We start from the raw sequence: 64,727 nt of genomic DNA, 5'->3' as shown, positions 1-64,727 counted from the left end.
CGGTTTTTCTTTCTCTGACCACGGCCAACTCGCGCAATTGAATTTTCTATGTTAACCTACGAACAAAACTATCTCTCGGCGTCGAGCGCCCCTAGCGGAAAATTACTTTTAGAATAGTTTTTGCATTGATGCTAAAATAAAAACGAGCGTGGCGATGAACGCCGAATTTATAACGGGAAAATCCTTGTTCATGGAATTTCGGCGAATGGGTTGGCCGATATTGCGCGAGCGTCAAAGTTGGCCCTGCTCTGACAAAGAACGATAAAAGTGCGGGTTTGGTTACGAAATTTTAAATTCGCGGGGGTCACGTGCAGAGATGGGCGCACTCTCAGCTCAAAAGAGTGGGATAACTATTTTGAGCGTGAGCGCCACTCTCGGATGAAAAAAGAGAAGAGCGCGAGTGCGAGCTCCACTTTCGGATAAAAAAAGAGAAGAGCGGGAGCGCGAGCTCACTCTCGCATATAAAAAGAGAAGAGAGCGAGTGCGAGCTCCACTTTCGGAGATAAAAAGGGAAGAGAGCGAGCGCGAGCTCAAGCTTCCGCCAAAAAAGAGAAGAGCGCGAGCGCGAGCTCAAGCTTCCGCCATATAAAGAGAAGAGCGCGAGCGCAAGCTCAAGCTTCCACCAAAAAAAGAGAAGAGTGTGAGCGCGAGCTCAAGCTTCTGAGAAAAAAAAGAGAAGAGCGCGAGTGCGAGCTCCAACATCTGACTCTAAGGAGAGGAGTGTGAGCTCTGAAAATTGGTTTTTGCCCATCTCTGCACCGGAGTGGAACAATAACTGATATGGTTTACTCTAACCACTTCATTAGGATTACTAAGGATTTAAGTTTTAAGAGATTGAAAATTCTAAACTCCTGTATCTTTATTTTTATAGGAAATTTAAAAATAATTTCAATGTGGTATAAAATTATACAGCTAACTAAAACAAAGTTCCTTTCTAAGCTCTTTTAGGTTTTTTTATACATTAATATTTGACTCAGATTAGAATTGTGAGATTTCTAACATTTATTTTGTGAAATGTAAATGTAAAATATATTCTATTTTTCTATGGTATATTGCTGACCTGCGTGTGAATATTAAACAACTCCTTGTTGTAAGTTAGAAACCAACAAATCTAGAAATTTAAAAAACATTTTTAAAGAAAATTAGTTAATTACTTCGTAATATTTAAAAATGTTTAACTACATTGGTACTAATTTTAAATTTTAATTACTGATTTAATTTTTGGAATGATTCTGACTAATATAAGGCTCAGATTGGGCTCAACTGCAAATTGTAGACTCGGAATAAATTTAAGACTCGAATTGGACTTTCAGTCTCATCATGACAGTGATAAATTGATCCACAATATAGTAATATCGCTCTGTAGCTTTGGGCTATGGCCGCCATTTTTAGGGCAATTTTTTATCTATAGGAAAAAGCATGGCATTTTAAGTATCTCATAGCCCAGATCTTTTTGGGAGTTTTCAAAATATTCGCTTCTAATAACCGAATTGCTTTGAAAATTGTATATGGCCTGAACCAAATCAAGTAGTTCCCTAACTGCCAATATTTTGGGGCAACAGTCAACTAAAACTAAATCTAAGCGGTGCGCGTAGCAATGCACGTACGGACAATGTCCGCCTACTGCCTCTTCTACTTTCACCCTCACTCCTTTTACGTGTCCGCTCATTACACTTGCCCCGTCATATGTCTGTCCAATGCAATTCTCCAGTTTTAAACCACCCGCTGTCAAAAGATTTATAATTGCCAAGCTGATATTCTCAGAATCGAACTTATGTAAATCAGTGAAACCTAGAAATCTTTCTACGACATATATTTCTATTCTAGTATATCGAATACAAACGCTTAGCTGCTCCACCCCTGCATTGTCTCGGGTTTCATCGGCAATTACAGAGTAAAACCCACCGGATTCGATGACCTCTTCGACAATCATTTTCCTTACTAAATTTGCACAAATGTCAATTATTTCATTTTGTACAGTGCTGTGAATATATTTTGCATTATTGGGCATACTCTCGCATTTGGCTTTCAAATCAGGACATTTTCTTTTCAGAAGTTCTAAAATTTCAATAAAATTTCCTCTGTTTCCAATTTTATCGGCAGATTTATTCCCCTGAAGTGCTAAATCTTGTTGAGAACATAAAATTATGACTTCCACGTGTGCAGATAATACCTCTCTATTTCTAATTACGTCAAGTCTACACAGTTAGAAAAAAGGGTTTCCATGGGTTTTATTAGGGTTTGCTTTGGGTTTAAAAAAGGTTTAGGAAAAAATTATAAACCCCTAAGGTTTGTTTTGGCAACTTGCATGGTTTGAAAAGGGTTTAAATGTTTAAAGGAAACCACTATAGGGCAATGGAAAACCCTTAGGATTCCCATTTAAGAACCTATAGAAAAAAATTATAATTTATCACTTTTTAAAACCCTTTTCAAACCCTGGCGTATTAAACTATCTCACGCCATCTACGCCAAAATTTGATATCAAGCCGTATAATAATTTCATAAAACGTTTCTCTAAACATCGTTGCAATCACACATCTTTCGGTGGTTCTGTGGTAAAACGCCTGCCTGTCGTGCTAGAGGGCTTGGGTTCGAAACGCACCCGTTGCAATCGTCAAAATTTGTTATAAAGTCGGAAATTAAATTAAATAATTTTAATTTAATCTATAAATACAAACCCTAGGAAGTTTTTGAAGGGTTTGAAAAGAGTTTAAATAAAAACCGTGTTGTGTCGATTGTCTGTATTTACGGGGTTTTGTTGCACACCCTAGGAAGTTTTTAAAAGGGTTTCTAATGGTTCAATTTATAATCATAAAAGTGCTCATTTTTAAGCCTTGTGGGTTTGAAAATTTCCGTTAAAGGGTTTTGGAGGGTTTGAATTTGTGGAATTTTTTTTAAGAACCTGGGGGGTGTATAATCAAACCCTTTTTTCTAACTGTGTATGGTGGCCATTAACCTGACACGCTATTGATCCACGAGATTTTAATTCAGTGTAGTCTAAATACATTCTATAGGCTAGTTGGTGGGAAGATTTATTCGAAGTGAAATGTTTTTCAAATTTTTTCGCCATATTTTTCCAATCCGAAAATCCGTTCACAAATCCAGTATTTCTACTGCCTAGAAAATGACGGCAACAAAAGCAGTAAACTGCATTTTTGCAACTGAATACTCAAGCATTCGATATTTGTCGTACCAAGAAGAAATGAAACCACGATTTTTACCACCCATTAAAGTTTTAGGAAAAGGATTGAGTTTAGGCTGAACTGGAAGGCAATCTTTATCTAAACTAATATCCAATTCGTGTAAGCGCACTTCTGTTAAATTAGTTAAATCTTGCACATCGGCAGATATAGTAGGGTTTCTAATAATTTCGGCTTCATTACTTAGTGCAATGTCTAAAGCAGAACTGACGTTTGGAAGAACCTCAGAAATATTACCACCTTCGAATTCTAAACCCTCTTTATTTCCCAAGCTTTCCCCGGGACTATCATTATGACTCTTGCCTGACGATTTCAAAAAACGTTCCATTGCGCCTTTCTGACTACTAACAACACCATCTTCTCTCTTGCGCTTCTGGCGTTTTTGGGCCCCAGATAAAAACTTTCGGGTGCTCATATTTAAAACTTCATTTAAAACCTATTCTAAACGAAGCTTGTAATAGCTTAGTAGTCTCGAAAAGACTGTTTGGATAAAGCAGAGCTATAGTATATGTAAATATAATAGCTAATTAGGTTTCAAAAAGGCAGTGGGAAAATCAGCTATAAATAGCAAATTAGCCTTGAAAAAGGCTGTTTGGAAAATTAAGCTACAAATAGCTTATTAGCCTTGAAAAAGGCTGTTTGGAAGTCATCGGCTGGAAGAGTCGGTTTTTCCGATGACTGACGTCATTTCTGACGTAAAACTACTATAAAAGCTACGGCATTTTAAAAAACACCGATGACTGAATAAAAGCGTTCAGCAACTTACGACGTCATTATGTCAACAAAGCGCATCGGTGGAAAATATCAAATCCATCGGGTTTTTTCCCGTTGACTGCTGCGGAACGTATCCTAGTTTTACGTCAGAAATGACGTCAGTCATCGGAAAAACCGACTCTTCCAGCCGAGGACTTCGGTGAGTAACCGATGACTATCGTGACGTCAAAACCGGAAACGCGACAAAGCGTACAGTAGGAAACCGATGTCAACGATTAGTAATCGGTGAGTCCGATGAGTTCTGCTGAACGTACCCTATGTTTGGCGCATGCTCACGTCCCTTCCCCTTTTCCGCCCCATTTTCTGGCCAAAAAGGAGTATTTCCCCGTGCGACAGGGGAGGGTTAAATAGGGAGGCCTTGTTAATTTTCCGCCTCCCGCGACTACATGGAAAATTTCGAATGCACCACGGGTAACTAGACCGCCATCTAGTGAGGCTAAGAGAAATTATTTCATCGAAGAAAATCTTGAGAAACGTGGTCTGCAGACCTAGGCTTAGCCATTTTTTGTTTTTGATAGAGGTCAGTGGAACCTTGGAGGTGGAACTGTGGAACGCGGTAGCTGCAGCTAAAAGTAGATAAATTAAAACCTTTTTAACTATTCTTACCAGACCATTTGCTATTCAGTTTTATATTTCAAATAAAACAAGTACAATTATTTTAACAAATTAATACAAATATTTATTGTTTATAATTCTTAACGTAGTCAAGTTTAGTCGTCCTTCGCTCCGCGGCGAAGGTTTGAATACGCTACCTGGCGACGGCCGAGCGAAACTTTCTCGAAAAACAAATAAATAAAATATGTTGCTGGGGAAAAATTACAAGTGCATCATGTGTCAGTGGAAGAAAGGCTGTCACTATTAGAAGAAACGTCCAAGGCAAGAATCGCTCAAACAAATATCATCGTAATCAGTTGTTATTAATTAATAAAGATCAGTTAACGACTAATAAAAAGTAGACTAACTTGACTACGTTAAGAATTATAAACAATAAATATTTGTATTAATTTGTTAAAATAATTGTACTTGTTTTATTTGAAATATAAAACTGAATAGCAAATGGTCTGGTAAGAATAGTTAAAAAGGTTTTAATTTATCTACTTTTAGCTGCAGCTACCGCGTTCCACAGTTCCACCTCCAAGGTTCTACTGACCTCTATCAAAAACAAAAAATGGCTAAGCCTAGGTCTGCAGACCACGTTTCTCAAGATTTTCTCCTAGCCTCTTTTGAAATGTCTTTGGTCCATGAAAAATGAAATAAAATGGCGTCCATGCGATGCGTTAGCTCGAGTTTCATAAGCCTTGGTCTTCTAGAAAATAAATGTGTCGTATAATAATATTTTGCAGCTTGGTGAAGCGTGGTGTAGTGGTTATAGGCGTTAGTATTCTGAAACCATTATGTCCTAACGAGGTTGGTTCGAATCTAGTTCGTGGGAAATTGTAGCTGATGAGTTTCATTTTGGTAGCATATGTGTTATAATGTAAAAGATTTAGGATTTATTAAATATTCCCCCTGAGAATATACCCCACTGGTGATTTCGGAAAATACTCGGAAAGACCTTTTTCTTTGTTGACGGAAGCAAATTTTCGTCTTCAGAGTATATTAAATAAGGATAGAAGGTTTTCTAAAAACGAACAATACCTTTTTCACCTTCTTTATGATAGTGAATTCAAATATTTGTCGAATAGCATAAATGTTATGTTAGTGTGACTGCGTGTAAGTCTATACCTGTTAATTTTTCTGTTAATCAAATGGAAGGTAATGACAAAGAACTAGAAGCTAGTAGGTTGGCTTACATGCAAAGTATGCGAGTATGGGCCTCCTACGTGGTTTGCTACGTTGAATTCAGCAGAGTACGACTGGTTGTAACTTCATGATCATTTGCGATCTTTTTACCCGTTGAAAGAAAAATCTTTCAAAATTCCAGTTGGGGAATTATGCAATAACGATCTTGTTGCTGTAACACGAGTCGTGTTACACGACATTACCATAACCAAGAACGTATATATGTATAAGAACGTTGAACAAAATGCATCGCTTGGGCCATGATTTAATCGGTTTCAGAATTAATCCACCCTAAAATCCACGTGCAGCGCGCGCTTGAACTAGAAACGGTTTTAACCGCGCGCCGCACGTTGTTTTTTGGGCGGAATTATTCTGTAACCAATAAAATCATGGCACCTAGGAGCAACAAACACAACACCCCACACAAGGAGAACGCAACCCGTCAAAAGTCGTGGATTTTCTTGTGTACGTTTTTCATTGGCTAGACGCTTTAGCTCCTGCTGCCGTCGGAAGGGGAAAATTCGGAAATTGTCTTCCCCCCGCCCGTAAAACGTTCAGCGTAAAGGCTCGTGACGTTCGTCCAATGAAATTCGTACACAACCCTTCGTTAGTGTGTTTAACGGCTAAATGCGTTCTCCTTGTGTTTGTTGCTCCTAGATGGCACCAGGCGCAAATTTGATCGTTGAACGTTCTTATTATAACCGGGCGACGCGACGGTAGGTACCTCGATTTTTATATAACCAGGCGACGGTAGAAAATCTAATCATGATTTAAACGAGATTTAATCATTCTAATTAAATTTAATCATTTTAATCACGATTTAATCATACTAATCACGATTTAATCATACTAATCACGATTTAATCATACTAATCACGATTTAATCATACTAATCACGATTTAATCATACTAATCACGATTTAATCATACTAATCACGATTTAATCATACTAATCACGATTTAAGCATACTAATCACGATTTAAGCATACTAATCACGATTTAAGCATACTAATCACGATTTAAGCATACTAATCACGATTTAAGCATACTAATCACGATTTAATCATACTAATCACGATTTAATCATACTAATCACGATTTAATCATACTAATCACGATTTAATCATACTAATCACGATTTAATCATACTAATCACGATTTAATCATACTAATCACGATTTAATCATACTAATCACGATTTAATCATACTAATCACGATTTAATCATACTAATCACGATTTAATCATACTAATCACGATTTAATCATACTAATCACGATTTAATCATACTAATCACGATTTAATCATACTAATCATTTTAATCCGATTTAATCATACTAATCATTTTAATCCGATTTAATCATACTAATCATTTTAATCCGATTTAATCTACTAATCATTTTAATCAGATTTAATCATTTAATCGTGATTAAATCAGATTTAAACATTATAATCATGATTAAACGTGATTTAATCAACATAATCGTGATCAAATTGAATTTAATCAAAATAATCACGATTAAATGGGATTTAATTTTTTGAGGGGTGCTTCGATAATCAAGGCCCGAAGTGACCTGCCCCTCGCCCGGCGCCAAGAGGTTTTTTCTCAATTGCCCCCCCCCCCCCCCCATATATTGACTTAAAAATTACATTTTGCGAAGTTTTATGTATTAATCGCCTTGAGGAGGCCTAACATCTTGTTTTATTATAAAACGTCTACTACAGGAGCTAGTGACAGAAGCTAGAAACACAATAACGCGGAAAAACCATTTAGTACGGGGAAACGTTTCCTACACAACTCCGCTACGCTAGTTTCCCGCTCCTATTTCGTATTTCCTTCCGTTTTAGGAAAATCTCCTTTGAAAGAAATTTCGTCAATAGTTCGGCTTAATTTTTAATTATTTATGAACTACTGGACGGCCGCTTTTCTACAAGTTTGTCTAATCTGAACGTAACACTTTAATTTGTACATAAAAACTTCCACAAATTCGAAAATACGCGGGCTTACTAGCATTTTCGGATCGTCGTAATCGTCGTCTGACAAGCAGTGGGCGGATCGTTTTGACATGTATTTTCGAACTTGAGTGTGAAAAGCATGCATATTTGAAGTATTCCTTACTTCAAGTTTTTCAACTATGTTTGGGTGATTATGCATGCCGAGGACATATTTATTGTAACGTCCAAATGCCAATATTTCTAGTTATAGTCAGGTTCCTATCTTCACTGGTTAAATATGGTAGATGAAGAAACAGAAACTGGAGGGGTTTGGGAGGGATCCATTAGTTTAAACCCTGAAGTGAATGATATTAGACCTCTGGTAACATTTAGAGAAAAGGTAGCCAGGGTTCTTCACTCGCACAAATTTCAGGTATGAGTTAACTTAGTAATGTATAATATGTCATAACCACTTGATTTTACATGTCATCATTGTAGCTTTGCGTAATTGGATTAGTTATCTTCGATTGTTTTCTTGTACTTGCCGAACTCTTAATTGAAGTTCAATATACCGAGCACCATGATGCCCATACGGCGTCTCATGTTAGTAATTCTAGTGTTTATTTGCATTTCTCAATAAGACTGACAATGTAAATTTCTTGTTAGATCATTCATTACATCAGTATTGCCGTATTGAGTATTTTCTTGGTGGAATTAATGGTAAAATTATACGCTTTTCGATTGGAATTTTTTCATCATAAGCTGGAAATGTTTGATGCTGTGGTAGTCATGTTGTCATTTGCCTTAGACGTTGCGTTTATAAACTCTACTAACCAAGCAGCGGGCAGTGGAAGTGGTTTAATCATCCTACTTCGTCTGTGGAGAGTTGCTAGGATTCTTAATGGTATTATTGGCCTTCGGTTTTTTCAACCATTCTCCTTTCTTAATTAAATTATTTCCCATTTATCAGGAGTTGTACTCTCAGTTAAAACTCAAGCGGAACATAAACTTAGCAAAGAAAGAAAACTGAAAGAAGCTTTGGAACAAGAAGTATATCAGTATAAAGAAACAATAGCGAGTCTTGAATTCCAAATTGAAACCCTACACAAGCTTTTAAAACAACATGGAATTTCTGTACCAGGGGTAGATGATGGAACAATAGTTAATTGAGAAAGAATGGTATTTAAGTTTCGAATCTTTAAAAATTTGATACACTATTTGTGCACTAGCTCTTTTGGCCAAAATGTATACATTTCTACTTTAAAAAAATGAACTTTATACAATGAATCAGGGATTCCAAATAATATTCTTTATATATGATAGAGACTGGTTATATTTTTAAAGGAATTTTCATATTTGTCAGTATATGTTTGAGTCCTAAAATAAACCTGGCAATAATTTCAATCCTTTTACAACTAATAATCTACCATTTTGTATTTGTGAATAATACTAAGCGTATCATGTAGAATCAATGTATAGAAATATTACTTTTGATGATTGTTGTTTGATGATTAAAATATTTATATACACGAGTTTGAAACTGATACCTTATTTAGTATCATGAAGTGATTCCATTAAATTTTGCTGAGATGTTTTAGTACTAAAAGTTTTTTGTTAAATTATAGGTATACTTTTATTTGACTGGGAAAAATAAGGACATTTAAAAATAATCATTCCTCAAAGGAAGGCAATACAGGGAGGGGCAGCCGGCCAAGCCTGAAGATTGAAGAACGCTGTACCCAAAATGGCACAGACGGGTGGAAGTAAAGTTGTGATGTCCGGAGTGAACCGCGGTTAGTACTCCAACTAAAGTCACGAAGGAGCACAAGGAGTTGTGTTTGTTACTCCTATATGTGAGGGGGGGGGGGTCGGAATAAAGGTTTACAAGTTTTTGGTGTATATAGCGGGGGCCTTCACAACAAAACAAAAAAGAAAAACCATAAAAAGCCCGAAGAACAAGAACACTGTACAAATGGTAGAATTACACCAAAAACAAAGGAAAACAAAATAAATAAACCGATCAGAATGTCAATGCACCGCACGTCGCAGAATAGCACAGGTGGCGATAATGATGTCCATATGACCTCCATGTACTGCTTTAAGAACCCCCACGAGAGTGTTCGGAAGAATGCGCTTCTGGAGCGCTGAAACCAGCGCTGGGCGACGCCCAGTGTGATAGGGGCAGGTGAATAAGATGTGGTACGCATCGTCGATAGCTCCGCAGTGAGTGCAAGCGGCCGTCACACTGAGGTTGAACCGGTGTAGGGTCGCGTTTGTGGGAAGGTGACTGACTATGGCACGCCAAACCGGACAAAATTCGTTTTACTCTCTCTCGCTCTCAGAATGGTAAATGGGCCCTCTCTCTTATATCGTTAGCTCTCTCGCTGTCCCAAATTACGAATATATCGCCCTCTCTCTGACATGCTCTAGCGCGCTCTCTCTAACATCGTCTTTCACCCTCTCTCTGACATCCTCTAGCGCGCGCTCTCTAACATCGTCTTTCACCCTCTCTCTGACATGCTCTAGCGCGCTCTCTCTAACATCGTCTAGCGCGCTCTCTCTGACATCCTCTAGCGCGCTCTCTCTGACATCCTCTAGCGCGCTCTCTCTAATATCCTCTAGCGCGCTCTCACTGACATCCTCTAGCGCGCTCTCTCTAACATCGTCTTTCACCCTCTCTGACAACCTCTAGCGCGCTCTCTCTAATATCCTCTACCGCGCTCTCACTGACATCCTCTAGCGCGCTCTCTCTAACATCGTCTTTCTCCCTCTCTCTAATATCCTTCAGCGCGCTCTCTCTAACATCGTCTTTCACCCTCTCTCCAACATCGACTTTCACCCTCTCTCTAACATCCTTTGGCGCGCTCTCTCTGACGTCGTCTATAGCGCACTTATTTAAAAAGAATTGTTTTCTACTGAAAATCTGTTTTTATTTCGTAAATATGGTTAATATTTGTGCTTTTACGCATTGCAATAACTTTTCAACAAGTAAAACAATACCGGAAAAGGTTTCATTCCATATGTATGATTAAATTATAATATTATTTAGATAAACATTCATTCTTATTTAAAATGTTTATACAACTTTAGGTTTCCCTTATCTAAACCTACAATACTTTCTCAACGGATAATTGTTGTAAATCGCGAAAATTGGACACCTTCAAATCATGATTTTATTAATAGCGATCACTTTTTAGAACGGGATATAAATGGCTAAAGCTGGCTCACGCAAAAATCGATTCCAATTCAGGTTTTGTTTCCATAAAATTTAAACAAGTAAAAATAGTCTAAATATTTTTTTTATTTTATGTTAAGAAATTACATCCACTTGACCGGTGATGCTAACCTCTTACCTTTAAATTTTGACCAAGGATAATTAGTACTTCCCAGATCTCCACGAACATATGTTTGAAGTTGGAATCGAACATCATCGCATCAGTTTTATTAAGAAAGTCTTACAATTTAGAATCTCATTTAATTATATAGTCAGAATATTATCATAACAAGCCATAACCACAACACTTGTGACTTGTAAAGTCCACGAGTTACTTAAGCCTTTGGCCAAATATAATCTCATCAATTAATTTTATTTATTCTTAATTAAAAGATCATCTGCAGCTTTTTATATGGGTTTCGAAAGAATTAATTGCCTTATTTACAACCTAAAATTAAAATTAACCTTATTTTAAATTCTCACAGCCGAAATATTCGTAAATCACGAGTACCTAAAAGATTACAAACACGAAAACGTGATTATTTTTTATTTTTTCACCTACTGGACAGGCGTCGCTTAAAAGTAGTACCCCTGGAATACGGAACATATGCCGGTTGTCTGCTTGGCGTCGCCTCCGTATTAACCACCCGTAGAATCTTGGGTCTATTTCTTTATTATATCTATGGTATGGAATGTAGATTAAGGAAATAGGCTATGTTTTCTATTTAAAAGTGAAATACTTTCAGATTTTAAGTTTGCATTAAAAAAATTATTTTGGCACCATGTTGTATACATTTATAAAATGAAGGATTATAAAAACAGATTTGAGGTTTCGTAGTTTATACTCCTTTTTAGAAAGGATGATACAAAAACCAACCAATTTTGGAATCAAATGCATCCACAAAACTAAAAAAGGGAAATTAACCCAAAAGTATTCTTTTAATGATAGAAAAATGTGAAAAACTGTTTCTGTACTAATTCTATTGAAAGGCACATTTGTGACATTTTCCAATACCTCCAGCTACAAGGATTTAAAAGCTACTTAAATAAAATGTTACAAAAGATTTAAGCACTTAAGTTATATTTTCCGTTTTGGATGATTTAATCTAAATTGTCACTGAGAAAATTTACCAAAATAAAAACAAAATCTGGACCGTAACCACGCCAACGTACTAGTAGTTCTTTAGTTCCGTCTGGTTTTGTTCTTTTCCTTAGAACTTTTTCGATTTTAAATAAGCAGTTTTCGAGGTCTTTCCCGATTTTCTGTATTTCCTCCTTGTAGAACACACCCGAAATGAGCTCAGTTTTCAAATCCTCCAGTTTATATACCGGAGGGTCTCTGGGTATGCACTGCGCTACTTTGAATATTTCCTCGGTATAATTGGCTTTGTAACCCTTTTCGAACGTGGTTTTATTCTTGCTTATACGAACCTATTAAGTCGCCTATTTCAAAAGGGGATGAAACGGGATGGGAAAAATTAACTTTCCCGTATAAATTTTGCCACACTTGTTTCAAATTTTCATTCTTAACTTCAACGGGTTTGCATTTAATTGATTTGTGCTAGTTGTTATTATATGCTTCCAAGAAACCCGGTAATACGTCGATATATTTGTACGTATCTTTCTCCGTAAAATATCGGTACATTCGAGACTTCAATGTTCGATTGAATCGTTCTATAATACTAGATTTTACTTCGGAGTGCGTTGCGAAAAACTTGATTCCCCTACGTTTTAATTCCCGTTGCACCCCCTTGCAAAGGAATTCGTTCCCGTGGTCTGATTGCACAATCTTTGGTTTTCGACCTGATTCCAAGATTGATTTAAAAACCTTAAGTATGGTCGTTCCTTTCTTATCCTTAGTAGCTACAGCGAAAGTGTATTTCCTAAATACGTCTATACAACATAATAGGTATCGATATCCACTATTGTGGTTTTTGATATCTTGCAGGTCTGCCAGGTCGAGTTGCCATTGTTCGTCTATTTATGTGAATTTATGTTTTATCGGCTTGTGTAAAGAATACGTATCCTGACGTTTTAGAAATTCCTGAACGTCATTTATGGAAACTTTAAGACCCCTCTCTCGGGCAGCCCGATAAAGACCGTGTATTCCACCATAACATCCGGGGTCCCTTACACTAAAGTATATTTCTTCAAGCCTATCCATTCATCATACAGTTCAGTTTCCGTTCGTGATACCAGCACGCGAACTCAAATAGCTCAAAAACGATAATAATAAATAATAACAAAAACGCCGTTATAACTTTAGGTGATTTAAATAAGAAACAAATAAAGAGCCTATCAACCCAGACGGAGTAGGATCGTTGCCTCCTTCCATGTTGAAGTCGAAAACGTAAGTGAAATAATTGAAACTTGATATATGGTTATATTCTTTATTTCAAATTTATCCAACTCAATAATCCATTGCCATACATTGATTCGGGACTTGGGGGAAAATAATCTGAATTATCGTATACCTTCTCTGGTGAATCGTTAGAAATAATAGGTACATTATTAATGGGTGATTCAAAGGGGAATTTATTTTTTACAAACTATTACCGTTAACCTCAACAAGTTTTTATGGAAGGGGAAACCGAATAGCTCGGGGGTAAATCCCTTAAACCAGTGGGGAGAGAACTTGCAAACTCAACGCAGAAGGAGTTGTTCCGAGTTTTCACCCAGTGCCACAAGCTGGGATCGAATCCGGCTCCTCTTGCTGCGAGGCAAAAGGCTAACCACTTCGTATGGAGACTATTTGGTGGATAAAGTATTTTCGCTAATAATATTCAGTATTTTGTTCAAAATACAAGAAAAATGTATTTAAAATAAAATACTAAATACATTTCTTTAAAAGTATTTAAAATAAAATACTAAATACATTTCTTTAAAAGTATTTAAAATAAAATACTAAATACATTTCTTTAAAAGTATTTAAAATAAAATACTAAATACATTTCTTTAAAAGTATTTAAAATAAAATACTAAATACATTTCTTTAAAAGTATTTAAAATAAAATACTAAATACATTTCTTTAAAAGTATTTAAAATAAAATACTAAATACATTTCTTTAAAAGTATTTAAAATAAAATACTAAATACATTTCTTTAAAAGTATTTAAAATAAAATACTAAATACATTTCTTTAAAAGTATTTAAAATAAAATACTAAATACATTTCTTTAAAAGTATTTAAAATAAAATACTAAATACATTTCTTTAAAAGTATTTAAAATAAAATACTAAATACATTTCTTTAAAAGTATTTAAAACAAGTTGGCAAGCCAAAATATACCTCTCCTCGGAAGAATTGTCCCTAGTGGTATTAATTTCTCGAGATAACCCTTAAAGATATATCTCCGCAATTTAGAGTTATTTGTTAAAAATATTAACCTATTTCTATCCCGCCCGGTATAAAATTTTAATTATAATTAAAATAATTGAGACGAAACGACCAATTTTAATTTATTCAGAATATCATAAGTTAAGTAGTTACAACAGTAAGTTAGACGTACTATAACAATGCACAATTGAATTAAACCCTTTTACAGAACAAGTTTATCAGTTAAATATAATACGAAGCAAATTTTAATGAAATAAATATCTACAGAGGCTTTTTGGAATTACTCGCTTACGAAATACTTGCCGCATCTTTAACGCTCATTTTATTTCAACACTCGCCCTTGATGAAGATACCGTAGATATCTGGTAGTGGACGACTCGTTCACTTCCTGTTGACGTTGTGACGCATACCACATGAAAAAGACCAATGCCGTCCAATTTCCAATATCATATAATGACTCGCACACCCAAGAAATCATTGACTGCGTTAGAAATCGTAGATATCCAAATATCCACACCAAATATATTTACAAGAAGCAAAAACCTTACCATCAACAAAGCACAGAGAGCCACTTGACTAACCGCCAGCTTTTAAAGCAATTAACGTTAAATTACCTCCTTTGAATTAACAGAACTATATATAGGTCGTTAAGAAAGTGGACCACCCACAGGGTCTACCCTTTAACCCTCTAATCTCGGCTGACTGCGCTAAAACAAGATTTAACCTTTAAAAAATACCAGATTAGGCCTTCATAAATTCATTAATAAAAAAAGACTTTATTACCTATTATGCTTACGATGCCTGTCTTAATTTCAGTGAATCTAAGCAGCTATCGGTGGTTCTGTGGTAGAGCGCTCGACTGCCAAGCCGAATGGTCTGGGTTCGAAACCTGGGTGGCGCATTTGTTTTTAATCAATAGAGAAACGCTAAATTAGAATTTCTTCGATGCAATAATTTCAATTTCAATTCTATTTCAATTAAACCAAAATTTCGTACTCTATTAAATACGCTTCCGATAAAGCTGAAGGTCTAATTTTCAATAAGGCGTAACAAGTGTCGGTGGTTCTGTGGTAGAACGTCCGCCTGTCAATCAGGAGGTCTCGGGTTCAAATCCCGCCCGATGCGATCGCAAATTGATACTAAGACGAATACCGTGTACAACTGGTGGAAACCCTGCCATTGGACGTTGAGAGGTAGCATTACACTCAGCACTCGGTCCGTCCCAAAGTCATTAAGAAGAAGTTGGAGAGAAAACGCCCATATAAACACAACAGACTCAACATGCACAAGCAATCAGAACACAAACACAACAAAGTCAACACTCACAACCTACGCATAAACATTACAAAAACGTAAAACACCAAACCGTCACGACGGTGAGCGAAAAAACACCATACAAACCAAACCGCAAATGCTTCCGTTAACGCTCACCGTCACACGGTGGTTTTGCCAACCCTTTGAGAAACTGCGTACGCAGTGATTACACTTTGCACCGAAAATGCGAACGCGTTCGCAGTCCTGACAGACAGACACACCCACAGACCCACCCACAGACCCACACACAGACCCACCCACAGACCCACCCACAGACAGACACGGTCGTTGTATAACCCCTCCTAGGGGACTTTGTCCCCTCGGAGAGGTAATAAAATACTAAATACATTTCTTTAAAAGTATTTAAAATAAAATACTAAATACATTTCTTTAAAAGTATTTAAAATAAAATACTAAATACATTTCTTTAAAAGTATTTAAAATAAAATACTAAATACATTTCTTTAAAAGTATTTAAAATAAAATACTAAATACATTTCTTTAAAAGTATTTAAAATAAAATACTAAATACATTTCTTTAAAAGTATTTAAAATAAAATAATAAATACTGAAAAAGTATTTAAAATAAAATAATAAATACTGAAAAAGTATTTAAAATAGAATTTAAAATACAAGTATTTAAAATACTACCCAACACTGAATATAGGAAGACAGAACTTGTATAATAAACAGCTCATGCACAATAACCATACGACTACAATCCTTCAAGGTTCCCCCTACAAGTTTTCCGGCGTAGGCTTAGCCTGTCTATCGTTGATACTCCACAATTTGTTTTTCAGAGGGGGGGGGGAGGCTATAAAATTTAGGCTTGTGGAAAAAAATCGTAATTTTTTGTTTGATTAAACATTAAATAACGACCGTAGATCACTTCCCAGATAGTTTCGTTTAAAACAAATACCAAATGTATTTCTAACGTATAATTATAAATCAATGTGAATTTCTGTTGAACAGCCTGTAAACTTGTAAATAATGCATGTTGTTCACGGGGAGTTACAAACGAAACCGGACAGCAGGGGGCCGCGAATAGCAACAGAGAGCGAAGTTTCTCTTCATCGAAACCAAACCTAAACGATCTCGGTCAAAGTTCACTTTATCTCCCCTTCAACTTGACGTGACTCACGACTCGCGGTTTGTTTAAATTATACCCTGGATTAATTAACGCAGTCGTTATAAAATACCTATGATTTAAAATAAATATAAAAGTAATTATTATCCATGATTATCAATTACGTTTAAGGGGAAACCCTGCTTAAAAGGTTTAGTTGGTCATTTTATTGGTGTTTGAATGAAAGTAAAGTCGTTCTGTTTTCTGAAACGTGAACTACAATATGGGCCTCAGTTTTCAGAGTCAACCAATTTTTGATTAACTCTTTCGTTAACGTAATTTTTTACAATAATAGATAGAAGGCTGTGGTTGGTTTTTTTTGATAAATAATTAGACCCAGTTTCAGAGTAATTCGATTTTTAATTTAGGGCATTATTTATTGTCTAACAAATATTTTATACCGAAGTTTAAAATCATCATTTTCGATACATTTATCGCCTAATAAATTCTGTTTATGTATGACGTTACACTTTCAGCACTTCAAAACACGTAGCAATTCTTAATTACCTCTCCGAGGGGACAAAGTCCCCTAGGAGGGGTTATACAACGACCGTGTCTGTCTGTGGGTGGGTCTGTGGGTGTGTCTGTCTGTCAGGACTGCGAACGCGTTCGCATTTTCGGTGCAAAGTGTAATCACTGCGTACGCAGTTTCTCAAAGGGTTGGCAAAACCACCGTGTGACGGTGAGCGTTAACGGATGCGTTTGCGGTTTGGTTTGGATGGTGTTTTTTCGCTCACCGTCGTGACGGTTTGGTGTATTACGGTTTTTGTAATGTTTATGCGTAGGTTGTGAGTGTTGAATTTGTTGTGTTTGTGTTCTGATGGATGTGCATGTTGAGTCTGTTGTGTTTATATGGGCGTTTTCTCTCCAACTTCTTCTTAATGACTTTGGGACGGACCGAGTGCTGAGTGTAATGCTACCTCTCAACGTCCAATGGCAGGGTTTCCACCAGTTGTACACGGTATTCGTCTTAGTATCAATTTGCGATCGCATCGGGCGGGATTTGAACCCGAGACCTCCTGATTGACAGGCGGACGTTCTACCACAGAACCACCGACTCTTGTTACGCCTTATTGAAAATTAGACCTTCAGCTTTATCGGAAGCGTATTTAATAGAGTACGAAATTTTGGTTTAATTGAAATAGAATTGAAATTGAAATTATTGCATCGAAGAAATTCTACTTTAGCGTTTCTCTATTGATTAAAAATAAATGCGCCACCCAGGTTTCGAACCCAGACCATTCGGCTTGGCAGTCGAGGGCTCTACCACAGAACCACCGATAGCTCCTTAGATTCACTGAAATTAAGACAGGCATCGTAAGCATAATAGGTAATAAAGTCTTTTTTTATTAATGAATTTATGAAGGCCTAATCTGGTATTTTTTAAAGGTTAAATCTTGTTTTAGCGCAGTCAGCCGAGATTAGAGGGTTAAAGGGTAGACCCTGTGGGTGGTCCACTTTTTTAACGACCTATATATAGTTCTGTTAATTCAAAGGAGATAATTTAACGTTAATTGCTTTAAGAGCTGGCGGTTCGTCAAGTGGCTCTCTGTGCTTTGTTGATGGTAAGGTTTTTGCTTCTTGTAAATACATTTGGTGTGGATATTTGGATATCTACGATTTCTAACGCAGTCAATGATTTCTTGGGTGTGCGAGTCATTATATGATATTGGAAATTGGACGGCATTGGTCTTTTTCATGTGGTATGCGTCACAACGTCAACAGGAAGTGAACGAGTCGTCCACTACCAGATATCTACGGTATCTTCATCAAGGGTGAGTGTTGAAATAAAATGAGCGTTAAAGATGCGGCAAGTATTTCGTAAGAGAGTAATTCCAAAAAGCCTCTGTAGATATTTCTTTCATTAAAATTTGCTTCGTATTATATTTAACTGATAAACTTGTTCTGTAAAAGGGTTTAATTCAATTGTGCATTGTTATAGTACGTCTAACTTACTGTTGTAACTACTTAACTTATGATATTCTGAATAAATTAAAATTGGTCGTTTCGTCTCAATTATTTTAATTATAATTAAAATTTTATACCGGGCGGGATAGAAATGGGTTAATATTTTTAACAAATAACTCTAAATTGCGGAGATATATCTTTAAGGGTTATCTCGATAAATTAATACCACTAGGGACAATTCTTCCGAGGAGAGGTATATTTTGGCTTGCCAACTTGTTTTTAATTTGCGTCCTGTTTGGCCGAGATTGATAAGTTAAAAATACTACAAAAAAAATATGTACAATTTACTTCTGGGAGCAAATTTTTCACTCAGTACAGTATCAATCTGTAGAGCATGACGCTAAGAAAAACTAATTTTAAATTTAAAACGCTGTTTACATCTAGTGATTAGTTTCAGTACTAAACATTTGATGGGTTTCGCCTTAAAATATATTATTTAAAAAAAAAGTTGACAAATAGCCACGAGCTCGAAAGCTCCTCCGAAAATATTATTATTATTTTACAAACATTGCATTTAAGTTTTTAAAATTTAAAAAAATATTGCATGTGCAATTCTTCTATTTTGAATAACTTATTTAAAACGTATGATTTAAAATATTGTCTTTCGTAACTTATAAATAAGACACGATATTGAAAGATATCCAATTGAAGAAAAATATACTTAATTAATACAATAGACCTTTTTATTATGGAGAAAATATTTGTAATATCGGTTCCAAGACAAATTAAAAAGACACTTGAAAAAAGTTTGAAAAAATTAAATATCCTCTAGTAATTGAAGAAATTTATATCTATAAAATTAAAGGCCTTTTTTATTGTGGAAAAAAAAATACGACGTCAAATAGCGGGCGATTTTCGATGTTAACTAGCGGGCGATTTTACGTAGGAAATGCAGTCTGAGAGAGAGACCAAATACGAAATTTGTCTGGTTTGGTGTGCTAGAGGATGTCAGAGAGGGTGAAACACGATGTCAGTGAGAGCTCGCTAGAGGATGTCAGAGAGGGTGAAAGACGATGTTAGAAAGAGCGCGCTAGAGGATGGTCAGAGAGGGTGAAAGACGATGTTAGAAAGAGCGCGCTAGAGAATGTCAGAGAGGGTGAAAGACAATGTTAGAGAGAGAGCGCGCTAGAGGATGTCAGAGAGAGGGTGAAAGACTATGTTAGAGAGAGCGCGCTGAAGGATATTAGAAAGAGCGCGCTAGAGGATGTCAGAGAGGGTGAAAGACAATGTTAGAGAGAGAGCGCGCTAGAGAATGTCAGAGAGAGGGTGAAAGACGGTGTTAGAGAGAGCGCGCTGAAGGATATTAGAAAGAGCGCGCTAGAGGATGTCAGAGAGGGTGAAAGACAATGTTAGAGAGAGAGCGCGCTAGAGGATGTCAGAGAGAGGGTGAAAGACGGTGTTAGAGAGAGCGCGCTGAAGGATATTAGAAAGAGCGCGCTAGAGGATGTCAGAGAGGGTGAAAGACAATGTTAGAGAGAGAGCGCGCTAGAGGATGTCAGAGAGAGGGTGAAAGACGGTGTTAGAGAGAGCGCGCTGAAGGATATTAGAGAGAGGGTGAAAGACGATGTTAGAGAGAGCGCGCTAGAGGATGTCAGAGAGAGGGTGAAAGACGATGTTAGAGAGAGCGCGCTAGAGGATGTCAGTGAGAGCGCGGTAGAGGATATGAGAGAGAGGGTGAAAGACGGTGTTAGAGAGAGCGCGCTGAAGGATATTAGAGAGAGGGTGAAAGACGATGTTAGAGAGAGCGCGCTAGAGGATGTCAGAGAGAGGGTGAAAGACGATGTTAGAGAGAGCGCGCTAGAGGATGTCAGAGAGAGGGTGAAAGACGGTGTTAGAGAGAGCGCGCTGAAGGATATTAGAGAGAGGGTGAAAGACGATGTTAGAGAGAGCGCGCTAGAGGATGTCAGAGAGAGGGTGAAAGACGATGTTAGAGAGAGCGCGCTAGAGGATGTCAGTGAGAGCGCGGTAGAGGATATGAGAGAGAGGGTGAAAGACGGTGTTAGAGAGAGCGCGCTAGAGGATGTCAGAGAGAGAGTGAAAGACGATGTTAGAGAGAGCGCGCTAGAGGGTGTCAGTGAGAGCTCGCCAGAGGATGTCAGAGAGAGGGTGAAAAACGATGTTAGAGAGTGCGCACTAGAGGATGTCAGAGAGAGGGTGAAAGACGATGTTAGAGAGAGAGAGCGCTAGAGCATGCCAGAGAGAGGGCGATATATTCGTAATTTGGGACAGCGAGAGAGCTAACGATATAAGAGAGAGGGCCCATTTACCATTCTGAGAGCGAGAGAGAGTAAAACGAATTTTGTCCGGTTTGGCGTGCCATAGGCGACCACAACCTAGTCGCGAGAGAAGAGTATCGTCAGAGATATTGTCAGTATCTCTGGTATCGTCCTTGCGCGAGAGTTTCAAATTAAGTATAGCACTAGAGCCGGGAAAGGGTTTTGCCTCACGAAGAGGCCGCACTACCCTACTGGTCTGCCCATAGATATAAGAAATGTATATAAAGGTCTAGATAAATTTCGGGGCGTCTAAGCCTAACATAAAATACGGAATTGACACCTAGCAGACACCGAGGAAGACACGTGACTAAGAGCGCGAGCTCTCTTAGCATTTTAGTACTAAGTGCTTGACCTTTCCGCAGGCGGAAGTCTTTAGACACCATCTGTTGGTGACTTTTAGTATAATTTTTAAGCAGGAGACAATGGCTCTCGCGACGATAGCACGATAGCCTGCAGAAATTACGCGTTTCTGCTAGCTATCACCTCCGTATTGACTCCCTTTGAAATATTTTATCTAGACCTTTATATACGTTTCCTATATCTATGGGTCTGCCAGTCCGTACTCCACTCAGCTGAGAGCCCGACGACACGCACTCTTTATTTCTACAAGAGTAGACGGGAGGAGGAAGTCCACTCTAGAAGGGCGCTGGAGCCCAGTGACCGAGGCGAGACGATCAGCCGTCTCGTTTCCGGGAACTCCCACGTGTGCTGGACACCAGATTAGAGAAACCGGATACGGGTACTTATCGCAAACCTCCTGGATACGGGACAGACAACTACCGGCGAACGAAGATGTGTGGACGCGTAGGAGAGAGCCATCTGGATGGCAAATAGCTCGACCCGATTAATAGGATGACCGAAGTCCACTAAATTAACCGCACCAAAGTTGAGGGAGGGAATTGCGAAGGCAGCACCCGCGACCCCTGAATCGGGGGAAGCCGAACCGTTCGTGTAGAAAACCATCGCGTCCTTCACGTGAGGTTCGAGAGTTGCGAAAAACAGTTGCCGTAACTGTTCAGAGTTATTGTCATCCTTAGGACTGGTGAGCCAACGCGAGATGATGGTCGCCGACGGAGGGATCCATGGTGGGGTCACCGCAGTGACGAGGTGTTGACTAGTAACGTGGAAAAGCCAATCTAGATTGCAGGCCTGAGCCAGGCGCCAAGCTCTAAGTAGAAAAGGCAGCCTGTTCTTTGGGAAACCATGCTCCAAAATCTCCAAGGAAGCAAGGTCCCGGCGTAGGAGAGTGTGGTAAAAGTCCGGAGCAAGGGTGATTAGATCCATATAGTCTATCCTGTTGCTTACGGGTGGAATGGCCGCTTCGGCCTCCATTAAACTGATAGGAGAAGACGGTGGAGTCCCGAGGATTACTCGAAGGGCCGCATTTTGAACTTTATCTAGTTTCTTGAGGGCACAAGCGGGCGCCGACGCGTAAATGGGACTACGAGGTGTGTATACAGAAGCCACAAAACCTTACGACCTGCACCCCACTGGGTACCCGAAACCGCTCGCAGGAGGTTTAGTCTCTTCATCGAAGAGGAGGAAAGGTCCTCGATATGGGGAATCCAAGAGAGACGGTCATCGTAAAGACCACCTAAGTACCTGTATGTGGATACCTTAGTGAGCGGCTGATGGCCTAGTGTGAAAGTGAGGGCCGCCGGAAAGTCGGTGTCGCGAGAGAAGGTCATAAAATTGCACTTGAGAGGTTGAAAGTTTAGTCCCCAGTTTGCGCCGTAGTCGGTGATCCTGTCAAGAGCAACTTGCATAGTCCTGAAAAGATTCCCCCAGTCAAAGCCGCTGATCCAGACAGCGATGTCATCCGCGTGCTCACCGTGATCGACCGCCTTGGGGCATAGCGGAGGAATCCCATCCAGCATGACACTGAATAGGATAGGGCTAATGGCGCTGCCCCTAGGAAGTCCTTTCCGGACCGGGAAAGTGGCCGAAAATTCACCGTTGACGCGAATTTGAGAAATGCGACCCGCCAAGAAGTTTCCCACCCACCTCAGCAGGTTGCCCTCCAGACCAAAACTTTTTAGTTTGTAGAAGAGCGCGCGATGGTGTACACTCCCGAATACGTGTTGAGATCCAGGAACACCGCTATGCAATGCTTATTGGAGGCCAGATCACAGCTGGCCGCAGAAACGAGACGAATCGCATTGTCACTGGCACGACGACCTTTTCGGAAACCCGATTGTTCCGGAGGAAGCACCTTGTTGAGCTCTAGATACCAGACTAACCGACCAAGTACCAGTTTCTTGTAGATTTTCCCCAGATTTGGGAGAAGAGCAATGTCCCTGTAAGAGGTAGCGTCCGTAGCAGATTTCCCCGGCTTCAAGATCGGGTGTAAGATAGCGTATTTCCACGTCGAAGGCATCACCCCTTCAGCCCAGAGGTGGTTGTAAAGCGCCAAGAGTGCCACGCGATAGGCCGGAGTAGAGTTTTCTTATGAACAGACCTAGGTGTGAGGAAGTGACCGCCTATTCGCGACGGAAACGAGTCTAGGTGGCGTAATAGGCACTTCAATAGAACATTTTCAAGGGAATTGCCAAGAAGTAATATTTCCGAGAGCCAGGACCTGCAAGTCTCTGTTTATATAGTGCTTGTTGAAATAATGGAAATAGAACGTCGTGTTTTTGTTAAGCCTTATTACGTCAAAAAAAGCTACCCCGTTAACAGGAAACCCTTTTTGCATACCGCACAAGTGAAAAATGTATATTATTTCCACAAGCACTATATAAACAGTAACTTGCAGGTCCTGGTTCTCGGAAATATTACTTCTTGGCAATATTATTCTTTAGGGGTAGAAAGCCACCGAGAGACGATTATCACCGTCGGAGTTTTCCTAGGCGCGGGGTTCCGAAATGAAAAATGGCGCCTATAGATGTTGAATCGCCAGCTAATGTTATGAGCCTTCCCCTGTTAAAACACATTTCTCATGTATTCTATATTGTTGATCAGTGTATATTTATGTATATAACCCTTTTAATTCATTTGCAAATACATGTTTCGAGCCTTTAAATTTTTTGTAAGTACGTGTATAAAAAATATTCGGGTTTTTTTGTTTATTAAGCGCGCGATTTGACGTTGGATTTTTTCTGTGTGATTTTCGAGACGCGCGCTGGGTCTAACGGTAAAAAAAAGTCTGTTAGACGTTTTTGAAATAAAGTTGTTGTCTTTTTCGTTTTAAACCGGATGGTTGTTGGTTTTTTTGTCCTGCTGATAGTCGAATTCTTTTCGGTTCCACAAACCTTTAGATATTTCAGTACTGATAGTCGAGATTTTATATTATTTTGGTGCCGAAACCCGGGAAAGCCCCTGAATTCTGGTACATACAGAAGGTTAAATATCGGTAGCATTGTAGAGAAGACACCGCATTTCACTGAAACTACGCAACGGTTACGAAATGGATGATTTTGCAATCATTAAGAGCAGAAGGACAGCTACGAAGAGAGCCGCAACAAAGATCAAGAACTTCCTGGAACCGGAACTGGATAAAGACGAGCCCGATGTTCACAAAATCGAAGGATACGTCAGGGTGTTGGATCAAAAGTCAGCAATGCTAAAAGGGTACGAAGCCGATCTAATGCAATTATTTGAAACCCAAGACGAGTTAGAGGCAGATCTCGCCACGTCCCAAGAATACATCGATGAACTGGAAGTCATGACTATACGAGCGAGAAGTTTACTAGACAGACGTAGGAGGGAGGCCCGTACAGCACGTCGCTTGGAAGATCCCAATAGTAGCGAATCGGACGATGATATCCTCGGGAACAGAGCACGTAGGAATAGAAACAACGCACCAATCGCACCAACGGTCAAACTACCCAAGTTAGAAATTCGTCATTTCAACGGAACAATCTGCCAATGGCAATCATTCTGGACCCACTTTGAGAACATCATTCACAACTCCGAGGCTATAACGAAGACAGACAAGTATAGTTACTTACTATCGTATTTGGAGGGACCCGCACTACGAGCAATCGAAGGTTTATCACTATCTGATGCCAACTACGACAACGCAATCGCGGTACTACGAGAGAGATTTGGACGGAAAGACATTATTATTAGCGAACACATGAACACTCTTCTAAATCTCCCAGTTGTGAGAAGAGCTAACGACATTTCTGGCCTTAGAAAACTGTACGATACTTGCCGCGTGCAAGTACGGAGTCTCGAGTCTCTTGGAGTAATGGATCAGTCTTACGGAAATCTCTTATGCCCCATAATTACACAACGACTACCTGAAGACATTACGTTGGCCTTCAGTCGACAGCATTCGGATGACCAGTTGAAAATTGAAGATTTACTGAAGTTTCTTCAAAAGGAAATCGCAAGCAGAGAACGAGCCCTAGTTTTAGGAAAATCATCTGAAACAGATAAACTAATGTATTCGCAACCTACGCATTCGCAACCTACGCATTCGCAACCTTCACATTCGCAACCTTCGCATTATCGCAGTTTTCGCCGAGAAAACAAATACAATTGCAACCCTTCTAGTGCTGCAGCCTTAACTATGGGAATTAGAACTAGACCCTGTCTCTATTGCGAACAAACGAACCACACCACAACTGACTGCGAGAAGATATCACTTCGAGAAAAAAAGAACGTACTAATTCGCAAGAAACGTTGTTTTATATGCTTGAGAGAAAACCACCAAGCTAGAGATTGCAGAGTAAACAGTAGAGGTTGCGGGAAATGCAACCGTCGTCACCACACGAGCCTCTGTGATCAAGCTGAGTATAACGCGGAACAATCACGGACGCAAAGTGATTCCAAACCACCGTCGCGACAAGATATAACTAAACCTAAAGAAGTGGCCCAAATGTCAGCTGGAATAACGGGTAGTCGAAACGAAGTCGTTTTACTACAGACAGCTCTAGCCCTAGCGCAGAAACCAGGAGATAAAAAGGAAGTGGTAGTGCGTTGCCTTCTCGACAATGGAAGCCACGTTACCTTTGTAAAGGAGAGTGTTTCGAGACAGCTTGGACTTGAGGTCGTTAGAGAAGAATATCTGAATTTGAACAGTTTCGGTAGCGCAAAACCAGAGACAGTGAAGAGAAGGAGAGTACGTTTGCAATTGAAAAACCGTCACGATCCGAGACAAAACGTGAAAATCGAAGCTTACGAAGCCCCCGAAATCTGTGGTTCGGTCTTCTCGGTACCAGGAACTGAGCTAGCTGAAGAATTTAGAAGTCGAGGATTTTTACTGGCAGACGAAATATCAGGGAATGTCGAAGCTAGTAATTCGCACGCTATTGATGTATTAATCGGAGGCGATTTTCTATGGGCAGTGGCGAGTGGTCGATCCGAACGCTTCGGAAGTTTCTTAATCGCAATGGAAACTACATTTGGTTGGACGTTACAAGGTCCGGTAGAAGTTGCCTCTCGCGCAATTGGGATTAATACCGTCGCAATTATGACCGTTACCAAACAAAAGGAAGAGCTTTCGACTCAGCTTCGCAAATTCTGGGAGTTGGAGTCATTCGGACTTTCGAAAACTGACGCCGAATCCTATTCTCAAAAGGATATTTTAGAAACGTTTGAAAACACTACGACCTACGCAAACGGTCGCTATACCGTCGCATTACCGTGGATACCAGATACGTCGCGTCTCGCGAGTAATCACGCAGTCGCCACAAAACGCACGTCGAATTTATTGTACAAACTTCGCGAGGAACCTCGCATTTTAAAAGAATACAACGCCATCATGAAGGAGCAACTTGAAAATGGAATTATTGAAGAAGTGAAACCTACGATGAAAAAAGGAAAGCGCATTTATTACATGCCACATCGGGCTGTAATCAGAGAGGCTAGTACAACCACTAAAACCCGCATTGTTTACGACGCTTCATCTCACGTGTCCGAAGTTGCATCGTTGAACGACTGTCTCGAAGTTGGAACGAATTTGAATCCTAATTTATATGACATTCTCATACGATTTCGTGAACGGAGGGTCACCTTTACCGGGGACATTGCCAAAGCGTTCCTTCAAATTGAAGTGAGAGAGGAAGATCGCGACGCGTTGAGATTTTTGTGGGTTGATGTCGAGAACCCTCTAACGACTATGAGCCTAAGAACCTACAGATTTATGCGAGTACCATTTGGCGTAACATCTAGTCCGTATTTGCTAGCGGCAACGATAAGAACGCACGCGAAAAAATACAAAGAAACAAAATTGGAAATCAGTAAGATTTTAGACGATTCCTTATACGTGGATGACCTTCTGTCTGGCGCAGACACCGTTGAAAAAGCCCATCAGCTGATAGTCGAATCGCGGGAAGTAATGAGCGAAGCTGGAATGTGTCTCAGGAAGTGGCAATCTAATTCTTCCGAATTAAAACAACTTTTAAACGAAACCAACGGCGAAAAAACGCAAATTGAAGAGCCAGCCATTTTTACGCAATTAAAGGTCCTTGGACTTTCATGGGACAGTACGAAAGACAAACTTATTTACGACATTAAAGAACTCTTGGATTTTGTAAAGAATCGGTCTAGTACTAAGCGATGGGTAGTTAAATCAGTCGCGAAGATCTTCGACCCACTCGGATTCTTGTCACCGTTTGTAGTTCGAGCGAAAATTCTCTTTCAACAGCTTTGGGAGAAAGGAATAGGTTGGGACGATACCCTTCCTGAGGACTTAAAGGACACATTTGATTCATGGTGCTCCGAATTAAAAGATTTGAGAGAAATTAAAATCGAAAGGTATTATTTCAATGGAGTTGAAGAATTGGATACCGCAAACGTCGAACTACACTGTTTTACGGACGCAAGCCAGAAAGCCTACGCGACCGTAGTTTACCTTCGGTATAAGAGCGTAGATGGAGAAAATAAATCAACTTTGATCACGTCGAAATCTAGAGTAGCCCCGTTGAAGAAACTTTCCCTACCAAGACTCGAGTTGATGGGAGCAGCATTATATTTGAAAGGAAACCAACTAAAATATTTATGTGGACAGACTCGCAAATTGTTCTTGGATGGATAAAAGGAACGGCTTCAAGATGGAAACCGTTTGTTGAAAATAGAGTTCGCACTATCCAAACACTGTCGGATCCAATGAATTGGCGTTATTGTAGAAGTGCGGAAAACCCCGCTGATCTCCCAACAAGAGGTCGGAAGTTGAAGGATCTAGCAGAAGATGAATTTTGGTGGAATGGTCCCAAATTTATTCACGAAGAACCTGTGTCCCGAGAAATTATCGCTACCAATGATGACGTAACCGAAGAACCGCGAGAAGAGTTACGCGGCGCTTTTCAGGTTCTCGCAGTTTTAAATCAACCAGAACGCAATTTACCTATCGATATTAAAATGTATCGCACACTAAAAACATTACACCGCGTAACCGCCTGGATATTTCGCTTTAATCATAACTGCCGCTACAAAAACAATGCTAAACGAACTGGAGAACTAACAGCCGAAGAAATTCAGCAAGCGGAAACTTACTGGATTAAAAATACCCAAAAGGAACAATTTCCCGAAGAAGTGGATCGCCTAACGAAACAATTGCCAATCAACAAAGATTCGAAAATTAGAACGCTGAATCCTAAACTGGACAGAAATGGGCTAATCCGCGTAAATAGCAGAATTTATGGAAGTGGTCTATCCTATGAAGAAACGAACCCGTGGATTCTCGCACCGAATCACCCTTACACCACGCTTTTAGTGAAACACTCGCACGAAAAAGTAATGCACGCCGGGATGACCAGTACGACAGTCGCCATACGGGAAAGATTTTGGATAATTAAAAACCGGAGATTCGTGCAGTATGTTCTGAAATCATGTACCATTTGCCAATTCTTTCGCGCAAAGCCGTCGCAAGCTATCATGGGACCCCTACCGGAACTACGCACTACACAAGCTCCGCCATTCGAGGTTAGCGGAATGGATTTCGCTGGACCGTTATACTGCCGCGACGGCCAGAAAGTTTACATCGCTTTATTTACTTGCGCAGTAACTCGAGCAGTACATTTGGAACTGGTTTCAAACCAAACTACCGAGAACTTTCTACTTGCCTTCAGACGTTTTGTAGCGCGTAGAGGACTACCGAAACGCATTATGTCTGATAACGCGAAAACATACAAACGCGCGAAAGACGAATTAAGCGAATTATTTAAGAACATCGCGAGTCCCGAAGTTGAACAATTTTTTGCAAATCATCAAATACGTTGGGTATTTATCGCAGACAGAGCCGCCTGGTGGGGTGGTTTTTGGGAAAAGCTCGTATCATCGGTGAAGAAAGCCCTACGCAAAGTGCTTGGACGCGCGAAACTGGCGCACGAAGAACTGGAAACCATTCTCACGGAAGCCGAAGCGGCTATCAACAGTAGGCCGATCACAACGCTATCAGAGGATCCCAGTGAGCCACGGCCACTCACCCCCGCGCATTTTTTATTGGGAGATCGAGCAACGAGTTTACCATCGAGAAGCTTCTCTGGAGATATCGCGGCGTCAGTTACCAGATCTGATTTAACTCGTAGATTGAAGTATCGCCAGACCATAATTGACGGATTCTGGCGCAGATGGAACAAGGAGTATCTACTTCAGCTGAGATCAGCGCACCATCGCACACCGAACAAACCAACGCAACCACTGAAGGAAGGGGACGTCGTCATCATTGCCGAAGACAAGACACCAAGGCTATGTTGGAGAATGGGAGTTGTTGACGAAACCTTTGCGGGAAGAGATGGACACAGTCGTTCATGTATGGTGAGATTGGCGAATAGGACACGACTCCGTAGACCAATCCAACTACTGCATAAATTAGAACTTTAATTAACCTTGCTATTGAACTGTCAAGTTCAACTGGGGGGAATATGTTAAAACACATTTCTCATGTATTCTATATTGTTGATCAGTGTATATTTATGTATATAACCCTTTTAATTCATTTGCAAATACATGTTTCGAGCCTTTAAATTTTTTGTAAGTACGTGTATAAAAAATATTCGGGTTTTTTTGTTTATTAAGCGCGCGATTTGACGTTGGATTTTTTCTGTGTGATTTTCGAGACGCGCGCTGGGTCTAACGGTAAAAAAAAGTCTGTTAGACGTTTTTGAAATAAAGTTGTTGTCTTTTTCGTTTTAAACCGGATGGTTGTTGGTTTTTTTGTCCTGCTGATAGTCGAATTCTTTTCGGTTCCACAAACCTTTAGATATTTCAGTACTGATAGTCGAGATTTTATATCCCCAAACGCCACGCCCGAAGCATAAAAGGAGAGCCACCGTCTAGGAAAAGGTGTTTGATGAGCTCCTGTAATGCGAAATGTTAGTCCATATCGCCTTAGCTTTATTTTTCCAAAATTATCAGCCATTTCCCAATATTTTAGTCGCCGGCCGAATATAATAGAGGGATTTGTATTGTAAGGTAGGCAAAGGACGTCAGTGATCAGGGCCCCTTCGTCGCCATCAGTTCAAGGTTGTTTCCCCTTTTGGGGGTTTTAAAGTTTACTGCGCTTTGGGGGTGTGAGATTCTATTATTGGCGTTATACTTTTCCCCCTCTCATTTCCTTCCTTATATTGAGAAAGACTCAAAGAGGATTGCCCAAAATATTTTTACCGTGTAGTTTCCCCATTGTAAACGATAAAAGCCCGGGTGGTGTGTTTTTCCACTTCGGGAGAACAAGAAGCACGTGTCCCGTGTGTGTATAAAATTCCAGAAAATAGTCAGTCCCTGGGACGTCAGCGAGATTCCCCAAAAAGTGGGAGCGGAAAAGAAAAAGAAGAAAAGAAAGGAGAGGAGACGAGCAGTGATGTTCCGGACGGTACAATTGTACTTTTTTAGTACGTTTTGAAATTTGAAGTACAAAAATACGTTTTGGATTTTTTTCAACGTATTTAGTACGTTTTTATTATTTTCAATGCCAAAATACAATTTTGGAATAAATGAATGGTTTTTATTACGTTATGAAAATTTTCGTATATAAATAAAAACGATTCTCGCGCAAAGAGTGGTCAACCATTGAAATACCCCAAATATTCCCCGTTTTTCACTCATTCAAAGTTCGTTGCACAGTAGGTGGTTTACAAAAATTACACCTGCAATACAGGCAGACTGCCAGTGGCACTTGGCAGTGGCCAGGTGGTTGTTCAAAGCTTATCAAACGGGGGTCAGTTAATATCCGGTAGTAGAATGGGGAAACTCGGCCCTAGCCGGGGATTCGGGGAATAAAAGATCTTACAAAAGAATGTGTTATCTCTTATTGAAGTGTCCCAACTTTCCCTCACTCTCCCGCCTTTTTCTGTTGATTGTTAAGTTCTTCTAATCCTCCCCTATATAAGTAGCTAATAGCTATGTGATGAGGGGAGTGGAAGAGGAATGCAGTAGAAACTAAGTCAATACCTTTCCAAACGAGAGGGGTTCCCCCATTTGTTATTATACTGTCTACCACGAACAGCTGAAAATTTGTTGGTCAAGTTTACTATCTCTTTTCTAATTTCCGGGTATTCTGGTCTTTGTGAGGGGGGGTGGGGTAAACTTTGGTCCTTTCGAGGATGTACTTATACGTAATTAACAAGTGACATCAGTCAATTCTACTCTGACATTTTGACTCTGATATGCTTAATCTAGTAGTCCAGTCCACCACACTTTAATTCAAACGCCAAAACTAAAAGCATCAAAGCTTTTGAGCTCATATGTTTTCAATTTTGTTGCTAGTTTCTCTTTAAATTCGCAGTTCAATGTTATTACGAAAGTTTAGCTACTTGAAAGTTCAATTATGGATCGATTTTTAATTTAAACTAAAACAAAAACAACCAAAGTGCTCTTATTGAATAAAACAGACGGTGACGATTGCGACGAACCAGGAGTCAGGGTTGGCAAAATCCTTGTTTTTTTCAAAAAGAACAAAAACAATGTTTTTTATTGTTTTAAACAAGATTCATTGTTTTTAACTGTTTTTAAATCAAACAATAAAAAACACAATAATGAACAATAAAAAACTATGTTTAAAACACGTTTTAAACTATTCATTATACTTATGAATCAGACTCACGAGTAAACTCATTTAAAGAAATATTACGTATCATTAAACGTATTATCATAAGTGGCATAATTAACCTAAGTGTGTCAATAAGATGAATTTTTCAATGATACCTTGTTTAACGAAAGTGACGTAAATGACGTCATTTTTTCCAGTGACGAAATTTACGTAATGTGTTTGCGAAGCGATGTCTGGCGCAAGCATTAAAAATACCATATAGGGTATTGAACGGAATTCGCGAGTCCTACGTTTCTTTCGTCTGTTTAGAACAAGCTGTAATTGAAGATTTTCTGTGGGAAAGGCGCATATTGGCACACTTAGGGTAATTATGCCACTTATGGTATTATTAATAAACTCACAGGGAGAAGAACCAAAGACTACTACCTAACCTGTAGTAGGGTTTTTAATAGCTATCATCCTGGAATTTTCGGTCGCATAGTACTAAGAAAAGGGAAAATAGCTAGTTATCCACACTTTGTTTTTAGTTTTGGTTTATTGAAATGTGCACGTCTGCAGTCATAAATCATCACAAATAAACAATGTTATAAAAAATAAGAACTTAGATACCTCTATAATCTTAAAACTTCCATCACATAATAAAATTTCAAAAAAATCGACCGAAATCCCTTAATTATTATCTAGGAGTGCCGCCTAGTCGGTTTTAACCCGATCTGTCCAGACCGGCCGTGTTTCTTGTACCGGCACAGCCCGACTAAACAGCAACCCTACTTTTAGGAAGGGTCCCAAATAAATGTATATTGGCAGCTATATACATTCTATTGAAACAAAAAGACAAAATTCCATGTGTTCGTAGGATTTTTGCACTGGTAGGAAATTTATGAAATCATATCGAGCCCTTTCAGTCGCTCTTTTCAGAGAATCTTAAAATCAAACTACCCGTTATCAATACAATTTACCTTTCTTAGAGCCTTGGAATGGTTTTTTCTATTGAATAACCAAAATCTTACAAAAAAAAACCATGAAAATTTACCTTACAAAAAACATGTTTAAAATAGATAGTTTAAAACGTTTAAAACAAATTGGTGTTTGTTTAAAATATTTGTTTTAAACGTGTTTTAAACACTTGTTTTAAACATTTTGTTTAAAACTTGCCAACCCTGCCAGGAGTATCCGGATACACTAAACCAAAGAGACAGATAATTGCCGATGTTTTCCAAGAAGAAATACTAGGTGATGCAGAATCGTCTGATTCTAATTCCTACTTTAGCCATAGCGCTAAACGGATCATGGAATACAAAGAATTCCAAGACTTTGTGAAAGTTGAACCTCATAAGCTATTAACACCTTGCCAAACGCGTTGCCTCTCTTTAGGAGCTGTGGTTTCTAGAATGCTTGAACAATGGCCGGCTCTAATACTTTTTTTTTCAATCGGCTGCCCTAGAGGACAAAGTAGCTTCGGCTGCAACAATTCTTAATGCATTGAGAAACCCAACGAACAAATTATACTACAGTTTTTTAAATTAAATTTTAGGTCACATTAACAAAATGAACCTTATTTTTCAAAGCGAATCTCCAAGGATCACAAAACTGCACACAGAGATTAAACAATGCTGAGAAATTTTTTGCAAAAAAATATGTTGATGAAACTTCCGTCAGTAACATTTGTCCAAAAAATAAATCGAAACGGCTATCTCCCACAAACGTCTATATCGGTACCAAAGCAGAAATAATGATTTCTGAAGTCAAAATTTGCCCAAATGATTTAACGATGTTTTATGAAAGAGTAACCGAGTTCTACGAGGAGCTGTGCTCCCAAATTAAATCCCGATTTTCATTCGATGATCTTTTTTTAACGAAAATATCGTGTTTGGAACCATATATCGCCGTATCTGGGGAGGTAGCGAGTCTTGTCCCTTTAGCTACGCAATTTCCCAACTAAGTTTCCGCTAAAGAATTAGAAACTCTAAACGAAGAGTGGAGAATGCTGCCAAATTTTGATTGTTTACAAAATCTAGGAAATAGTGATGAATCACTAGAGGGATTTTGGAATAAAGTTGGCCAATTTAAAAATTCATTAGGAAATCAAATGTTCCCTACACTCGCTCGTTTTACAAAAGCGCCCATTTCTTTGCCGCACTCAAGTGCTAACGTTGAGAGAGTGTTTTCACACTACAAACTAATTAAAAGCGATCAGAGAAATTTGTTATCAACAAAAACTTGTAATTCCCTCATTTTAACTAAAGAGCTTATTGGAAAAACCACAACAGATAGATCTTGTTTTAACTGGGAGCCGAGTCGTTGTTTGATTAAGAAAGCAATTCCCCCTGATCTTTAATTCGAACTTTATGTCTAAACAATTACATGATACCTGAAATTATGCCAAAAATTTGTATTCAATTCATTATTTCATTATCGTATTAAACATTTCTAAATTGCTATTGGAGTTATTCTTTTTAATTAAATTAAAATTCGCGCCTATTTTATAGATATTTCTTGCCATTTCGTTTGAATTTTAAAAAAATTGGCGCCTTTTCCGTGTGAAAACTCTAGATGGCGCTCGCAGCGTCGACTAAAATACGTAAAGTACGTTTGCTCCTCAGGAAGTACGTTTTGTTTAGGGTAGAAAATACTTTCTTAAATCTAACAGGAACATCACTGGAGACGAGGTCGGAGTTCCAGAGGAGCGAGATGAAAATTTAAGTCTCCGGTGCGAACTAATAATTTTTAAAATAATTTAAAGTCGGAAGTTTAATTTTTGAACAGTCCTAAGTAATGAAGGCTTCGTGCTAAAACAACAAAAACAAAAACTGTACGCGCAGTGTTACGACCTTATGGGTCAGCCTCAAAGGCCCGACACCAGTTTGATCGCCACACCAAGACCTGACTACGCCGAACTTACGTCGGACACCCGCCGCCACCCCACGTTGGACCGCTTGACCAGTACGACGGACTCTCGTTCTCGGCAGCGATGGATTCTCATCACCAGCAACGCTTAAGTATCATTACGGTATTTTAAAAGAACCGCTCGTAAAATGTTGCAAACTGTTTACGAACTGTGAACCAATGTTTGTCCTTTTATTATTTTATTAATTTTGATATATATCGACTATATAACTTCTGTGCCCCAAGAAATAATTCCCCCGCGAATATTTGATTTGTATATTACCGATTTTAGTTTATAAGTTAGTTTTTTTTACTAGGCCTAGTTGTCAGGATCAAGTGTAATGTTTGTTTATCTTTAAAACTTAGTATGGTATTAAATAACTGTAATTCTTTGGCAATCCTCAAATTAGTTTGAATTTCTTAGTATCTTTAAAATTTACCCCTAGACAACAACCCTTAATATTCATTTATGCAGTTTAAATCCCCTAGACACTATAACGTTAATTTTGGACCCTCGCTAACCCAATCATAGCAGTTACGCGAGTACCCGGGCAAGTTAATATGTAGCAGCACATAACAAACTCACTAATATTTTTAACGCTACACTCCAGGGGAGCCAGCCCATCCTTCAGCTGCATTTTCAAACTTGTCCAACTGGTTGAGTAGTTTGGCCTTAGCTGTCGCATATAGCGAGCTGGTATAATCCAAGCGGGAACGGACCAAGTAGGTGTAGAGGATCCGCCGGACTGCTCGCCGGGCACTCCAACTAGACTCCGAAACCGCCCGCATGTGGTTTAGCCGCTTCAGCGAAGAAGAAAGAAGAGCGTCTTTATGATTAGTCCAGGAAAGACTATCTTCCATCGTTACGTCGACACTCAGCCAGAAGGGTGCGGTGCTCGGATTCGGAATAGTAGTCATCCCACCACGGGGAAAGACGAGAAGACTATCCGCCTCCACACTTCATAAGAGTAATAGTTTCCAACGCCGAGCGAAACAGGAGAATTCTCATACTTCGTTGAGAGTTACTGAACTTTTCGAGCTTGATTGTGATGTTTCTGCATTTTCCTCCAAACTTTTTCCTACGAAAGTTTCTTTTTCGGTGTATAAAATGCTAATTTTTGGGCGGCATTTGTATTAACACAATCCGCAAGTTTAATTGGAACGTTTAACACACAATGACCAGCAAGTTTAATCCGGACGTTGCATTATCCGCTATTTTCATCTGAAACTAAGTAAATTAAAACTAATTTTAAAGTAACCGCAAATGATACTGGAGCAAACGTTTTTTTCATACCCCAATTATAGAAGTTCAGAAGATCAAAAACCTCAGGACCCACGTGAAACTGCGAACCCTTGCTTATCTTTAAAAAGCTTAGTCATAAGATAAACTATAACCACCTGGTACATATTATTTCAACAAGCTCTGAGCAGGCATTTTTCTCAAAAACCATTTTAGATAGAGTTTTTGTAAATTTTCAGAGTATATGTATTTAGTTGTGAGAGTTTTAAATACTAAATTTCATATTTTTGACCGGTATTTGATGGAGGAAAAATGTCAATGATAAAGTTGTTGTAGAGCATACTTGAAAACGTACAATTTAAGTTCATTCGCTCGAAAACGACTAATTTGTCACTTAAATATGTGGTCATGAGAAAAAAACAAGTTCGTTGTAGGAGGCAACAGGGTTTTTCTGGAGTTTAAATTGTTTTTTCCCCCGAGATCTGCTTGATCCCTCTCCTATCACTCTAGAACGCCAAATTTTTGGAAATGTTTTTACGCATTTAATGTGTCCATTTACCATAAATAGGGTTGATTTTAATATGATATGGCGTAACAATTACCTAATTTTACTATTTAATTAAATGGTGCTTCGTTGGTAGGCGACGACAATGAAACTTCGATAGTGGTGTGTCTAGCACTCGCGTTAGACGCCAGCGAGAAAGCCTATTAACACCAAAGTGCAAACCATAAGTATGTTGCGTTTGGCCTTCTGTTGAAGCTATCCATTCGTCCTGATAGGCGGCATGGACTACCGCGCGAGATAGAATATTTAACGTGTTTTTATTATAAGGGATGAACGCGTGTAATCTTATAGGATTCCTCCTACCCCAAAACGTAGCTATGCAGTGATGGGCATTTCGCTGAAAGAGTCGCTAGCTCGGTATTTGCTCACGCTCATTGAATAGATGAAATCGTCGCACCTCTCATATATCTCGCTCTTTTGAGAGGCCAAAATATACACTCGTCTCTTTTTTGCTCTATTTCTTTCTAAAAGGCAAAATTGGCAATCCTCTATTTTAGCTGTCATTTGAGAGTCAGAATAGGCGCTCCTCGCTTTTCCTCAATTTCTATGGTTTCATCTCGATATAAATCAGAGTATGATAAAACACCATGATTTGATCCATTTCCATTAACAGGCGGAAAATGGATACCTTTATTTTCAATTTCTTTGAAGGCGCCACATTTCAGTAAGTGTTTCCATAAAATAAAACATTAAAAAAATTAAAAGTATAAAATGTTTTTCGCTGCGTCACGAGCTTAAGCTTTTTAGTACTTTATTGGCACGCGCGTTTCGCACGTGGACTCCAAATTCCAAAATCTTTATCGACTCGAGCGCGCGCTCTCTCTCTATCTACTATAACTCTAGTTAGTGACTTATAAGCTGAAAACTATTCGTGAGTTCTGAACCGTTCAACCAGTCCCCATGCGCACTATTCGGCAAAAACAAATTCTAGAACTGCCCAAATGCAAACTATTCGCAGACAAGAACCTCTTGTTGAACCGTTCGGAACCGTTCTAACGGTACCTGCTCAAGAGCAAGTACTGGCCGGAACTCAAGGTTAAAATCTCTAAAATTCGTCTGCACATCGGGCTGCGTACGTCAAATCGGACGATCCTAATTTGAATGACAACTATTCGTACAAAAGTTCTGAACTATCCAGAACTTTTTCGTGACGTCACAGATCGGTCCTGGGCCGTTCTGTTAACGGTTCAGAACTCACGAATAGTTTTCAGCTATAGCCTTGCTTATAGCGTTAACCATTTGATTGCTCGAGATTCGCTCCGAATCTGTCTCTGACGTCATAGATTTCGCCCCAATCGACTAGAGTAAAACGGCAAATGGAACATAACATTAACATATCCCGCGCTTTGTTTTTTTTCATCCGCTAGTAATTTGAATTTTCTCGTCTTGGTCTGCCATTTTGCCAAAAAAAATTAAAAGGAACACGCAAAAATTGGTTCCGATTCTCCGAACTCGATCTCGATCCGTTGATCTGTCGAAATCGGCAGATCGGTTTTGGGCCATCTCGGAGAACCCGAGAGCGGGAAATAAAACACGGAAACTTGGTCATAGAAGATCCGAGCACGCAAATTGAACATAAAATGTTGATCAGAGCGCTCGAGAGCAGTCAAATGGAAAACGCTATTACAGAAACACCTATTAAAATAACCCCGATAAAGATGGCAAGTTATTAATAAAAACAATTTATAGTGCTTTCCGTTTGAGTGGTCTCGGACGCTCGAGGTTATTCTCATCAACATTTCATGTTCTATATTCTGGTCCGAAAAATTTTCGCATGTTCCATTTACTACTTTCTAGTTCTCCGGTATCAATTGAAACCGATCTGCCGATTTCGACAAATCAAAGGATCGAGATCTCTCTCGGAATATACTTTTTGCGTGCTTTACAGCATTCGTTCCGCTCAGAACATTTTTTTTGCTATTTCTTTTTCAGCTCGGGAATAGAGCGCCGGAATCGTTGAAACATCTTCCATTTCTCTCTCAATCAGAGTGAGATCAATTACAGCAGTGACGGATTCGGAATGACTCTCAAATAAGTAGAATGCAAAACGCTATTACCCAGTTCCATTAGCGTCGTGTTACACTTATCCCTCTGGGGGGCTCTGTAATCTGCCGATTTGGATAAATGAAAGGATAAAAAATCGCTCTTGAAGCGAGTGTTTTGTGGTTCCAATGCACTTTGTATGCTCAGTTCAATTTGTTTTCGCATGTTCCTTTTCAGTTTCTGTGTGAAAAGCTCGAATCTTCGAAACATGTTCAATTTCCCTCTCAATCATATGGATTTGAAGCGAATCTTGAAAAATGACAATAAATGGCTAGCCATAGTAGTATTTTCCATTTGACTGCTTGAGAATAGATTCACATCTGTCTGTGATGTCTCTACCTTAACCCCAACCATTAAAGAAATGACACTCATTTTGAATTTCCAAGCAGAAAAAACTTGGTCTGGGTCAACAGAGTGCATTATAACACGCAAAAAACTTGTTTTGTCAAAATAAGCACCATTCTCAAAAAGCTCAAGACCAACAAATGGAACACACGCAGAGGAGATGAGCAAATGAAACATAAAATGTTGATCAGGGCAGTTTAGAGCATTTACAAAAAAAATTACAAATTTGACACAAGGTAAACAAGAGGATGGTTAAATCCAATTATGAGAATTATACTTCATGTAGTCAAACGTGGAAATAAAAATAAATGGCCTCTGTGAGAGTAAAACGCCTCTAAACAAATTTTTTATTATATGAAATTTCTATTTTATTTAAAATATAAAGTTTTATAAATAATTTAAGGAACAGCAGATAACTATATATCATTATTTTTGATTGTTAATTTAACACAGTTAAACCTAAATGGCCTGTGGTACTATTAATATTTTATTATATACAGTGTGGATTTGGTCAATTAATTATCCATTAATAAAATTTGGAAAAACTTGTCCAGAATGTTTTTAGACCTATTTAGTTCCATGTCATGAGAAAGAGATAATGAAAGCTCATTAAATCTAGTCTGATAAGTTGTTACACTTGGCACTAAAAAAGATGATAAACCACTTCATTTAAGTCTCTAACATGTTAAATATTTCATTATTTACCTTTATCTTCTGGAATCTGAGAGGAATATTTAGTAACTACTGCCATTATTAAGTCTTCATAACTGATAAATTGCTCATTCAAAAAGACCATATCGCCAATTGTTAAAATGCTAACGAAATGAGCCATACTAACACAAATCTGGAATTAAAATAGATTCCAAATTATTTCCAAGTAAAAAATTAGTTGAATAGTAATTAAACCCATTTTGAGTTTGAGGTTTTACCAAAGATAATTTAAACTCGTACCCTAGATTCGAAATCACTCTCTCACGCGTTGCCGATAGCGTTTACCCACTTCCCGCACCCGATGGAGCCCGATTTTTCTGAGGTGACGTACCGGAAAAGGGTAAACGCTTCGTAACAAAACCGTCAATGGGAAAGCTCTCAGTATTTGAATCTAGGGTACGAGTTTAAATTATCTTTGGTTTTACAATCAATACTTATACCAAGAATAGCAAGTAAAATTTCAAGGTCATAAGCTATCATGAAAGAAAATCAGTTTCTAAACATCTGTAGAATGCAATATCGATGGTTTTTTTCGATTAATCAGTAAACATCCTTAATTTAGACCTGAAACAATTAAGGCTGAAAAACAAGTGTCGGCTCGACGTGTACTAGCTCTTTTTCAACAGATGTCACTAGCGTCGACATAATAACAAGATGCTTAAGGTACATTTTGACCAAAAGGCGGGACATTGATTGGCTCGTTTCTGAATTTGACAATAACTTAAATTATAGTAATTTTTAACTATGTAATTTATATGGGATATATAATTTAGGTTAAAGTCCACTAACAAGGAGACTACCCAAGGTGTTACACACCGATTTTGTTCAAACTCGGGGGATTGGCAGACCTTCATGTAACATGAAAAATCCTAAAGGTATTTTATTCAATGGGAAACGGTTTTGCCATGGCAACGAAAAATGTTTTTGACCTCGGGTCGTCTCCTTGTAAGTAGAGCATAAGTTGTCTAATTATAATACCCTACAATGCTTCTCTGACTAAGTTATCGTTTAGCTTCCTGTGCATTATAATTTGCTAGATGACTTGGGCCTAAGGTGGTGCCTTGGGTATTAGCCTAGCTGATTATTATTATTATTATTATTTAATAGATGGCACCACGCTCTCCAGTAACGTCCATTTTTTCGAAGAATCAGCTATATTCATGGCCATCTCTAATAACAATGGCCTTATCATAATACAGGTGGAAATGATATAGCCGACAGTTGCTTAAAGAGACTTGCTAAAAATGTCTAATATTGGTTTGCTAAAAATGTCTAATATTGGTTTTTATTAGGCCTGTGCGAGTCCTCTTTTTATAGTTTTGAGTCGAGTCTCGAGTCCAACTCTCGAGTGCTTGTTCGAGTACTCGAGTCTGTTGGAGTCTTATTTTCTGGTCGAGTCTTAATTTTCTCGGACTCGTACTCGCACAGGCCTAGTTTTTATCCATCAGTAGCAAAAATAAGAAAAATGTACTATATACCTGTAAACAGAGGGAATCCCTGTGATTTATTTCACGAAAATCAACATTTTCTTCCACCACAGTTAGACTTTCCAACAAGCATTGCCAAATATTATAAAACTGGTCTTCGTAAAGACTTCTTTCTTTAATACAGCACAGCGACGAAATAGCATTGATTTTCACTTTAAAGTTTTTAGATGTTCCAATGATTTGAATGAGATGTATAAAAATATCTTCCTATTTAATATTAATTATAAATAGAAAGTATAAAAGAAAGTATATGTTTATAATGATTTACCAAAATGAAAATATTAGAGTTAACAAGTGGTTGATTTTGTAACATTACTCCCAGAGCGTAACAAGCGTTCCACTGAACTTTCATCATAGACTTTTCCAAGCAACCCAACAGTAATTTCACTGCATCTTTAATGAAGTCAGTTAACTTTTCATCACCTTCAGTTACCAAATTAAAGAGATATAAACAGAGTAAAGGTAAATAAACATATGGTTTTACCTAATGACCTCTCAGGAATATAATTCAGTAAATTTCCAATGGCACGAACAACATTGGCTCTAATTTTGATATTATCTTGAGTTTTATTGACATTTAATGCTGAACTTCCAAGTGAGTATAGAAACGAGTTAGGAACTAGCTCCAAAATATCTTCCCTAGATAACAAAAAAGTTAGAAATATTGCCAATATGTTAGGTTATTTTAAAATATTATTTCACACTTTTTAAGCAGTAAGGCATCACTTAAGTTTCCCAAGGCCCAAGATGCTTTGAGACATGTATTGTAATTTGAATCTTCTAAAAGTTGCTTTATAACGTCACCAACATCCATCAAAAATGTCACAGTCTAAAGATGTTAAAATTGTCAACTTTATTACATAAAAATAAGAATAATTTATAACTCCCAATTACATCATTCATGGAGGAGTAAAGCGTAAAAATTCCTAAGCAACGAACTGCAGCCCCTCGCACGTTAGAGCTCTCATCATTTACTAGCCCCAAAAGTACCGAAACGCACAAGACTTTAGAATGACGCTATGAAATATACCAAATTTAACCATTTTCAATTACACACTTGAAAAGTTGATACTCACTGGTAGAAGCTCAAAAACATCATTTCCAATATTAGACAGAGAGTCGCAACAAAGAGAACGAATGGAATGATTTGTAGGATGTTGTAGCAGCGAATCAAAAAATGGTCCTTTCAAAAAGTTGATCCATATATCTAGGCTCAATGATATATTTGCTTGAAGCTCAGCTCCATTAATTAAAGTTCTTTCATCGAGCAAGCATTTACATAGAGATTCATACACCTAACAACAATAAATGTTGAAATTATAACTAGAAACAAGCACAAAACAGATATGAATTTGTATTTGCAGAAGTATATAATAAATTGGAGTATTTGGGGCCAAATTAGACATTATATTGACTTATTTGTTATTTTGGATGAATATGGATTATGAAAGTAAATTTGAGGCTGTGATGAGTTGTACCCTAAGCTTGCGAAGGTATAGAATTAGTATTTATGGCCTAAATTAATACTCTTGTAAGAAATATATACTTCTGGGATTTATTAACTGATATGGCATTTTACCAATTAATAGGCTCACATATAAATTAATAATTTTTACCAATTGTGAAAACTATTGGTGTAAGTTTGCTATATTGGTATAAGAATCAGTTAAAATACAATATCAGCCAACAAGTAGTAATTGTGAATCCACCTGAGTGGCAAGTTACTTTTATTCCGTGAAACTGAATAGACGAGTCCGAATCAATTACACACAGATTCGTTATTTCAATTATATGAGGAAAACTTTGTCTACAAAAAGTTAATACAAGTTTAAAAAAATAATTTTACATTTAAGTATAGTTTCAACGTACTTGCATTTAGTATAGTAATTTGGAATGAAGGAAGTTAAAACTTGAAGCATTTCTAGTAAAACTGTGGTTGGAAGTTTTCGTCCGTCTTTTTGATGTACAATAGAGGTGTGTAAATGAGAAATTAACCAGCAGGAAGTAGTTATGTTTGGTTGAGTATTTTGGTTGTAAACTCCATTAAAGAAAAGAGATTCCATATTATGAATTGAATCCCTAATCCGTGCTAAAGATCCCAAAAATGTCCAACAAGCTACTAGAACTTGAACATCTAAATTATATAAATATGGAAATTAGTGTTGTTAAGGATATAGAAACCAAGTTTTTAGTCACAAGATAACACACAAAAAAATTTAAAACAGGACCTAATTGCAGAGGTATTTTAAAATACCTTCGTTAGTTAATATAAAAAGAACCTTTCTTCTAGTTAGGGATGTCCATAATTAAAGTGAAAAGTTATGTTAGTCAAATATAAACCGTAATTACAATTGGAATTTTGTTGCTTATTGACACGAATTGGCCCTAGCTACCTATAATAACAATTATTAAATTTAACAAAAAGCAAGATCAGGTCGATATAATATCAATTCCCCGTCACACTGCTATCAGTTACTATTTTTATAACCCACATACTTATGGAAAATGATAATAGACATATGCTGTTACTACTTGAAATAAAAATTACCCTTATTTTGCAATATTTTTTCAATTTCATTAACTGCATCAGGTAAAAGACCGTCGTTAAGACGGTGATATGGACTATTGTCGGCCAGTATAGAAAAACACTGACAAAGAAATAGATTAATATTTTGTTAAAAAAAATTAATTTCAGCAGCACCTTCAATATCTGGGTTAGCAAAACAGAAGATACTTCTTTGCAAAGAGCTTGCGAAAGAGTTTTATGTAGTTCCCTAATGGCACCTGATAACGTAACTGATTTTGGAATGAATGATGCATTTAACCGGATTTTACTAGAATAAAAATAAATTATAAGGCTCATCAAATAGAAAAAAATTCACTTTCATTCCAATGCTGGGCAAATAAATTGAATATAAAAATTGTTAAATCCACGCATAGTTACCTATTTCTTTCATCAGCTACTGCAAGGTAAATTTTTGTTCCATCTAATAAGTCAGTAACAAAAGCAACGGCTGCTAAGCGAACCTAAATGAAATGATGTAAGAATAGTCGTTGTATTGAAAAGTCAGTTGCTTCAAACCTGAGGAGAAGGATCGTTTGAAATTGATGTAAGGATACTATTGTCATCCGTGAATTTATCATATTGACTAGGATAATCAGGAATGAGAGATGTGAAATAGCCAAACATAACTTTTTTGTCAGTAGCCTGAAAAAATTATCATTTAACATGCGGAAACTTCTGAGATTTAAAAATGTTTTTACAAATCAACGTCATTACCCAGTTAATCGCTTGCATTACTTTGTAGGCGCAATAGCGGACTTTGGATTGATTGTGTTTTATTTTAGCAGTGTGGCTTCTCTCAGAATCTGAATATTCAGACTCGGAACTACTACTGTGCATCCAAGGCAGATAGTTTGGAGAATTCGTGTAACTGGTTTCAAAAGCCTCATCAAGATTATCTGAAACACATCCTTGATTTTTGCTCAAAGTGTCAACCGTAGAACTTCCCACTGCATTATTATCTACTCTTTTAGCAGTATTTGCTCGTTTTTTACGATTTTTTCTTTTAGAATTGGCCTAATAAATAATAAAAATATTACTAATTTGAATCATTCTTTATAAATGGCCTTTAAAATAAATATATTGGTGAAACAGTATCTGTCATTGCCTACAGCATGAATTAATGGCTTTAAAAGTGGCTTGATGACTTAGGCCTAAGGTGGTGTTTTGGGTATTAGCAGAAGTAAATGAACTGAAGTTATCAGACCGCTATAATGGCCATGTTGGAGAAGTTTTCCTCATGGAACCAGTTTAAAGCATCTATCAAAATTCCATGAGCTAAGTGGCTATCGAGCCTAAGTTTTACTATCGCCACCTACCGTCTCACAGAGAAAACAGCTAAGCACCGTACTGATGTTACCCATTGTTAGGCTTAAGTTACATTTCAATGGATAAAATAACACGTGACATTGAAATTATGCCTGTCTTTGCATAATTTCAAAATGCAGAATTATATACAGTGTTTACATAGGGAATATAGTACCCACAATTCTCCATAAGGAAAATGCCTTCCAGTTTTCATGTCAATTCCAATAACTTCGGTTCATTTACTTCTGATATTAGCCTTGCTGGTTATTGTTTATTATTTTTATGATAATAGCTAACAAAATAGCCATAAGGATGGCACTAGCATAAATGTTTTGCATGCTTTCATCACAGTGGTGCCGAAAAACATTGTTAACTAATTACCAAGGCTTGGCAAAATTTAAAATTCTACAAAAACCTAGTTTTCAAAATTAAAACTAGCTTTTATTTCGACAAATTATTCGATCAAAGCAGAAAATTGATTATTAATATTATTATATAAACTTTTGTTTTTTTAAGATCAATCTAAATTTTATTGGCTGAATTTGAATTTGCCTAATAGGAAAAAGCAACGGAATAAAGCATTGCTAGAAATGTAATTACTTTTTCTTGGGATGCATGATTGATTTTAACTTTGTCAACTTGCGGTAGCACAACGTCAATGCTAGTAGGATAAAGGCACGAGAATTTTAGCTGACTTTCACGATCGTTTAATCCAAATGATATAAGGCACTATATAAATAGAATATTACCCCAAGTTATAATAATATTTCTCAAAAGTGGGTGGGTTCCCTATCTTCAACATGTTAAATTTTTACTGAAAGCCATTTTAAGAATGGCCACATATTTGATGTGCTCTTTGACTAATCATAATGTTGTCATTGTTTTTATGTTTCATATTTTTCTTGCTAGAGCTGCTTATCTTTTTCTGTATGAAGTCATATCTGAGTCACTCCACATAGCTTTCAATAATTATGGAAACTAAATGGTACACTTATAGAACATAACTATAGATATTTTGTATAATAAATAATTTATGAATTACTTTCATAATTCCAAGTAGTTCACCTAACATATTTGACGGTACGCATTTCCATCCAATGATTAGGTTCTTTATGCCATACAACGCAGCGAGTAAAGTCTAATAAAAGTGAAAACATTTGTGTCAAACCAACGCAAGCAAATTGAAAAGGAATTTGTCTCACCTTTATTCTTAGAATATTTTTTGGATCATAGGGTAAGGCAAATATTTTTTTGAATGTTTCATAGAAACAATAAAAAATAGGTCCACAATGGTCTTCAGTTAAATAATTTTCAGTCCCTCTCCTAAAATGACAAAGTTTTCACTTACAAAAATAACCAATTGTTATTGTCTATGCTATGACTCATACATTTATGTTTATATTAAATTACACAGTAGAATTAAATACTTACCTAAGGCAAATATTTTGTAAGCATTTAAGAGTTCCTAAATGTGTTTCTGTTTCAAACTGTGACCTTTTAAAAGTACGTATTATAACACCATCAGCACCAACTAAGAGATCCCAATACTAATAAAGTAAACAAAAATAGATTTTATAATAATAATGTGATAATTTAAAAGATGAAGATAGACTTACATCTTGTAGTAAACTGACATTTTCATGTAATAGTGAAGATAGTGTATTTAAAACTTCGGGAAGTACCCACTCTCTACTAACAGTAAGACTGCGTAGAGAAAAATCTATCGTAGCTTTTATGCAGTCCTCGGAAAATGGTAACTAAAAGTTTCACACTTAATATTACACACTATTCGTAGGTGAATCTTTCTATGTGGTTGTACCTTTTCTTTTGATTTCAGTATATAAATAAGATGAAAAAACTTAGAAAGCAAGTGTTCGTTTCCAGACGGTTGCAATATTTTGCATATCAAAAGTAAAATTTTCTCCAAATCCTTTAAATGAAAGTGAAAATTTTAAAGATGAGCCTGGGCCCATTTTTAAATGCACTTTAAGTGATAAACTTCAAAATCATACTTCATAATTAACATAATTTTGCCTTCTAGAATTAAGTTCATCCAAAATGTCATTAAGTTTACGATTTTTGTGGTCGTCATTAATAACATAATGCAGAAGCTTATTTAAATCTAATAATATTAAATTATCACCATCCCCGTCAGACATGATTTTGCACTTGCGTTTAATAATAATTAATCAATACCGACTAAACTGCCGAGTACGACTAAATTTGTCCACGGACTGTTACAGCCATAGATATAAGAAATGTATATTTTTTTCTTGAGATACACAAACATCGGTGTCGACCCGAGGCCTTAGACACCAGCACACACACAATAACTGATTAATCAGGGTGAGATATGTGTAACGGCCACGCCAACGGGGGGATACATGGGGACAGGGGTGGGGACACCCGTGGCGGAAGTATCCCGACCACCCGTTGGGGGATTGGTAGTCGTCCTCACACGGCCTTCCACAAACTCTGCCTCCCGGACGCCTGGGATTACAGAAGTGAGCCACTACTCCCGGCATAAGAAATGTATATAAAGGTCTAGATAAATTTCGGGGCGTCTAAGCCTAACATAAAATACGGAATTGACACCTAGCAGACACCGAGGAAGGCACGTGACCAAGAGCGCGAGCTCTCTTAGCATTTTAGTCATTAGTACTAAGTGCTTGACCTTTCCGCAGGCGGAAGTCTTTAGACACCATCTGTTGGTGACTTTTAGTATAATTTTTAAGAAGGAGATAATGGCTCTTGCGACGATAGCACGAGCTTTCTTACCGATAGATAGCGCGTTATAATTATAGCCTGCAGAAATTACGCGTTTCTGCTAGCTGTCGCCTCCGTATTCACTCCCTTTGAAATATTTTATCTAGACCTTTATATACGTTTCCTATATCTATGGTTACAGCACGGACTGTAAAATTTACAGTCCGTGGTTAAGTATAGTTCCTATGTCTATGCTTCCAAAAGATCATTTTACTCAGACATAAGCTGAAAAATACCCACTTTTACCCTTTCCAAATTTCAAAAATACCCTTAAAATTCCCACAAGAATCAAACAATAAAATACACACTTTTACCCATTTTAAATTTAAAAATACCCTGAAAATTCCCATAAAAAATGTAGTTTAATTATCACAGTTTTTTCTTTAATTTTTACAAAGAAAAAGACACTAATATTAATGGTAGGTATTCAATTCGCTTACTAAGGGACGAAAACAATATATTTGTCTGCTCCAATCGGCAAAGCTGACAACAGAGAAAGAACCTAAAAGGGTCTAGACATAAGCAAAACCAGTTTTCCACTTACGGCCAACTAAGTTACACTTGGTCAAAAAGGAAAATTATATTTCATGGTAGATTATTTAAAAAAAAATTAAATACCCTTAAATTTCACATGAAATGTTCAAAATACCCTCATTTTACCCATTACTCTCTACCTCGAAAAAAAATCCCTCTCGGGGTCAATTTTACGTGAAAAAGGGTAAAATACCCTCAAAGTGGAAGCACTGCTGTATTCTAAAATTTACAGTCCGTGATTTGTCGGTAGTCGGTACAGTGTTGCCAATGTTTGAGGAGTGAAATTCCCACAGTCCAGTTACTAAATTTTCCGCCAAACCCCGAAAACTTTTTTAGCCACGTCCCCTCACAAAACTCAGCGGAAAGTATCAAGCATGCCAAATGTTTTCTAGTTTCGTAGACTAACGCGGGAAAAATATTAAATTCAAAAAACAATTAAAAAATACAATTTTTTTAATTCAATTTGATTCACAAAAAGATATCTGATAAAAAGATAAGCTAGATAATATTTCGGAGATAGTGGTTTTTCAAAAAAAAATAAGAAAAACTTTTAAAATCAAAAATCCCACAAAATCCGACATTGTGAGATTTATCAAACACATTGGCAACACTGAGTCGGTAGAGAATTAATCCATGGAGGAATAATCAAAGATTTTGCCGAGGCCTCTGAAGCCACGGCCAACTTTGACACTCGCGCAATAGCGGACTGGACAATTCATTCGATGAAATTCCATGAACAAGGATTTTCCCACTATAAAACATGCTATAAACCATGTTATAAACTATCGGCGTTCAGCGTAACGATCGTTTTTATATTGGCTTCAATGCAAAAACTATTCTAAAAATAAATTTTCCGCTAGGGGCGCTCAATGCCGAGATATTTTTGTGAAATCAAAATTTTAAACAACACTTAAAATTCGACCGATTGAAAACTTATCTTTAAAGCCAATTAAAAAAATGATCGTACATTATCGTTCGCGTGAGCTGAATTATCGAAAAATGCGTACTATATAGTACGCCATTGAAAATATCGTACGTCCCAAAAGTTATCTCGAAATTATCGACGTGTACGATAATTATCGTACGTCTGGCAACGCTGAGGTCAGAGGATTCAAGCAAGGATCCTAAGTAATTTAGGATCCTTGATTCAAGGAAGTCACTTTCGCTCCACTTTGCAATCCAAAACCAGTATCTACAAGTACAACCAGTGCCCCTCTCCCCGAACGGACGAACAGTTATTGGCCGTTTGTCGGAATTCGGATAAATTCACCTTTGCTCTCAATGCAGCGCCGAACGTCGACGTAAGGCGTTAAATCGACGGTTCGAGGTAGTTTTCGTTAAGTCGACGTATCTCTCCGAACGTCAACGTTCGTGCGGTTACACGATAAAAAATAAACGTCGACGTTCCGTCCCCCATGTAACCGTAGTCAGTGACCATGGCAGCTTTATCTTTCCCCCTTCCCACGGTCCCACATTTTCCCTCTATACAGGTGATAAGCGGGTGGAAAGTTTCGGTGGTCACTAACAATTCCCAACAAGTTGGCCCAGCCGTAATATTAGTTTAACATCGACGCAAAGTAACAAAGGTTAAATAGTTAAGCTACCTTCGATGTCTTACGACGTGTAATAATAATCCAATATTATTAATTTACAATGTCGAAAAATATTCCTATTATAACATATCGAAAGAAATTACCTAATATAAACATCCCGCCAATTATATTCCTATTCTAGCATATCGAAAGAAATTCACCAATTCAAACTTCCCGCCACCCGCCAATTATAATCCTATTCTAGCATATCGAAAGAAATTCACCAATTCAAACTTCCCGCCACCCGCCAATTATAATCCTATTCTAGCATATCGAAAGAAATTCACCAATTCAAACTTCCCGCCACCCGCCAATTATAATCCTATTCTAGCATATCGAAAGAAATTCACCAATTCAAACTTCCCGCCACCCGCCAATTATAATCCTATTCTAGCATATCGAAGGAAATTGTCTAATGGAAACTTCCCGCCAAACTAATCCTATTACATTTTTAATTATTTTTCTTTTAATTATTGATTTAGCTTAGAAAATAAGAAATTATAATTAATTTACAACGTCGAGAAATATTCCTATTATAATATCCTATTCTAGCATATCGAAAGAAATTGACTTATTCAAACTTCCCACCACCCGCCAATTATAATCCTATTCTAGCATATCGAAAGAAATGGACTAATTCAAACATCCCGCCAATTATAATCCTATTCTAGCATATCGAAAGAAATTGACTAATTCAAACTTCCCGCCACCCGCCAATTATAATCCTATTCTAGCATATCGAAAGAAATGGACTAATTCAAACATCCCGCCAATTATAATCCTATTCTAGCATATCGAAAGAAATTGACTAATTCAAACTTCCCGCCACCCGCCAATTATAATCCTATTCTAGCATATCGAAAGAAATTGTCTAATTCAAATATCCCGCCAATTATAATCCTATTCTAGCATATCGAAAGAAATTGCCTAATTCAAACTTCCTGCCAAACTAATCCTATTACATTTTTAATTATTTTTCTTTTAATTATTGATAAAGCTTAGAAAATAAGTAATTATATTTAATTTACAACGTCGAGAAATATTCCTATTATAACATATCGAAAGAAATTGTCTAATTCAAACTTGCAAACTTCCCGACACTAAACCATGTCGTCGCTTTCCACAACGCCGACGACATTGTTTAATAGAGACTTGGCACTCCGTAGCTTTGGCCATGGCCGCCATTGTGGTCATATTTTTCTCCCCACGATAAAAACTATTGAAAAAAAAAACTGTGACGTAGCACTGCCAAGTCCCTATTCAAACTTACCGCCAAACTAACTGCTCGATGTTGTCTAATTCAAACTTCCAAACTTCCCGACACGACGACAAACAAACATACAACACTTAACGACAACGCCGACGACATTGTTTAATTCAAACTTCCCGCCAAACTAACTGCTCGATGTGTAGCTCCATCTACCGTGTCATCACTTTCCACGACGCCGACGACAAACAAACAAACAACACTTAACGATATTCCGTCCATAGCAATAGTGTCACTTCGAATATATATTCGATGTGAAACTAACAAGTCGGCCCAGCCGGAATATTAGTTTCACATCGACACAAAGTATGGTTAAGCAAAACATGATGAACATAATTCTTTTAAATAATTGAAATTAGTGGAAATAAGATTTATATCAATACTTAAACTGGTATTCAAATGTGTTTATTTTTGGAAATTTATATCAAACATTTGGGTATGGTTCGTTCAAGCACCAAAATTCATGAAACAAATACCCGTGAATGTAATTTGGCACAATTGAAATTAACGGAATTCGGCATTTTTATGTTATCTCTCAGTGATTGAATTGATATTTCCTTAGATAAGGTATTTAATATGGATTATTAACAACTAAATAATTAATATTAATGCACATTGGTTTTGGCTAAATTTGTAAGGTACTCTGACAAAAAGTTACATTATTTTAAATTTCGATCTATTTGTGGGTAGAGCTATAAACGGATAGTCTTTACGTGAACTTGTAAGTTAATATAACTAAGTTTTGTGAATGGTATACGGGAAAAATTGTTGTAATAAAAATTTATCTTCAGAGATATAAAACTGCATATGCCCGAATGCCCCTAGTTTTTGGATGAGTATGGGAGTCCAATAATTATTAATGGCGATACGTAAGTGAGAAGGGAAATAAGAGTCTTCAAGACTTCAATGCTTTAACTTTTTAAGCGTACGCATGTTCTTAATAATCTAATATATTATCCCAATGGTGACTTCAATTTATTATTGTTTCTTTATCGTTCCATCATTGCTTTTATTATTCAAAAGGAAGTTCGTCAGGTGAATGGATTCAACTCCTAATTTGTCTTCTAACCTTTTTGTGTGGTAAAACGGGTGATGGCGTTTCTTAATGTCTCTTGTTGATTTAGTTTAACATTAAACTACCTTGTTACAGTCTGTCTTTTAACTTTGTTAGTTTTCTACAGAAACGAAAAAAAGATTGCAATCGAGCTATTATTTTCTTATGATCAGAAAAACAATGGAAAGACTGTAGATAAATGATGAAAGGATGAATTTTATATGTAGCTTGACGGCTGTTATAAAATGTATCATACAGTGCAATCTTGAATGATATACGAAAACGTTTTCTTCCTTTTTAGTTTCACATCGAATATATATTCACTATGGACGGAATGTCGTTAAGTGTTGTTTGTTTGTCGTGGAAAGCGACGGCACAGTAGATGGAGCTACAAGCTACACGCCGAGCTTTGGTGGGAAGTTTGAAATAACGCTTCGCGAATAGTAATATAGTCTTTGTTGGAGATCTGGTGGGAAGTTTGAAATTAATAAAAATGATAAGAAATATAAAATAATAAATTGGCGGGAAGTTTGAATTAGGCAATTTCTTTCGATATGCTAGAATAGGATTATAATTGGCGGGATGTTTGAATTAGATAATTTCTTTCGATATGTTATAATAGGAATATTTTTCGCCGTTGTAAATTAACTATATTAGATTATTATTGCACGTCGTAAGACAAATAGGATTATAATTGGCGGGTGGCGGGAAGTTTGAATTAGACAATTTCTTTCGATATGCTAGAATAGGATTATAATTGGCGGGATCTTTGAATTAGATAATTTTCTTTCGATATGTTATAATTGGAATATTTTTCGACGTTGTAAATTAATTATAATTTCTTATTTTCTAAGCTAAATCAATAATTAAAAGAAAAATAATTAAAAATGTAATAGGATTAGTTTGGCGGGAAGTTTCCATTAGACAATTTCCTTCGATATGCTAGAATAGGATTATAATTGGCGGGTGGCGGGAAGTTTGAATTGGTGAATTTCTTTCGATATGCTAGAATAGGATTATAATTGGCGGGTGGCGGGAAGTTTGAATTGGTGAATTTCTTTCGATATGCTAGAATAGGATTATAATTGGCGGGTGGCGGGAAGTTTGAATTGGTGAATTTCTTTCGATATGCTAGAATAGGATTATAATTGGCGGGTGGCGGGAAGTTTGAATTGGTGAATTTCTTTCGATATGCTAGAATAGGAATATAATTGGCGGGATGTTTATATTAGGTAATTTCTTTCGATATGTTATAATAGGAATATTTTTCGACATTGTAAATTAATAATATTGGATTATTATTGCACGTCGTAAGACATCGAAGGTAGCTTAAATATTTAACCTTTGATACTTTGCGTCGATGTGAAACTAATATTCCGGCTGGGCCGACTTGTTTGAAACTTGATAGAGGGAAATGGTCGTATTGGGAACCCGCATGGGATCGCGGCACAAGTATTTACATTGAAAGACTCGAAAGGGATTATGGGAAATTTACCACCATTCTCAATTTTTGGGCTCCAATAACTCAACTAAAAATGTGGCAATTTAGTGTACCATTAGGTTAATATGTAAATATTGAAACAACCTTTCGAGCCTTGCATGCCATTTTTTTAAATTTCAATTATGTTATAGTAATATTAACTGTTATAATAAAGTGAAAACGATTGAAATGCTTTTAAAAATTGGTGTAGGTATTTAGAAATTTTAGTGTTAAATATGTGTTTTCCAGAAATTTCAAGAACATATTTGAAAACATAATACATTCTTATTGCTAAAAGTAATATAAATAAAAACATTTGTTACGGAAACCGAAAAATAAATTACCACATGTAAATAATAAAGTAACAACTATTACCTATACAAATTATAGTCACTAAAAGTTTCAAGCCAAAACTAAAATAATTAAAAAAAATTAATTTACTTATTTCAAAATGAAACAAAATTTATGAGTTAGATATCAGAATTAATTTAATTTTTAAGAACAAATCAATCAAGCTAAAATTGCAATCGCAATGAAAGAGTACTTAAATACAAATTAAAACTTGTATTAACATAAAGTTATTTCTAAAACAAGTTGGCAAGCCAAAATATACCTCTCCTCGGTAGAATTGTCCCTAGTGGTATTAATTTCTCGAGATAACCCTTAAAGATATATCTCCGCAATTTAGAGTTATTTGTTAAAAATATTAACCCATTTCTATCCCGCCCGGTATAAAATTTTAATTATAATTAAAATAATTGAGACGAAACGACCAATTTTAATTTATTCAGAATATCATAAGTTAAGTAGTTACAACAGTACGTTAGACGTACTATAACAATGCACAATTGAATTAAACCCTTTTACAGAACAAGTTTATCAGTTAAATATAATACGACGCAAATTTTAATGAAAGAAATATCTACAGAGGCTTTTTGGAATTACTCGCTTACGAAATACTTGCCGCATCTTTAACGCTCATTTTATTTCAACACTCGCCCTTGATGAAGATACCGTAGATATCTGGTAGTGGACGACTCGTTCACTTCCTGTTGACGTTGTGACGCATACCACATGAAAAAGACCAATGCCGTCCAATTTCCAATATCATATAATGACTCGCACACCCAAGAAATCGTAGATATCCAAATATCCACACCAAATGTATTTACAAGAAGCAAAAACCTTACCATCAACAAAGCACAGAGAGCCACTTGACTAACCGCCAGCTTTTAAAGCAATTAACGTTAAATTATCTCCTTTGAATTAACAGAACTATATATAGGTCGTTAAGAAAGTGGACTACCCACAGGGTCTACCCTTTAACCCTCTAATCTCGGCTGACTGCGCTAAAACAAGATTTAACCTTTAAAAAATACCAGATTAGGCCTTCATAAATTCATTAATAAAAAAAGACTTTATTACCTATTATGCTTACGATGCCTGTCTTAATTTCAGTGAATCTAAGCAGCTATCGGTGGTTCTGTGGTAGAGCGCTCGACTGCCAAGCCGAATGGTCTGGGTTCGAAACCTGGGTGGCGCATTTGTTTTTAATCAATAGAGAAACGCTAAATTAGAATTTCTTCGATGCAATAATTTCAATTTCAATTCTATTTCAATTAAACCAAAATTTCGTACTCTATTAAATACGCTTCCGATAAAGCTGAAGGTCTAATTTTCAATAAGGCGTAACAAGTGTCGGTGGTTCTGTGGTAGAACGTCCGCCTGTCAATCAGGAGGTCTCGGGTTCAAATCCCGCCCGATGCGATCGCAAATTGATACTAAGACGAATACCGTGTACAACTGGTGGAAACCCTGCCATTGAACGTTGAGAGGTAGCATTACACTCAGCACTCGGTCCGTCCCAAAGTCATTAAGAAGAAGTTGGAGAGAAAACGCCCATATAAACACAACAGACTCAACATGCACATCCATCAGAACACAAACACAACAAATTCAACACTCACAACCTACGCATAAACATTACAAAAACGTAATACACCAAACCGTCACGACGGTGAGCGAAAAAACACCATCCAAACCAAACCGCAAATGCATCCGTTAACGCTCACCGTCGCACGGTGGTTTTGCCAACCCTTTGAGAAACTGCGTACGCAGTGATTACACTTTGCACCGAAAATGCGAACGCGTTCGCAGTCCTGACAGACAGACACACCCACAGACCCACCCACAGACCCACCCACAGACACGGTCGTTGTATAACCCCTCCTAGGGGACTTTGTCCCCTCGGAGAGGTAAAAATGAACTGTAATATTATTCTAACCGACCAATTTTGACGTTAATCGACAAACAAACAATAGAAATAAAAAACAACTAACTATAAATTGAATAATAAACTTATTTAAATGTAACGCGACACAAAAGATAACTTTGTTTACGTCAGTAAACGCGCAGCAGTAACGCGTATATAGATCGTGTAGTGAAAACGTGCAATGAGATAGAAGTCAGTGCGTATGGTATTCCATATATCTATACGGAACTTAGGAGGTTACCGCCCCTTTTTCGGCGGCTGGTTTACTCAAGGCTAAGGCACACCAAGTCAGAATGCCAAGTCTATTTGTGCATGGACTAATTAATGTATACACAGGGACGGTCCGCATAGTAAATTTAGCGGCTAGCGATTGCTAAATGTGCCCTCGAGCGGCGATTGTGCGAACTAACGACAAACTGAGTCAAGGGGGATGGAAACGGGAGGAAAGGTTTAAGAGTACAAAAAAAAGCAGTCGCCTTGCCGGCGATGTTGTAAGCTCCACGTGCGTTTGGTAAATGAATTCATTTATATTAACAATTAAATTGATTGATATTAATTTTTCGGCCCATACATTCGAGACGTTATTCTCAATTTCTCCAGACAAAAAGAAAATTAAAATAGTGGATTTAAGTGATTCCGATAATGATAAATCAAAGATTTTTTTGGAAAAGGCTTAGAAAAAGATGAACAGGAAAGTTATAAAGAAATCTTTCGTGTGATCTTTATGACAATACTTCGAATCACTTTTACACGAAGGGTAAACACACAGCTTTTTCCTCATAATTAATTTGTAAAACTACTTAAATAAATTAAAGCTCTTAAATCATACACCTTATTCAAATGAACGAAAAAAACCGTTCAGAGCTGCCAGATATAAAATTACTTCTACCGCCCAACTGCTTTTTAAAGTAGCCCAATTTCCCGCCCAATATAAAATACAGTATTTTTTAAACTAGCCCAAATTCCAGCCCAATTTTTTACGTTTTAGTTTCGGAAAAAGGATAAGGCGCATATCTCAAACGCTAGTACGCATTGCTATCGTAAATTCAATAACATTATTTAGATAAAAGACGTTTGAAAACGGCGACTTTTAACAAATGTTTTTCAGGATAACTACTTTGAATACTGCATTGTTTATTTGTTTGTTTTATTTCATACTTTGAAACACGTTATCCTAAGAGACTCAGAGAGGGCGCCAGCTGCAGTAATTGCTGATTGGTTGTTTTGAACTTTCGATGCCATCACGTGGGAAAAAAGACCAATTGCGTACCCCTTTTTTGTCAGCCCCCATTCTCCTGCTGGCATCACGGTGGCGCGTTAAGCCGATTGCCCGTGTTTTTTCTCGGAAAAAATGGTCAAAACCCAAAATGCAACCACCATTTATCCGATTTTCGTATACGGACTAAAGGTTTTATAAAGCAGCCCAAAACTAGCCCAACAGCCCAAAGCTTTTTTCTCCCGAAAACGAATCTTCAAAGAAGCCCAATTGGGCTGTAAAAAAGCCCAACTGGCAGCTCTGAAACCGTTTGTTTTTCAAATCATAAGCAGACGCCAACATCGATAGACTCCAAGACTTGCAGATAGAGGCCAGCATCGTTTTTCCGTTTGATGACGTTTTGACTCGGCTAACTTTGCTTAAGGGGGGAGGAAAAGAGGGAACAGCATTAACAAGACTTAGTCGCCGATTTTATGAGAGAGTGGCGTTGTGCGGACCGTCCCTGTGTATACATTAATTAGTCCATGATTTGTGTGTCTCCGTCAGTAGAAAATTTACCATTCAAACCAGGCATAAGCTCGACTCCATATGGGCAGAAAAGCTCCGTAAGTTTTTTCCGCCGCTGTAAGAAATCCAGGTTGAAATCGCCAACGATGACTGTCGTAATTGAGTTACTATAGAGTAGTGTCAGTGCTACATCACGCAACGTCACCCAAGCTATTTCCTATAGAGAAAAAAACGCGCCTAAAACGGCGGCCATGGCCAAAGCTACGAGGTGATACTACCTTGTTACTACTCTATACTTTTGGCCAAGCAATGGGCCAATATTGTCTAACTGTTTGAGGACCGATTTAAAAGGTTGATAGTAAAGGCATACTGGTTCAGAACCACTTAAGAAGATTAATAAGACGGAGACGAGATATAATTTAAAATGAGAGTTTATTACGTGAAACTGTTAACTATAATGATTTATATCAGGAATTCATACCTCGAACTTGGAATGGTTATCCGGCCGTATTCCCTATGGTAAGATCTCGGGGACCGTTTTCAGTGACGTGTATGAGAAAAAAAAATCGCCCCCTCGCACGCGTCTCCCCTCTTTAGGAGTTTTTACCCCGCGCAACCTCCCGTTTTTACAACTGTAGTTCTTTGTTGTTCGACTCCCCGGCCATTTCGAAATTTAGGGTTTGAAAGCCCACCATTGATAGCGACGGGTCAGCTCGCTCTCCCGACCTCTCCATGTGGAAGGATTAAGTCCGGCATTGTTAGCGCTGTCAAAATTGTCAGCAGTAACAATGCCCTTGACAACCGCGAAGTCCGAATGACGAGGTGACCGTCGCACAGTGTTTTAAAATCGACTTTTTGCGGCCAAAATTAAATACCGATAAAATGTAACATAACATTACATATTCTTATGTGATTTTGTGCGTAAAATCTGAAAACATTGATAATTTTTTTCTAAGTGACACCAGGAGGCCAAACGTTTTCTTTACGGAATTTTTCAGGATTTTTTAGCGTAATTTATGTTAAGGGCGGTCATAGACGTTACTTGAAAGTTTGGTAAGTCTATAATAAATACAACCGCTGAAAATTGAATATAAAGCTTCAAATTTCATCAAATGTGGCATTTTCAAATGGCTTTTTTGTAAAAGAGTGCAAGTGAATGCAAGTAATTTTAGAATTATCTCGTGGATAAATTTGTATAGAATACAATGCAAAATTATGCGAGTTAAACGTCGTCAAGGTGTGTAGATACAGCAACTTTTATAACATGCAAAAAATCATACCTTCATCGGGAATTTTATCATTTTATCGTGTCTTTGATCATCTTGTTTTCTTTTAAACTACTACAAAACGCACTATAGGAGGATAACATATAACTTTTCCCACCATCTGTTCTTATCTGTCGGTTTATCTAATCAATGTTGTTAATAAGTCGATTAGCAATTTTTAATTTCACAATTTCTATAGACTCTCTAATGTTCAATTTTATTGGGTTGTTTTCTTTGGAGATTAGTTTTGCATTATTGGTGTCTATAGTGTGTGAAACCCCCCGAACATGTTCAACAATGGCTCTGTTTGGATCAACAGAGGGTCCTCTATGGGCTAAGTTTCTTGAGAGGGGGGGGGGGTAAACTGTTCACCCTGTTCCGGCCCCACTCTCTACTATGGTTGATCTCAGGAGTAACAGAAAAGAAGGCGGAAGTAATCAAAATCTTATATTGTTTAAACGGGGGAATGCTATATCTGGGGCTCCTAGTATTAGGGGAACTAATCAGTTCCCGAAACTTCCCATTATAATAGGTATAACTATAAAGAAAATTATAACAAAAGCGTGGGAGGTAACAATTACGTTGTAAATTTGTTCATTCTCTATTATTGAGCCTGGTTGCCCTAATTCAATTCGAATTAGGATGCTTAGGGCAGAGCCAACTATTGCGGCTCAAACACCAAAAATTATATATAGTGTTCCAATATCCTTATGGTTAGTTGAGCATAATCATCGCGGTAAAATGTCTGAAAATAGGAGGTAAATTGTAAATTTATTAATGGGTTATTCCTTTTACTATGGTTTTATAGTTTTAAAAAAATTTAAAATTGCAAATTTTAAGATATATTTATTAAAGCTTAATTTTGATCAATGTAAACTTTGAAGGTTTATAGTTTTTTTTAACTTAAAGCTTTAATAGTTTAGCATGGTTAGAGGGCCTAATAAAAGGAATAAAATTGATAATCAGTTTTGCCCCTTTTGTAGTTTTGGGGGGCTTTGGTTAAATATGACTAAGGCAGTGTAAGTAATTCGTAGGTAAAAATATAAGTTAACTATAGAACTTAGCAACATTAAGAGAATTAGGAAGTATCTGGTATTTGTAAGTAGCAGTGTTAGCACTAAAATCTTTGGGAAAAATCCAATTATGGGGGGTATCCCCCCCAAACCCAATATCATGAGGTAGAGAGGTAGCTTGGATCCTTTGGATATAAATATAGTTTTGTTAAGTGAGTGAATATTATGTTTATTCAAAATATTTGATAAAATAGCTAGGGTGGCAGAGTAAACAAGAAAATAAATTATAAAGACTTTTAAGTTAAGTTTTAGCGCCACTAGAAGTCAAGCTAAATGGGAGATAGACGAAAATCCGAGAATTTTTTTTGTGGTGGTTTGGTTGAACCCCCCCAAACCCCCAAAAAATAATGATAACACAATATAAAATAAGAGATTTATTTTAGTTATTGTTAAGGTTACTAGAAGTAAAGGGGTTAATTTTTGTCATGTTAGGATAATAAATGTGCTTAGTCAGCTTACGCTTTCTAAGAGCGTAGGGATTCAGAAATGTAAGGGAGCTGCCCCCATTTTTGTTATTAATGCTAAGAGTGTAAGAGAAGAGGATGAAAAATTTATTTCTATCTGTACGGATCTGATAATAAGTATAGAAGAAGCTACCCCCTGCACAAAGAAATATTTTATAGCAGCTTCTGAGCTGCTAATATTTACTTTATTAATGATTAGGGGGATAAGGCCTATTAAGTTTATTTCGAGGCCAAATCAGACTAAAAATCAGGATGTAGCTCTTAGGGAGATTATTGGTCCTAATAAAACTATTATTACGAAAATTAGGTTGGCAGGTTTTATGATTATAAAAGGAGTTATTCTCATCGTTAGGTTATGGGCCTAAAAGCTTAGTTAGCTTACTTTTAAGTTTTGGTGTTGTTGCACAGTACTCTTTGAAGGTACAGGAGATAGTTATCTATTAAACTTAATTTTTTCTTTTTCTTTTTTACCCTCAACTAAGAAAAAGGAAAATTAGGTTTTGTTATATTATATATTATTATTGTTAAGCGGTTCAGTTAGGTATTCTTTTAGAGGGTTATTGTTTTGTCCAAGTTACAGGATAGATTAATTTAAGCTAAAATCTTTTATAATTGCTTTAAAGTTCTATATGTTTTTTAATAGACTCTGGGGGTAGAAATATTATTTATGTTATCTAATTTCTTTATATATAGATTAAAGTGAATTAGCCAGCTAAAAGCGTGCCAGCCGCTGCGGTTATACGTAAGGTTTATATAAAGTTTGTTTATGCACATTTTGACTTTGATTTAAAAAAAAAATTTAGGACTAATTAGTGAAATATTATTCTTTAATAAATTTTATGGTTTGTTGGATGAAAAGTTAGGGTAAAGACTAGGATTAGATACCCTTTTATGCTAATTTATATTGTTTTAAGGAATAATTTTAAAATTAAAGAATTTGGCGGTGTTTTACCCCCCTAGAGGAACTTGTCCTGTAATCGATGCACCCCGATAAATCTTACCCTGGTTTTATTAAGTAATTGAGTTTATATACCGTTGTTGTTAGATTACTTAGTTAAATAAATTTTTAGTTTTCATTATAGATAGGTCGGTTTTGTTACTTCAAATCAAGGTGTAGTTTATGCTTGGGTAGAGATGTGTTACTTTAGTAAAGGTTTGGATCATAAATTGAATTTTTGTGTGAAAAAGGATTTATTAGTAAATTTTTATTAATAAGATGAGTTGAATCAGGCTCTAGAACATGCACATATCGCCCGTCACTCTAATTTTAATATTAGATAAGTCGTAACAAAGTAGATGTAAGGGAACTTGTATCTAGAGGTTAGAGTAGAGCTTTAAAGCGATTTATTTACATTAAATAGTTCTTTGTATCACGGAGTGCTCTTATGAATATTTTTTAGTTTGAGTATTAGGGGGAATTTGGTTGAATAAGCTAATTATTTTTGTTGTTTTTATTAATTTTTTTTGAAAAAGTTAGATAAGTGTGAACTGTAAGGGTGTTAAAAGATTTAGTTAAAAGTAGAATTTTTTGTACCTTTTGTCTCAGGGTAGATTAAAATTTTAGATATATTTTAGTTTCCCGAATTAGAATGAGTTAAATGCTTAAGTGTTAATTGTGACAAAATTAATGGAATAAGTATTTAGTAGTGAGATGCTAATCGAATTTTAGGTTATCTGGTTTCTTTAGAAATTAAAAAGGTAGGTGTTATTCGATAATAAAGAATAGCAAAAAGTTTGTTAGGGTTAAGCTTAACATATGATTTTTATATTTTTTGTTAGAGGTAGTTAGTGAGGCTTAATAGTGGCTTGTTGTTTAATAACATTTTTTATTAAGAATTGAAGGGTTATAAAGAGAAGATTTTAGTTTTAAAAAATTGTTCATAATGATTTAATTAGTAGAGATAAGAACTGGTTATTTTTTGGTTAAGTTTTAGTTGAATTAGTTTGAATCTAAGTTTAATAGAGGAACTCGGCAATCATTTACCTTAACTGTTTATCAAAAACATTTCTTTAAGGCCGTTATTTAAAGTAAATTCTGCCCCCTGGTTGTACTAAAGGGCCGCAGTAGCCTAACTGTGCTAAGGTAGCATAATCATTTGGTTTTTAATTGAGATCTGGTATGAAGGGATAAATAAGGTGTGTCTGTCTTTTTTAAATATTTTGAACTTAAATTTTTAGTAAAAATGCTAGAATTAGTCTATGGGACGATAAGACCCTATAAAGCTTAATTGTTTTAGTTTTAAATTTTTTTTCTAGTTTTACAGCTAATTTAATTATACTGGGGCGGTAGCTAATAAACTTAGTTTAGTTAAAACTAATGAAGATCCATTTTTGGTGAAATAAGACTAAGTTACTTTAGGGATAACAGGATAATATACTTTTGGAGTTCTAATCGAAGAGTATGTTTGTTACCTCGATGTTGAATTAATTAAACTGTAAGGTGAAGAAGCTTTGCTAGTTAAGTCTGTTCGACTATTAAAAAATTACATGATTTGAGTTCAAACCGGTTTAAGCCAGGTTGGTTTTTATCTATAGTTTTTAAAAAAGTTTCTTAGTACGAAAGGACCAGAATCTATGAATTATTTAATTTATGCTAATTAGAAAAAATCTATTTGGTTAATATGGCAGATTAGTGCGTTGAATTTAAGCTTCATTTATAAGACAGTGTCTTTTTTAACAATCTTATTAATTTTAAGCTATACTTTGATGTTAGTGTGTCTTCTAGTGTGTATTGCTTTTTTACTTTACTGGAACGTAAGGTATTAGGTTATATTCAGGTTCGTAAAGGGCATAATAGGGTGGGTTATATTGGTCTTTTACAGCCTTTTTCGGATGGTCTAAAGTTAATAACTAAAGAGCAGATTTGGCCCCTGTATAGTAATAAAATGATTTTTTACTTAAGACCGGTGTTAGGTTTATTTTTAGCCCTCGCTTATTGAGCTTTATGTAATTTAGGGGGTGTTGTTTTTTTTATCAGTATGGTTTAATTTATTTTTTAGTTTTGTCGAGTTTAGGTGTTTATTCTCTTTTGGGGGCTGGTTGGAGTTCCAATTCTATTTATAGAATGTTGGGTTGTTATCGGGCTGTGGCTCAAACTATTTCTTATGAGGTAAGTTTGGCCCGTCGTTGGCCTTTTTCTTTTGTTTCTTTGTCATTTCAAATTTTAAAGCTCGAAAATTATTAGTTGTGAAACTTAACAGCTGTCAAAAAATTAAACATTAAAAAAATACTGATAGTTTAGTTCCACCAAAGATAATACGTACCCTATATTCTATATCACGGTGCTTTTACATTGACTATACGCCATGAAGCTGTTACCGAATTCCAGGCGAAATTCCGAAAAGTCGGGCTCCTAAGTTATGGCAGTGATAATACCCAAGGCCGCGGAGTATAATATAGTACACGATTCATAAAAACTACCAAACAGTGGCGCCTTAAAAAAACGTTATAACACTTTGTGCATTATTTATTACATAAGTAAATATTAAAAGCCATGAAACCAAGGGTTAAATTTCTGACATTTTAGCGCGCTTTCCGTAGAAAACAAGAGTTAAACGTTTCCCAGACTACCTCCCGAGAAGAATGACGTTGGGGTCCCGTGACTTACGCGCGTCATTATTGGCTCTCGCTCGCGGAGGAAAGTTTGAAAAGATTGAGCCCCTCAAACAAGGTAGCAAGCAAAGGGAAAGGTAATTTTTGTTTTAAGAGCTACACTCTCCCCTATTTTCTCTTGCTAACACCAATTTCAAACTAGCGGCTGGGGACTTGTAAATCAACAAAACATCGAATCGCTCACCTCCCAGAGTGCATTCGAACCAAAGTCGCTCAATATGAGCCCTAGCATAACGAGTTCGATTGGACAGGAGACTATATTCCACCTTTTCTAAAAGGTTCGTAGCAAAAACTGATGACCTATGGTAAATGGACAAACCAAATGCGACCCTTAAAGATTCACGCTTTAACCTAGTGCCTCCAAAGTACGCAAAGCCAGGGAGTGAGATATCGTCACCTTCTTTGGCCCATGTCTCAACCAGACAAAGCAGATCAGCGCCTATCATAACAGCGTCGTGGCAGATATCCGTAATACGCGCACCTAACGATTGGACATTCTGGAAACAAATAGCGGGTCTGACGTCCGAAAATGGAAGCGAAACTGAAGCTTCTAATCTTATCCTCGTCATTTCTTTTTCAACCACGTCATTTTCTCGCGGTGGCAGTGTATGGGG

General features: G+C 37.1%; 4 protein-coding genes across 5 annotated transcripts; 3 read left to right on the top strand and 1 right to left on the bottom strand.

Moving 5' to 3' along the window:
• The first annotated feature begins 7,568 nt into the window (after positions 1–7,568).
• LOC149922731 (voltage-gated hydrogen channel 1-like) lies at positions 7,569–9,195 on the top strand. Its single transcript, XM_090163010.1, has 4 exons — positions 7,569–8,124; positions 8,190–8,294; positions 8,358–8,595; positions 8,662–9,195. The coding sequence occupies exons 1-4, from the start codon at positions 7,990–7,992 to the stop codon at positions 8,859–8,861; spliced, it is 678 nt and encodes a 225-aa protein (XP_090019136.1). The 5' UTR covers positions 7,569–7,989; the 3' UTR covers positions 8,862–9,195.
• Positions 9,196–24,333: 15,138 nt separating this feature from the next.
• Positions 24,334–27,912, top strand: LOC149922730 (uncharacterized). Its single transcript, XM_090162316.1, has one exon. It carries the CDS (start codon positions 24,334–24,336, stop codon positions 27,910–27,912), a length of 3,579 nt encoding a protein of 1,192 aa, XP_090018442.1.
• Positions 27,913–27,983: 71 nt separating this feature from the next.
• On the top strand, positions 27,984–34,862 carry LOC149922729 (uncharacterized). The gene is made up of 2 exons (XM_090162315.1): positions 27,984–29,628; positions 34,630–34,862. Exons 1-2 carry the CDS (start codon positions 27,984–27,986, stop codon positions 34,860–34,862), a joined length of 1,878 nt encoding a protein of 625 aa, XP_090018441.1.
• Positions 34,863–39,419: 4,557 nt separating this feature from the next.
• On the bottom strand, positions 39,420–47,172 carry LOC149922728 (HEAT repeat-containing protein 6). 2 transcript variants are annotated; one of them, XM_090163840.1, is made up of 22 exons: positions 47,024–47,172; positions 46,831–46,941; positions 46,628–46,768; positions 46,443–46,558; positions 46,214–46,334; positions 46,054–46,149; positions 45,612–45,740; positions 44,421–44,720; positions 44,223–44,348; positions 44,085–44,167; positions 43,842–43,974; positions 43,689–43,788; positions 43,010–43,274; positions 42,866–42,947; positions 42,217–42,435; positions 42,035–42,157; positions 41,845–41,969; positions 41,625–41,779; positions 41,409–41,563; positions 41,132–41,347; positions 39,648–39,786; positions 39,420–39,585 (listed from the first exon to the last, which is right to left on the bottom strand). In XM_090163840.1, exons 1-22 carry the CDS (start codon positions 47,168–47,170, stop codon positions 39,458–39,460), a joined length of 3,210 nt encoding a protein of 1,069 aa, XP_090019966.1. In that variant the 5' UTR covers positions 47,171–47,172; the 3' UTR covers positions 39,420–39,457. The 2 variants fall into 2 exon arrangements, with proteins under 2 accessions (XP_090019966.1, XP_090019967.1); XM_090163841.1 differs by having other exon boundaries at positions 41,409–41,533.
• Positions 47,173–64,727: the final 17,555 nt, after the last annotated feature.

Source organism: Leiobunum rupestre, chromosome 11 (genome assembly GCF_980474605.1).
Source record: "Leiobunum rupestre chromosome 11, qqLeiRupe1.1.hap1, whole genome shotgun sequence".
In the NCBI taxonomy this organism is placed as follows: domain Eukaryota; kingdom Metazoa; phylum Arthropoda; class Arachnida; order Opiliones; family Sclerosomatidae; genus Leiobunum; species Leiobunum rupestre.
Note: the sequence above shows the minus strand (reverse complement) of the source record. Positions and strands in the feature narration are given on the sequence as shown.

What these genes read in the sequence shown, in the direction of transcription:
- LOC149922731 (XM_090163010.1), top strand. Translation starts at nt 7,990, where the DNA reads ATGGTAGATGAAGAAACAGAAACTGGAGGGGTTTGGGAGGGATCCATT. An exon ending in TTCACTCGCACAAATTTCAG is followed by an intron (nt 8,125 to 8,189) that starts GTATGAGTTAAC and finishes TCATCATTGTAG; the next exon opens with CTTTGCGTAATTGGATTAGT. An exon ending in ATGCCCATACGGCGTCTCAT is followed by an intron (nt 8,295 to 8,357) that starts GTTAGTAATTCT and finishes ATTTCTTGTTAG; the next exon opens with ATCATTCATTACATCAGTAT.
- LOC149922730 (XM_090162316.1), top strand. Translation starts at nt 24,334, where the DNA reads ATGGATGATTTTGCAATCATTAAGAGCAGAAGGACAGCTACGAAGAGA.
- LOC149922729 (XM_090162315.1), top strand. Translation starts at nt 27,984, where the DNA reads ATGAATTGGCGTTATTGTAGAAGTGCGGAAAACCCCGCTGATCTCCCA. An exon ending in AGATGGACACAGTCGTTCAT is followed by an intron (nt 29,629 to 34,629) that starts GTATGGTGAGAT and finishes ATTTTTGAACAG; the next exon opens with TCCTAAGTAATGAAGGCTTC.
- LOC149922728 (XM_090163840.1), bottom strand. Translation starts at nt 47,170, where the DNA reads ATGTCTGACGGGGATGGTGATAATTTAATATTATTAGATTTAAATAAG. An exon ending in TTTACTCCTCCATGAATGAT is followed by an intron (nt 41,970 to 42,034) that starts GTAATTGGGAGT and finishes TAACATCTTTAG; the next exon opens with ACTGTGACATTTTTGATGGA. An exon ending in TATTCCTGAGAGGTCATTAG is followed by an intron (nt 41,564 to 41,624) that starts GTAAAACCATAT and finishes TGGTAACTGAAG; the next exon opens with GTGATGAAAAGTTAACTGAC.